The following is a 72,089-nucleotide window of genomic DNA, read 5'->3' as shown; positions in this document are numbered from 1 at the left end:
AAGAAAAATGTGACAAGAGAACTTTACAATCTAGATGAACTTTTATGCATGTGTTTCTTTTGAATTTTCTTCTGCACCCCGAGCATGCTAGTCATTTTGTAAACCTCCAACAAATACCATTGAGTTGAAAAAAATGAGAGTGTAAACCCTTTGTTTGTCTACCAGAAAAATGATTCCATGTGACTAGAAAGCCTTTTCAAAGACGTGTTGCAAATTCAGTGAAATATTATATGTATAGAAAAAGTTAAATTAATAAAATAAAAACTATCCATACAGAGTCATAAACAGACAGAAATGCAACATTCTAGGGCCTATGACCACCCCAGAAGCAAATTTCCTCCAAATACGTGACAAACGTTGTTGTTGTGAGGATTAAAGGAATAGGGAACAATCAGGTGTTGTTATCTTCCTAATACAGTGAAATTTTTATTTATAATGTAGTTTCTAACAACTTTTCCTGAAACTAAAGATCATGTTTTTTTTGTTGGTTAGTCATTGTCTTCCACAGCAGCCCACACAGGACTTCCTCATTTGTTGTGTTTATGTTCTTCCTTCTTAAAATTTAACCCTAGATTTTGTGCTGTTTTGTATCTGTTTGATAGAGGTAACAACTTTAGAGTTGAAAACCCTGTACGTCCTGATAAAAGATAATTTTCAAAAAAGGTAAATATGTAAAAAGAACATGTGTCAAAAAGTTTAACTTAATAATTAATGAGGAAACAAGTGAAAATGTTAAGAGTGGTTCAAATGAGGATTTCATTTACAGAAACACATTCTTTATCAGAGAGAAATCACGTGCATTGCCAAGGACAGGAATCATTTGTATTACTGTCAGTGTTCGATAAGTTAACTTCTGTCTCTACAAAGACGTAAAATAGCCTAGAAAAAAAAACAAGGGTACACTTCCATAGGATCAGAGATCCCTGGTGTGAAGTCCACTAAACAACGCCAGTATTCCACTGAAAGATACGCAGTCATCATTTTGACCATTTGACAGTCTGTCACAATTTTTCCTGAAGTTCTTATTACTTTCTTTCTCCTACAGTGTTGAGGACAAAGCAAGCAGTGGTGGTTCACACAAAGGCAGCAAATATTAGTTAAAACATGAAACAGATGAACAGACTGTTTCCCAAGAAATACTGCCTAAGTGGCACTTAAAAAAGATGAAAAGTGATTTCCATAAATGATTCAGACCATTTGCAAAGGGCCTAAGATGAAGAGAGAGGACTCCACACGTGCACACCCTTCGTCCTTTTAAACAACATCCTCACCTGCCTCCTTCTGTCCAGCAGTGGCTTCAGTGAAGCTACCTCCTTGTAAAATGGTGAGTATTCAAGTACTCTGACTTGGTGTCTCCTGGTGGAAGTGCTACAGGCCTCCCCTCCGTGGTGCTGATGGACCCCATCCTTGTCTGAGCACATGAACAGAGAGGACGGCACCTACAGCTGTTGGACATCCATGTGCTTGAGTCTCACCTCCGGTGAGAGGGACAGGGGAACTTGCTGTCCTTCACACCTTGGCCAGAAGATCAGTCACCTCAGGGGTCACTTTCTGCCCATGGAGCTGGTTACCAACCAGTAAGAGGGAGAAGAGGTGGAGACATGTGAGTAAAGGAAGGACTCTGGACAACCTCAAGATGGGTCATGCCTCTCCCTCAGAAGTCTGGGGGAATAGACACAATCTGAGACCTGCTTTATTTTGTCCATAACACTTATCATGTTATAATCAATTTATCTTTCTCTTGGTTTATTATCTGTCTCTCAGCTCTTGAATGCAAGCTCTGCAGGGGCAGAAATTTTTGTGTTTGTCTTCTGCTGGATTCCCAGCTCCCAAAACAGAAGGTGTGTAGGATTGCCAGATAAAATACATTGTATTTCTATTTGCTAAATCAGGCAACCTTAAACACAGAGGACTCTCAGTAAATATTTGTGAATGAATAACATTTTCCACTTGGAGCTTTAATTGAGGAACAGAGAAGCCAAGCAAGGCAGCAGGCAGAGGAGACAAGAGGAGTGGGGTTGCGGTTATAAGCAGAGACCCCTGTCTATTTGCTGTGACCCAGACACTGCACTGAGCACAGAGGTTGGGTAGGAGGAATAAAGAGAGGAGTCAGAGAGAGCACTTCCTTGAAGGAGCCCTCTGACCTCAGGCTCATACCCTCCTCTCTCCTTCAACTACACCCGCTAGCAGTCTCCCCACAGCCCTGTCTCAGGCACTCACAGTTCTCTGCTCCTCTGACTGACTCAGTGTTTGGATCACTTTATGACTCAGACTCTGGGCTGGGCCAGGGCTTCAGTCAGGACCCTCCACTGCCTCCAGTATCTCAAACTGGAATACTGTCAGAGGCAGGGGAGTGTTCAGGGGCTGGGTATTGCCATCGGTAGGGCTTCCCTGAAGACTCCATGTAGATGTGTGTCTGGGCTGGATGCCACGTGTCCATGCCTGCCCCAGTGCTGAAACAGGTGATGACAAGGATGGACTCTGGACTGTGCACCTCTTCCCCCTGCATTTGTGATGGAAGCAGTGATTTCAGGGAATGAAGCCAAGTCTAGAGATTGTCCCACACAGACCTAGGCTGGTCAGTCTCACTACAGCACTGTCCATCTGGCACTCACACCAGCGGATATGAGGCATTTGAGCTCAGCAGACCTGTTGGCAATCCCTCATGTGTGCACTTGGGAAGAGCAGGTGAGGTGGCTGTGGGTCCCGGGAATGAGAACATGCTGGAGAAAAACAATTTTGTATTAAAACAAAAGCTAACATAAAGCCCAATGCAAGATGCATCCGCTGAACACTTTTTACTTTTTTGGTCCTAAAGGATTTGCAGCAAAGTGGAGACAATGGGGATAAGGAGCTGTTGCTAGGCAGCAAGGTCAGGTAGGGATGAAGTCAGAGATGGTGCAATGTTCTTATTAGGAGACAACTTTAGTGGGGGGCAGGAAGAATGGGTGAACCTACAGAAATGAAGCTCTGGCACAGTTAGAATCCAGGAAAGATATGGACCAAATGAGTCATCAAGTATTAATACCCTCAGTCAACTTTGGTGGATAAATGCTCTGCAAGCTTCTCTTCATGATCTCAACCTCTCTCTGGCTGTGGCAGCATCTAAGGCCCACAGACCCTCTAGTTCCCTCTCTTTCTCTTTAGCCTTTTGCAGAAGTCAATCAAGTCCAAGATACTTTAATGGACTTGTCCAAGCTCAGAGCTAGTTGTTTTTCTGATTTATAGCCTAGTGTTCTTTCCCTGGCCCCAAGCTGCTCCTCTTTAACTTGGAGAGTCAGATCTGGAGGCTTCCTAGGGGGAAAGAGTCCCTGGTCCCAAGAATGTTGGTTCAGACCAGCAGTTTTGCCTTTGTATTTAGGCAGAGAGGATTCCTCTTCAAAGGAAAATTTCATGCATAGAAGATTGTCGGGGGAAGAAGGAGAATCTCCCTCTGCTCTTTTCCTTAAGGTTCTTATGGCTGGCCAAATAATTAACAAGACAGGTTAGCAGGAGAAAATAATACCAAGTTTAATAACATGTATACATGGGAGAAAGCAGGAACACTGCGTTTCTCAACACAATAGCAGAAATTCTTGTCTTAAATACCATGTTCAGCCAATGACAAAGAAGGATTTTGGGGGTGGGGGAGTCAGTTACAGGAGATTACCACTAAAGCACAGTAAACAAGAGTAAGGTTATTATGCAGATATAAGGCCTCACCTTCTACATTGATAAGTCTCTAGAAATGAGGCCATCCCCCCTCTTCCCAAAACAGAGAGGGAGATACCTTTACAAATGGAGATTTCCCTTATAAAGGTAAATGTTTGTCTGGCAACTCCTTGCAGGGCCGTCCAGAGAATGTGGCCAGAGAGACAGAACTTTTGATAAGATGGGCTTGTTGGTGCCTTTTCTATTGTAACCTCTATCTTACATTATCTTTACAGCCATCATGATAGATCTGTTCCAGGAAGGAGCCACCATGTCAAATTCTTTAGGCAGTTAGTGGGGGAGGTCAAATGTCCCTCAGAGAAAACAATCAAGGTAAAGAGATAGATCTCAGGGGGGCCAAATCTTGATCTCCCACAAGATGAAGGCATCTCCTGAGTGGTACAAGGGAGGGGGTCTATGGACAAGACAGGGGCCCTCTGGGCACAGGAAAGGAATGCACCAAAATGGACTGGAGAGGTGGGGTCTGAAGAGGAGGAGGTGGAGAAGGTGGAAGACAGGGTTGCAGTCTCACTTCTGGGTGCGACTTCTTGCTGTGGGTAGCACTCCTTAAGTTCCGTAATCATTCTTCCAAACTACATCCAGTCTCAACTCTTTCTCTTCTCCTCTATCCCCTCCTACCACATCTTGTTGCTACTAAATCTTTGAAGTGAGAATCATCATTTCCAAAAATTTCTTCTGCAGCTAGAATAGCTACCACCCCAACAATGAGATGAATGTTTCCACAAGTGGCTGCAGACTGTTCTTCCTAGAACAGTACACGTTTCTAGGATATTCTCATTCGGCCCTGCTGCTACCATGTGTATGTGAATACTAAGACTCTAGGATCCTTGTTGATCTTCCAGTCCAATCCCTGCCCCCCTCAGTTTACATAAACAAGCAAACACCCAGATCCAGGGTGAGTTAATGACTCTTTTCCTTAACATCCCTTAACACAGTGACAGATCTGGACATCTCTGACTAAACTTAGTGACTTTTATGGCAACTTACTGCCAGTGTTCTTAGGACCAACATTGCCTTCCCAATCATTGTAATGCGAAAACATATTTAACAAAGTTGAGGACTATGGAGGACATTCATGCCTCCCAAATCTTCATCATCTCTCATTCTTTACTTTGTTGACATTTTCTTCAATTGTTTGAGGAGCGCTGTGCATATGCAGCTTTAGGGCCCCAAGGCACACACACCTGCTTCTCTATAGGGAAATCTTGAGCCTCCTATCACATTCTCACAGGAAAACTAGAGTTCTCAGAAGTGAGAAGGATCACAGAAGAGGAAGGGAAGAATGTGTCTTTCATTCCTCCAAACTCTGCTCTTTCCTGGGAAAAGATCATACTTCACAATCCTTCTTGTGCCCTCTCTCTAAGAGTTCAGTAATAACACCCAGTAGTTATTCAGTGCTCCCCCTGCTCTAGGGACTGTGTGCATCCCCATGACTCAAGCAAGTCCCAGGGGGTGAGTTTTTGTTTACCTTTCTCATTGCACCAAATCCTGCAAGGGATGTATCATGATCCCAATTTTTGCAGGAAACTGAGGCTGAGAGAAGTTGAATGACTGGGTCAAAGTTCTCGGCTAGTGAGCAGCAATGCCAGGGTTGAACCCGGCTCTGTCTGAATGTGAAGCCTGACCTCTCCACAGTTTCTGCTGTGCAGCATGCCCTGCCCTCATTGCCTTGGCGAGCCGCGGCCACTCACAGCGACTCTGGGGAACAGGACATCAGCTCAGACTGGAGCTGGCCCCTGATGTCAAAAGCAGGCCAATAAGACCTGGAGAGAAAGTGCCGGCCCGCTGAGAACACAAAACAGTGTAAAGTTATTTGTCCAAAGCAAAGGAGGTCTTTGTCCTTCCCCACCCCTCGCCGAGTTTATTGGCCCAGAGAGGGCAACATGAAAGGGATAATAATGTTTTCTTGTTCCCTCTCAGGCTTTCCCCCATTCTTACCTCACATAGAGTGTTCCTTGCACATCTCCCCTTTGTCCTTCTAGTTCCCCTGACTTCTAGCACCTCTGGTTGAGTGACATGAAACATTTATTCGCTGGAGCTTTTAAGAGTTGGGTCACAGGAGCAGAAGAGCCTGGCTCAGAGGCTGGACCAGGAGAGGCCAGGCAGAGGGATGCATAGTAGCCCCTCTCTCTTCCTGCGGATACAGGTCAGCTGCAGATCCAGCAAACAGTGCCACTGAGATGGGAGAAGGGCAGAGCCACGGAGGCCATGAGACCTAGAAATAGGCAGGTGTGTGAAAGTAGCAGAAGCCAGGGTGGAGAGCTGCCCCAGGAAGGACACTCAGGGAGCCTGGGCAGGATAGAACCCTGTCAACAGGAGCCTTCTTGACCCCAGATAAGGCCATAGGCCAGGTAAAGTTTTATAATCTTCCTTCTCAAGGTTCCAGGTTGGAGTTTAAAGTACACAAGCTCATTCAATAAACATGCCTCACTGTGTGCCAGGTATTGCCTGAGGAGCCAGGGGAGCAATCAATAGAACACAGTTCCTGCTGGCCAGGAATTCACAGCCAACTCATTCAAACAACATATAATTATCATTTAGTATGTGCTGGAAATCATTCTAAGTGGTTTATACACGTGTGAACTCCTGAGTCCTCACAACAACCCTCGGAGGCAGGCACTGTTCCCCTTGTGACCTCCATCCTCATCATGCTCATTTTACAGACACAGGGAGTGAGGCAGAAAGAGATTAAGGAACTTGTCACAGTTAGAGAAGAGTTACTCTTTCTAGACTTGAAATCAGGCTATTGGATCCTAGAGTCTGCTGGGGGACAAACAGCACTGCCTATACTAACAAGGAACAATGTGCTGGTGCTGTGATAAGGGGAGTGGTGGGAGACGCGAGGCAAACTTCCAGGAGGGGCGGCTTCTGAGGTGTGACTTGGAGAAAAAGAGAGGGAGAGTGACTATGACAGATAACGCCAAGTTAAAATTTGAATTTTAGATAAACAACAAATAATTTTTTAATATGTCCCAAATATTACACGGGACAAATTTAAATGGACATCCTGTATTTTTATTTGCTAAATATGGCAACGCTACCCATCAGTCAAGTTTTCACTTACATAAAGACTGCATGTCAGGGGTTGAGGGTGTGGAGAAGATGAGACTGTAGAACCAGAGGGGGGCGAGTCAGAGAGGACCTTGGACCCCATGCTTAGCATTTTATACTTTATTCTCATGGAAGGATTTATAAGGAGAGGGGATTAGAGGCCCAGATTGAATGTGTGCTTTATGAAGATCTCTCTCAGGATAAGGAGGAATGATAGTAAAGGAAACAGGAAGTAGGAAAACTACTGCAACAGTCCTTGGGAGAAATTACAGTGACATGGATAGAGGCCAGGGGGCTGAAGAGGAGGGGCTGTTCCAAGAGGTAGTAAAAAGAAAGAAACAGGGCTGGCATCATAGGGGTGTCACCTGTGCAGTTGCACAGGACCCTGCACTCAGAAGGGCCCCACACTTGGTTTAATGCTGTGCTGTTGCCATCTTGAAATTCTTAATAATTTTATCTTTGAACCTGTGGGATTTTAAAATTAACATATAATTTATGTGTAACCTTATGTTAATTTCAGATATACAACATAATGACTAAATATTTGTATATATTACAAAATAATCATGATGATAAGTCTAGTTGACATCCATCACCACACATAGTTACAAATTTTTTTCCTTGTGATGAGAATTTTTAAGATCTACTCTCTTAGCAACTTTCCAATATACAATACAGTATTATTAACTATAGTCAGCATGCTGTACATTATATCGCCATGTCTTATTTATTTTATGACACGAAATTTGTACCTTTTGACTCCTTTCACCCATTTCTCCCACTCCCCTCCCTCTGCCTCTGGCAACCACCAATCTGTTTTCTGTATCTATGCATTTTTTTTTTTTTTTTGGTTCCACATACAAGTGACATCATAGAGTATTTGTCTTTCTTTGTCTGACAATTCACTTAGCATAAAGATGTCTGCCCATATTGTTACAAATGGCAAGAGTCTCTTCTTTCTTATGGCTTAATAATATTCCGTTGTGTATATATATATCACATTTCCTTTCTACATTCATCCTTTGAAGGACACTTAGGTTGTTTCCATACTTTGTTTATCGTAAATAATGAGAAAGTGATCATGGGATTGCATATATCTATTCAAGTTGGTGTTATTGTTTTCTTTGAATAAACACCTAGAAGGGGAATTGCTGAATCATATGGTAGTTTTATTTTTAATATTTTGAGGCACTTCCATACTGTTTTCCATAGTGGCTGCACCAATTTACATTCCTATCAACAGTGAACAACGGTTCCCTTTTCTCCACATCCACTCCAACACTTATTTCTTGTCTTTCTGATGATAGCCATTCTTAGAGGCGTGAGTCCATATCTCATTGCGGTTTTGATTTGCATTTACCAATGGTTAGTGATGTTGGGTATCTTTTCATGTACCTGTTGGTTATGTGTATGCCTTCTTTGAAAAATGTCTATTTAGTTCCTCTGTTCATTTTTAAATTGGTTTGTTTCTTTGCTATTGAGTTGCATGAGTTCTTTATATATTTTGGAAATTAACCCACTGTCAGATATATAATTTTCAAATATTTTCTCCCACTCAGTGGGTTGCCTTTTCATTTTGTTGATGGTTTCCTTTGCTGTGCAGAAGCTTTTTAGTTTGATGTAGTCCCACTTGATTATTTTTGCTTTTGTTGTCTTTGTTTTTGTTGAAATGCAAAAAATCATCTCGAAGACTATGTGCACACCGTAAGCCAGTTATGTCTATGACTGAGTAAATGTGGGTGTTGCCAGACCCTAGAGGTCATGCTTCCCTTTTGAACCAAACCTTGTTTCAAATGCAAAAAAGGTCAATGGAGTTCTGAGAATACAATCCTATCATATCCATTCATTTGTTACTTCCCTGTATTTGCCAAAAATTTGTGCTAAAAAGGATAACATAGAAGGTAAGGACAAGATAGGGCCACTGGTAGTTCCTTTTCCTTCCAGTCCTTCCTTGCTCGTCAATAAGCCAAAGATAGTGTTGGTAGAATATACACACACCAAGAAGAGAAATAAAAACAGTTGTGTTAGTTTTGCACAGGGTTTCCACTGCTCTGGTAAGAACGGAATACATGTACAAGCTATGAAATACAAATGATGCAAGTTTAGCGATTCCACACACAAGTTCAATGCTCTTATTTTTGCATTTAAAACTATAATTGCACATTATAAGGATGAATGGTAAAATTCATGCTCATAATTAAAAATTCTAATGTTCCTTTAATTAGAACAGTAATAACTAGCAACTAAAAGCCATGATGACAAATCACGTGCATATGAGAGAGACTGTAGAAGAAGGAGAAAAGCTTAATATTTTAGTAGCTATGAAAGGGACTTTTTCCTACTTTTTGAACAAGGGGTTCCACATTGTTATTGTGCACAGAGCCCTGTAAATTGTGTAGCCAGCCCTGGATAGAAATGGCACCTGCTAGAGGTGGGGTGGACAGAATGAGTTTTCTGGCGTGGTTCCAAGGTCCTGGTTTGGTGACTGGGGATGACAGTGCTACCGTTGGATCAGGGGAGCCAGGAGGAAGAGCAGGGGGTGATAATGATGGCAGCTCAGTATATTTTGCATTTAAGGTGCCTGTGAGATGTTTAGACACACACATGGCACAGATGGAGAGTCAGGCCTGGGCTTAAGAGAAAGATAGGTTATCCACAGAAGGGAGAGTCTTATGCAAATGGCCAAGTCTTTTCAGGGAGCAGAGAGAGGGAGAAGAGCTCTGAGGGGAGACTCCAAGTAAAATAAGGAGCAGCGCGGAAGGCAGAACCTGATGTGTAGGACAGGACTTGCCCACGACACTCCAGGCACAAGAAATGTCAATGTTTTTAGTGTGTCTAAATAAATTAAATTCTGCCTAGGATCCCATTGGCAAAAAGCCCTCTACCCAGTCACTTTGCACGGCTCCATATTCCTCTGCTGATGGAGCAGCACTCTCGAGGTTTACACAGTTTTGCAAACTCCTTTGGTTTCACAGTATTGCTACCAAGCCCCTTAGCTGAGAGAGGACAAATGTGTAGGCAGCCTTCTTTCTTTCTGGCCTGCCCACCTCCCCTGCTGCCCATCTTCTTTTGCAGGAATGAGAGCTGGATTTAGAGTGATGCAAATAAAACTGAAGCTTCAGAGCCCCTTCCAAAGTCTGTATTTAATTTATATGCCTAATTTTGTATATTTTCCTTAAAGAGGGATCTAAAATTGCATAAGCTTCAGGGCACCAGAAGGCACATATTTTCCCCAGATACTGAGTAACTACACACCAAAGCCCCAGATATGCTGATAAGGTCATGTGCTCTAGGCCTGGGTGTCTTGATTGCAATGTGAACGTTACAAAATTCCTCGGACGCCATTTTCATGAGAACTATTTAGGGAGGGGCTGCCAAGCTGGGGAAAGTGAGGAAACTTTTGAGATATGACCTTCCTGAAGAACTGTTGCTGTTTCTATATATTGTAGAACATGCAGGGTATATACATGCTTAACGTATTGCCAGCTGCTGCAACAAATATCTTCCAAATTGTCACTGGCTGAACCCAACAGTAATTGAGTTCTTGCTCACATAATCCTGAATTATGTCGCTCCCGGCTGGAAGGCAAGTTTCCTGGGTGCGACTCATTTCATCTGGCTCATGCAGGTGAGAGCAGAGTCCTCTGCATGTAGCCAGAAAGAGGAAAGATAAAGTGGCCACTTCCTAAAGGCTTTGTCCCAGAGGGGGCACATCTCACTTCCACCCATATTCCATTGATGAGAAACAGTCCAAGGACCCACCTAGACCTAAGGGATGCTTGGAAATGTATTTCCTGGCTGGACAGCTAATTACCAGTTATTAGTCTATATTATGGAAGGAAAAAGATGAATTTTGGTGGATAGTTAATTTTCTCAGCCTTAGTAGGGAAAGCTGCTATTCAGACCACGCTTAAAGAGCAAATCCCACTTTCTGATTACACTGGGAAGAGCAAATGAATGTTGCAGACAATGTCTTCTGCTTTGTTTTGTTTTGCTTTTTTCTGTGTGTCTATTATTAGCCAAAAGAAAGGTCTTCTTCAGAAATGTTAGTCTCAGCTCCAAGGATGGTAATTTCTACCTGACAGAGTCAGAGCACCTGTAAAGGCTGCTCCAGGCACTGAATGAAGCACATACCTTTAAACCTATTTCTGTTTGTTTCAAAAATAGACTGTACCTGAGGCAAATTTGTGGAATTTGAGAAATTTGACTTCAGGATTCCCAGTCTCCTCTTGGTACTCAGTTTCAGACGCCCAGGCCTGCTGATTTTTACCGCTATCCCTTATCAGACAAGCTTCTGCAGGGCAAGGCCCTCATCTATTTCACATTTGCATACTTGAAGGAATGGAATCACTACCTGAAAGACAGAGTTAGGTGTCCAAACCATTGGATGAACAAAAACAAAAAAAGAGAGAGAGAGAAATTATCATCATTATTTACCTTAAAAAGTCATTTGCTCTACTACTTTTCCACTGCATTTGAAGTCTTTTCTTTCTCCTTGTGGAATGAAGACTCTCTCCTTCCTTAAACGGACTTCAGGCAATAGGAAGCAGATGGGAGTCTTCTGGTGCAAGGGAGACTTCTTACCTCAAGATTATCCTTTATCCACATCCTGCCTTGGAATTAATCCTGTTGTCAAGTCTTTCCCTTTGGGGGTGGGTGAACAAGAGCCCTTCCTATTCATATTCCTTCCCCACTTGCATGCTTAGGAAAATGATTAAGCTACTCTGATCCACAAAATGGGGAACCTCAGAAGTAGCCAAAATAGTCCCCCAACCAATCAATGACATGGAGATACTACTATTATAAAAATTAATAATAACTGTAATGACATTTACTTTGTACTGGGTGTATGTGTATTAGACAGATATCTATCATAATCATGCCTCAAAACAAACATCCACCATCTCAGGAGATTATATCAACATTTATTTTTCTCTTTCATGGGTCTGCAGGTTGACTGGACGGCAGCTGGTCCTAGGTGGGCTCACTAGGTGGGCTTGGCTTACTAGGTTGGATTCTAGGCTGGAGGTTGGGTTCTGGTCAACTCCGGAGTTCTCTTTATTCTGGAACTAGGAGCTACAAGACATGCTTCTCTCAGTCCCGGCAGATGGCAGAAGCAAAGGAGTCAAGCCAAACTACGCAAGCATATTTGAAGCCTCTATTTCACTGATATTCCATTGGCCAAACCAGACACATGGCCAAGCCCAAAGTCAATGAGGTGTGGACTGCAAAGACTCATGGCTGACAACTGGAGAATTGGGAGCAGTGAGCCTATCCACCACAGGAGAGTGCTCTGGTCAGAAAAGTAATATGTGTAACACAGAAAACTAGAAATACACAAACACACACACACATATGCAAAAGCACACAGAGCATACATAATCCCAAGACCAAAGGAAACACAATTGAAATACTTTTCTCCTAGTCTCCCACCGCCACCCAGATGCTCAAGCCAAAACCTAAAAGTTGTCCTTTCTTCTATCCTCTGCTTGCCCCGAGCATCTAATCCATCAGCAAGTCCTATCTCCAAATAAATCCTGAATCTATTATATTCTGTAACTCCATGGTTACTGCCATGGTCCAAACCTGCATCATCATCTCTTGCACAGACGATGGCAATTGTTTCCTAATTGGTCTCCCTCCTCCATTCTTGTTCCTTTCCTAGGGACCCACCACACAGTAGACACAACATGTACCCACAGCATGGAAGACACAGAACGTATGTGCCACACAACCAACACAACATGTACCCACCACACAACAGACACTGCACGTACCTACCAGACAACAGACACGACAAGTACCCACCACAGAACAGACACAACATGTACACACCACACAACAGACACACCATGTATCCAATATACAAAAGTTTTAGTTTTAATTCTAATGCCATAAATGTTAACAGATATAAAAACCATATCATTGACTTAGATGATCAGATTAACTGGTTGTCTTCACACAGGAGGGGAGGTGGAAAGTTGTGAAGACAAGGGTCTGTCTCCGTAGGGACCCGCTCTTTTGGTCTGACTTAGAGAGAGAGCCTGTCCCCCTGTGCTTCTACTGGGTCTTGCCTATATTATTGTAGGACTTGCCTTTATTAATGTGTTGCCTATATTAAGTTGCCTATATAATTCTTATTTTTCAATGAAGTGGTTTCAAAGAGCAAGCATGTCCTGGATATGCTTGTAAGAGTGTTACAACTCAGTGTGCCTCGGCGCACTCTTTTCACAATTGTTCTTTGGGGGAGAAACATCTCTGGGAAGGAAATTATTCACTTCCTGTCTTCCCTTTCCCCAGGTGTTCACCAATGTTCCTTGACAGATGGCCTCTGGGCTCACCAGCAATCGATAAGCTCCTGGTCTTAGTCTTTCCACAGCTAGAGAACTGCCTTTTTGAGGCAGAGATGTAAGATCTGGCACATGCAAAGAAGGGGCAGATATGTCAAGCTAGGATCACACAGCAGCCCGACAAACTCATGCCTCTACGAACTGCTGAGATTCTCTCATCTCCAAGGCAGGGCCCCTGTGACTCCCCACTCCCTGCCAGGTGCAGCCAACTCTATGTTAGCTCAGAAAACCACCTCTACCCTCTTTTAGCCATGGTCTGTGGTATCACTGTAAGCCTGTGTGATAAAGGAAGTGTGGGGCTCTTAACAGCTGGCAAGGCTTGATTCTAGCTGGAGTTCTAGCTTGGCTTCCATCCTAACCACCCCAGAGTTGGCTGCATCCCTAGATAGTGGAGAGCCTGAGAGCAGGCCTAGGTGGATTACTCAGAGACAGGACTAAGAACTCCTGACCTAGCCCCTGCCTTCATCCTTGGCTCTCCCTCATAATGTATCCTCTCCTTCTCTGAAGATATCAGATGGAATGGGATGCTGACAAACGACTTGAGTATATGCCCATCAGGGGAGCAATACTGTGGACTTCTCTAAGTCTCAACCCATGGCCATCACCAAGTTCAAATCACACCCCCATCAGACTTGGGTTTTGATCCAGGCAGACTCCTTGGTGGAGGCATGGAGTCAGTCAGATGTTGAACTTGCCACTTTTTTTTTTTGCTGAGGAAGATTAGTCCTGAGCTAACGTCTGTGCCAGTCTGCCTCTATTTTGTATTTCGGTCACTGCCACAGCATGGCTGACAATTGGTGTAGGTCTGTGCACGGGATCCATACCCTCAAACCTGGGCTGCCGAAGTTGAGTGTGCCTAACTTAACCAACACGCCACAGAGACTGCCCTGAAACTGCCACTTCTTAATCACAAGACTAGTGAATGGGAGAACTAGGAATAAGATAAGATCTCACCCATCTTTCCATCGATTCACTCAACAAATATTTACCGAGCACACACTATGTACCAGGCCCACCATGTGTTACGTGTAGGAACAAAAAGGGGGTGGAAACTAGGTAATGGCTCCATGATTCACAAGCTGTGTGACTGCAGTCACGTTACAAAACCTTTTTGAACTCTAGTTTCTCATGAAACAACGTGAAATATGAACCTTAGGATCGGCAGAATTGGTCCAGCAATTCCACTTCCAGATATCTGGTTCAGCAAAGCACCTGCATGGGTCCAGAGAGAAGCATGTATGAGCATGACACTGGAGCATTATTTTTAAAAGTCATCAACAACCTAACTGGCCACCCATAGGAGAGTGGTTGGTTAAGTAATGACTCATCTCTATGAAGGAATTCAATGTGTCAGTTAAGACTAGTTTATAGTCACTAACCCAGATAATTGGACATAGTAAATGAACAAAAAGCACATTGCAGAACAATCCTAACGATTGTATAAAAAACAAAGCTATAAATTTGTATATACATGTTTAGGTAATTGCCTTTTAAAAGGTCTAAAACGGTACATGCTAAACTGAGAATTGGGAGATTCAGTAAAAGATATTTTTGTCCTTTGTCCTACACTTTGAAAATTATTGAAATGTTTTAAATTTGAAATATTTTCATCTATAAATTAATAATTAATAATTGTTACAAGTAATTATAATGACTGCAAGATATTAGTTGTTCTGGAAATATTAACTCCTCCAAAATACACCAGCATGAGGCCCCCAGTTACAGTACCTGCAAGTCTGGGAACTGCCGGGGGACAAGGGAGCAGAAGTCTGTGCAGCTGGCTCTCCTTCAGACCCTTGTCTAAAATCTGGACACAGCCTCAGACAGAATACTGCCTTTCAGTCCATCCTCTCCTCTTCAAACTGTTCTCTATGCTGCTAGAGAGAGGACAGTATTATTATTATCATAGGTAACAATTTCTCTTCTGTCCTTGGAGTGGGGAAAATGTTTTCACTTATTTTAATGGTATTTCCTGTTTTTTGTTCCTATTTATAAACAATTTTAAATTGAAAAAATATAAAAGAATAAAATTTAAACAATCTGTAATGGTAACCATATACTTTGCTTCATGGGAATGTAAATGTTTCTGGAAGTGTTTTGGCCATATGTATATACAAAACGCCTTAAAAATGTTTTATCCTTTCACCATGAAATTCTACTTTTAGGAATTACTCTTAAAGAAAAATAATCAGGTATTAACATAAAGATTTATGTTTAAGGTTGTTCATCATAGTAAAATCTACAATAGAAAATGTAGATACAATTTAAATATTCAAAAGGATCCAGTTTTCTTTCAATCATAAATAAATGTCTTTATTAAAAACATGATTCCTAATGACTGTATGAAAATCCCTTTGTGATTGGACAATGTGTTGTTTATCCATCCTCCAACTGTTGCATATGTAGATGTACATTGTATGTGCTTGTGTATGTTGCATGTGGCGGTTGGTTCAGATTTTTGTATATCACAAATAATTCTGTAATGAACATCTTTACACATAGATCTTTAAGGCACATCTCTCTAAGAATCTCTTAGAATACATTCCCATAGAAGACCAGGCGAGATTAGAAGAGTTTTTTGCTACATTCTAACCACAGTAAGTTCCTAAGTACATGAAGTAGGCAAGTTTCTTCATTCAGGTTGTCTCCCTCCCACCAACATTCCCAGTGCAGGTCCTTCCCTTTTGTACTGCCTCCCACCTCCACCCCCTATCCCCTCACCACCCACACAAGCACCAAACCCTTTTCTCTGGGTGAGGACTTCCCTGTACTCACTCTCAGCTTTTTAGCCTCTCTCCTTCCAAGGCCTGTGGCCCTGGCTTTTACCAAATTCCCCCACTTACCCCTTGGCATTGCCATCTGAAAATCACAGCCCATGGAATGAAGGTAATCAACAGCTCTCCGCTACAGTTAACTACAGTTAACAGTCTGCTCTGGAAGACAGAGAAAAGAAGGAAAGGCTGCTCACTGTGAGAAACAGTAACAGAGTCCCTCTTTGGAGGAATTAGTTTTTTGATTGGCTCAGAAGGGTGTTTCTTATCAGTTGCTGGACAGACACAAGTGGGGAAGGTTAGAATGAAAACTGGAACTGTTCTGGTTTGAACGAAGAAAAATTATAGAACTAGCTCCCTCACTGTTTGTGTCTCTAAGTGTTTACCTTTTTGAATCATTCATGTGTATGTTTGTGTATAATCAGTATTTCATTATAAAACATCTGTTTTATGTCTTTTATATCCTAATAGACTTATCAGCAGAACTAAGCAGAAAAATTACTAGATTTTAATGTGTGAAGAGAGGAAGACATACATTAATTAAAATGTTACTGTGGCTGTTTGCTGACATCTGTGTGCATGTAGGTGGCCACACAGACAAGGACATCTTTTATAACAGAGCCAAATGAAAGTGTGAACAGAAAGAAAACCAGATCCCCTTCAACTTTTCAGCACCTCTGAAACTCAGGTCTCAGATCCACGACCACATCAGATAATTTTCAGGTTTCCAGAGGCAGTGCTGCCAGTGACTGATGGGCTCGTCTCACATTTTTCAGGACATTCTTATCTGGAGGGTTGCTGAGCATCTTCCTTCACCCTCTGTGCCTTATTTGTGCTACATTTGTATTTTCATGTGTATTTGTTTCTACTCTGTCCACGGGATTCTGTATTCTCTGAGGTTCGACTCTGGATAGGCTGTGAAGGCTGTTTCCATAAGGTATCTTTGGGACAAACTGGTCCTACTCATGGCGTTGGGCTGTCATCTCAAGATGGTGACTAAATCTCCTAGGGTTTTGATGTGACTCTGGGTGATGGAATTTGATTATATTGCAACAGTTTGAATTTAGGCTCTGTGGTAGACATTGCTGGTTGCTTGTGAAATATCAATTCCCTGCTTCTTCTTAGTAATCAAACCCAATTTTGGGTGGTCCTGTTATGTGCCCATCCCCCTTATCGAAAGAAGAAACCAAGGGACTAAGTTTGCACCAATGATTTATAGGTAGAAGTTGTTTTGTTGTGTTTCTCAAGAGAGGTCCATACTCTTCCTATTTCCTCCTTCCTTTTTCCTAGAACAAGTTCCTTGGAGCTGGAGTGCAGGGACAATCATGTGACCATGAGGCAACCTTGAGAATGGAAGCCACATGCTGAGATGGCAGAGAATAAAGACAGAAGGAGGGTGGGGCATGGATGCATCTCTGAGCTGCCAGACCAGCTCTGAACTACTGTCCTCTGAATTTATTTTCCATGAAAGGAGATCAAACCCATGGTTTGTTTAAGCCAGTGATACCTCTGGTCTCTTTCAGCAGTAGCAAAACACAATTCTTCCCTCCCTACCCCTGCTATCAACAGTTTATCATGAAACTTTTCAAACATAGAACAAAGTCAAAACACTTTTTCAGTGAATTCCAAATGTACCTACTGTCTAAATTCTACACTGAATATGTTGCTGTACTTGTTTTTTTCTAATTTATCCTTCTGTTTATCCCCCATCCACACATTTAATTATTTCAATCTATTTATTTATTTATTTATTTATTTATTTATTTATTTGATGTCTTTTAAAGTAAGGTGCAAACATAAACGCACTTTTCCCTGGATACTTCAGCACACCTATCACATAGAAGAACAAAGTTCTGAAATGCTTGAGGCACCAATCCTGTGTTTGTAACATAAATGTAGGAATAGCTTTCAGTTGTATGTACTAAAATGATCAGTGGAGTATTTTTATCTGGGTATCTCTAGCTCCTAAATGCCTCACCATCCACAAAGATACTGACAGTCTGGCCCCAGGTACCTGGCCACTCCTAGTAAGAGTTAGGCTACCTCTAGGAGGCTGTTTCAGCAGGAGGCTCCAGGAATGCTTCTGAGGAACAGCTTGAGACAGGGACAAGCACTACCTCAGGGCCCTTCTGTCCATTCCCTGGTATCTGCTGAGAGAAGTGCTCTCTTCTCCACTGATACCACAAGAAGGGGATCGATGTTCTGGATGACCTGTAGGATGTAGGGCCCCACAATCGCGTGAAGAAGAGCAGGCATAAAATCAGTTGTGAAGGAAGCTGTGGAGAGGCATGGGTTTGAGTTCAGAGACAAAATAAAACAAGAACATGGGAATTACATTACAGAAAGGTGAGAAAGTAAAAATTAGCTCAGAATGTAGCAATCTTCCTGCCTGTCATCAGGCTGGGATATCAAGACATATTTGATGAAGCAAATGACATAGCTAACAGAAATAATATTTTTCCCAAGGTCATGCTGCAGCTGCAAGGGGGCAAAACAACCCCCTTCTCTGAGTACTTCCTGCTTTCTTACTCACTGAGAAACTTCCTTTGAAAAATTCGCAGTCTACTTTCATTCTTTTGCACGTTGCTGTCCAGTTTTCCCAAGAGCATTTTTTGAAGAAACTTTCCTTTCTTCATTGCATGTTCTTGGCTTCTTTGTTGAATATTAGTTGTTTATTATCTTCCAACACACAAAAAATTAACTCAAAATGGGTTAAAGACTTGAATGTAAGACCTGAAACTGTAAAACTCCTAGATGAAAACATTGGCAGTATTCTCTTTGACATCAGTCTTAGCAGTATCTTTTTGAATATCATGTCTACTCAGACAAGGGAAATAGAAGAAAAAATAAACAAGTGGGACTACATCGGACTCAAAAAAGCTTCTTCATGGCAAACGAAACCACCAACAAAACAAAAAGGCATCCAACCACTGGGAGAAAATATTTACAAATCATTTATCTGACAAGAAGTTGATTTCCAAAATATATAAAGAACTCATACAACTCAATGACAAAAAAACAAACAACGTGCACAAAAAATTGACAAAGGATATGAATAGAGATTTTTCCAAAAAAGATATACAGATGGCCATTAGGCACATAAATTTATGTTCAACATCACTAATTATCAGGAAAATAAAAATCAAAACTACAATGAAATATCACCTCACACCCATCAGAATGACTATATTTAATAAGGCAAGAAATAACAAGGGTTGGAGAGGAGGTGAAGAAAAGGGAACCCTCATACACAGTTGGTGGAAAGGCAAACTGGTGCAGCCACCATGGAAAAAAGTAGGGAAATTTTTCAAAAATTAAAGAAGAAATGCCATGTGATCCAGCTATTCTTCCACTTAGTATTTATCTAAAGAACACAAAATCAATAATTCAAAAAGATTTATGCAACCCCTATGTTCATGACAGCATTATTCACAATAGATGAAACACGGAAGCAAGCCAAATGCCCATCAATGAATGAATGGATAAAGAAGATGTGGTATATATGTATAATGGAATACTATTCACCAATAAAAAAGACAAAATCATGTCATTTGTGATAATCTGGATGGACCTTGAGGATATTATGCTAAGCGAAATAAGTCAGAGAGAGAAAGACAAACATCGTATGATTTCACTCATAGTGGAAGTTAAACAAATACATAGATAAGGAACAGGTTAGTGGTTACCAGAGGGGAAGGAATCGGGGGAGGGTGAAAGGGGTAAAGGTGCATAGATCTATGGTGACAGATAAAAACTAGACTATTGGTGGCTAACATAACGCAATCTATATGGAAACTGAAGTATAATAATGTACCCTTGAAATTTACACAATGTTATAAGCCACTATGACTCAATAAAATAATTTAAAAATAAAAATACACAGTCTATCAAAAGCTTTGTTGCTGGAAATTATATCAGTAAGAATGAACCATTCCATTCCTGTCTGGAGGCTCTAAGTTACCTTGACCCAGAAAAGTAGCCTTGATTTCCAACCTAGATGCTGAACTTCAGATAAGGGGATTCTGGGCACAATATTTGTATCCCTTAACTTTATAGTTTCCAAGGAAATAGGGCCCCAAATCTACTCCTCATTCATGCCTTACATGAAGCCCTGGGAGAGAAATGCATGTGAAAAAGGGCAAAAAATAATTAATTAATTCAACAAATTTTTGTTGAGAACCTACCATCTAGTTGGTATCAGGCAATGAACTTAAAATTGGTGAGGAGAGGGGGCATAATGGAGGAGTTAAACCACAGACTCTCAGACCAGGTTGCCTGGGTGAGCTTTACTGGTTGTGTGACCTTGGGCCAGTTACTTATTCTCTCTGTGTCTTAGTTTCCCTATCTATAAAATAAAGATAATAGCATCTGCCTTTTTGGGTTGCTGTTGTGAGGATGAAATGAGATTGATACGGGCTCAATATGAGGTTGACATAGGGGAAGACATATTGTAGAGGGGAAACCATATTGTGACTTGGAATGACCTCTGATTAACTCTAGACTTTACGGCCCCTCCCAGCTGCTATAAGTTTATAACTTTGTTCTTTTGAGCTCCTTAGGAATGTGATGTGTTGACCCCCAGGCAGAGACTCTATGCTGAAAGCCATCATCAATGACAACAGAAAGATCAAGGCGTTGCTCCAGTCTCTGATGTATATCCTGTAAAACAAAAGACTGCCAGGAACTAAGACCAGATGGACGCACCCACCCTGAGACCAGATGCCTTCACCTGGTAATCAGACAGATGCTCGCACCCTGGGACCAGATGCCTCCCCCAATCAGAGACCAGCCCTCTATATAACTGGCCTATAGTCTTTGTTCTGTAAGATGGTTCTTTGAGAAGTTAGTTGGCCATCTTGCCCCTTGCTAGCAAGCTGTAATAAATTGCCCTTTCTTTTCCACCATCTTGCCTCTTGACGATTGGCTTTTGTCTCACGTCAAGCACATCGTGCCCTTTGTGCCGTAACAAGATAATTCAGGCAATTTTCTTAGAACAGTGTTTCAAACAGAATAAGCCATAAAAATGTATCTTAAGTAAAAAGTAGATTTGGTCCTCCTTCTTTGAGCTGATAGGTTGGAATTTTCCCTGGAGGAGAGTGAGATGCCTGGGATTGATGCTGAAAGAATGCAAAACTGAAGGGTGGGCTTCTACTGTTAACTTTAGGAGATGAGCCTGAGAGATATCAAAATGTATGCAGAGACTTCTTTCCTGTAGGAAATAGATAGGTGTGTGTATATACTTAATAACAATTCAAGTCCCTTTTGTACAGCAATTGCACTTTCAAGAATTGATTTTAATGACAAATGCCATTTGGAAATGTATTCTGTGGAAGTGACCAGAGCTATGTAAAATGATTGACAAACAAAGATGTTTATAGCAGCATTATTTGTAACGCAAAAGAAAGAAAATCATCTTCATTATGAATAATATAAGATTAGTGTCATAAAAGAAGCATGTCATTTGACAATATAGATAGTAAGGTACAATTTTCATTAGAAAAACTGTGTGTTTGTGTATTTCTGTATGCATAGAAAAAGGTTAAAGAAGATTCACTTAACTGTTGATGATGTAAAACATTTTAAAGTTATGAAGTTATTTAGAGAAAGGAGCAGTAAACCAATTCACAAAATGGAAAAGAAATCTTGAAAAATATGGGGTGAAAACTGTCACTGAAAGGGTCATTGAAATTGCTTGATAAAGAATGACTGGACTCTCAGAGGTGGTAGGATGTGGCATTAGATGTAAGAATGCTGAATGTGGCATCAAGTCCCAGACCAGCAGGTGACCTGAAGAAGTGACTTTTCTCTGTGCACTTTCTTTAGTATCTCCAAGGGTTGCATGTGAGTTAAAATGAAATTCAAGTCTATTCATGAAAGACTTGAAAACCCAAAGCCCCTTCCAGATCCAGCTTCCTGCTCCTGTTCTGTTCTGCAGGCATTCAAGACAACCACTGCTTGTGGGCCTTGGCCTTTCTTTTCTTTATGAGGATCCAGGAGATCAAGGTCAGAGATCACTCTCCAGGTGACTAGTCTTTAGTCTATCCATCAGCATTTCTTTTCTCTTGAGGTTACTTTTTCAGTTTCAGGCTCAGGTGGCAACACCAGCCAGACTATTTTAACAAGATTCTATAGGGTTGCATCATCCTTTCTGGCCTTCTGTACCACTCCGCCCTGGAGCATTGTAAACTGTCCCCAGCCTTTATCCAGTCCCCTGGAGGAATGGGAAAGAAATGGTTGCAGCTCTGAGACCAAATTCAGAGGGGCTCCACCTCCACCACTGGCTCTGGTGGAGCTCTGGGGGAGTTGTACCTAGAAGCAACTCCTCAACCCCAGGTCCCAGTTCTTCCCTGGAGGTTCAACTAACAGCAAGTCTGGGAACTGATGGCCTCAGGGGCAGATGGTCAGAGGGGTTGGGTGATAGAACCAGAGGCAGAAGAAAGGCCACATAGGCCCAGAGAAGGAAGCCTTGGGGAAAGTGAGGATGTGGGACCCATCAGCCATACTATAGAAGGAGACATCTCCAGCCTCATAGTCCAAGAAGATCCCCACCCTGCTGTGGGGCTTGCTAAGGGAGAGGAGAGTAAGGGGAGGTGAGGGCCTGATACTTATTAGCATACAGTTCCAGGGCCCAGAATTCATTTTGAGGTGACTCTATGATTCCCCACATCCTTTCCATGATTTCACAAACCCCAAGCTCCCAGTAACTCCTGTCACTCACTTCTACCTCCCAGTAATGTCTCCCTGAAGAGAAGGACTTGTGGTCCAGCACACAAGGGTCAAGAAAAAACCTTCCAGGTTTTTCAGGGAGATCTGGCCTTGTATTTTTTCACCTCACACTTTGGCAATCTTCAGTCAGAAAGAGTTTAAAGTAGGCAGCGTTGGATCCAGAATCACATTAGCTGCATCAAGACCAACCGAAAAGAGAGAGCCAGGTCAACTCTAGCATCCCAGGGCCTTCAGTGACTGTGAAAAAGGGGAAAAAGAAGCTGACCGTAACCCATGAAGTCCCCCTCCTTCTTCCTCAAAACAGCTAGAGTGATAAGCATCTCCCCCAATGTCCTCAAGTACAGGTTTCAAAGAGCCACTGGCAGAGCTCAGAAACTTTTGCAAGTAAGAGATAATCCAGATTCCTGAAATCTGGAGGTCCCAGGTCCAGATTTCTGTCCAATCAGGAATCCCCACTTCCCACCCCATCCTCTCCTCTCCCACAGCATTTTGTACAAATCCCTCACATGTCCCTGCACCGTTATTATTTGTGTCATATTTCTCTCCTCCACTAGACTAGGACTTGAGAAAGCAGAGACTATGTGTGTTCATCACTGCATTCTCATTGTCTAGTGCTGTCAGTCCCTGGCTCCCAAGTGGTGCTTAATAATGTTTGTAGAGTGAAGGAATGGGGCAGGTCCTGTGGAGAGCCTTCAGCCCTCCCTCTCTGTCACCTGAAGCCCCAGGGGATCATGGGGAAGGCTACAGAGCCAGAGCTTTTTGGCCAACTCTGTAGGATCCCTGATCTAATCAATACCCATCTTTAACAGACTTTCTCAGAATCTCATAGCTTAGAAGAGTCATAGGAGAGAAACTGTTATGTGTTCACCAATCCCTAGTCCCTGTCCTCCTGTGAACACAGCCAGCTGACATTTCCCAGCCTCTCTTGGGTACCCAGGACAAGAGTTGGCTCCTTCCAGGTCTGGACCATGAGAAACCTTCTGCACAGTGTTTCCACCACTTTTGCCCCATCTGCTGGCTGAATACACAGAAGGGTGAGGCCCTAGAAAATCTGTGTGGAGAAGAGTTCTCATCTCCCCATATGATCTGTCCTGAACCCTGAAGACATGGGGAAATACACCTTATTATGTTCACCTAATGAGACGGGGTTGTTTGTTACAACAGTTAGCCTACCCTGACCAATACAAGCTATGAATGAAAGTCAGGTCCTTTTACAGGCTGTTTTTGTGAACAGCTTTCCCATGTGCTGGATACTGAGGACTCACAGATGCTAACACACAGTCCCCGCCCTGTCAAGGAACTCAATCTTGAGATAAATAAAGAAGCAAATAATATCACTTCAAAGAGAAAGTCTATAAAATCCTGTCAGTTCTTCCTTCTAAAACCCCTCAAATCTGCCCTGTATTTTTTTCAGAAAACCTTTTTTAATTGATCACTTTTCTCTTAAGTACGCTTATATAGGAGTCAGTCTCTAAAGTCAAACTATCTCTTTGGCGGTTCATCTGGAGCCCACATCCCAGAGCCAAGCCCCTCTTCACTGGCTCAGGGTTTCCCTGCCAGGTAGAGCAGTAAAACCACTCTAATCCTCACTATGTCTCTGATTTTTTGTTTTCCATCAAGTTCAGCAGTCACCTTCATTTTGTCAAATCCAATCGTCAATTGTCAGTTCCCAACTTACTCAAATTCTCAGTCACATTTGACATATACATTTCCTCTTCCTTGATATAATTTCTTTCCTCAGATTCTGGGTCACATACCCTCCTGGGATTTTCTTCTTATTCCATTGATTACTTTTTCTGAGTTTCCATTTCTGGATCTTCCTCTTCCCAACCTCTGAATGTACTTTGAACTTCTGTTCTTTTCTCTCTGAACACTCACCTTAAGGAATCTCCTCCAGTCCCAGGATTTTAAATACCACATGTGCACACATAACTCCCAATTGTCCAGTTCAGGCATCTTCCAGGCACGCCAGACGCTTACATCCAGTTGCCTCCTTGATTCTAGTTTAAAAGAGAACTTTTAATTTCCTCCTAGAAATTCCTTATCATTCCACCCAGTTGCTTGAGCCAAAAACTCAAGCAGGACCTACCAAATGGACTTATCAGTAAGTCTTTTTCAAATCTTCCTTCAAAAGATATCTCAAATCCAACAACCACATTTCACTGTCTCTCTCAAAGCCACCATGATATCTTGCCTGGATTCCTGCTATAGTATCCTAACTGACTTTCTTGCATCCCATCTTCCTATAATCTATTCTCAACACAGCAGCAGCCAAAGTGATATTAAAAAACATAAATCAGATGCTGTCACTCTCCAGCTCTAAAGTCCCCAATGGTTTCCTATCACACTTAAAATAAATCCAAAGACATCACCATGGTCTGAAATACTTTCCAGGACGTGGCCCCAGCTTATCTCTTGCACCATAACTCCTATCATCTCTAGGCCCACTCAAACTGCCCCTTCCAGGCACATGGGCCTCCTTCCAGTTCCTCAAACACTCTGGATCTTTTCCACCTTGGGATCTTTGTATCTGCTCTCCACTCTGCATGGAACAGAAGAAGCTCTGGGTCTTAACATGTTGATTCCTTCCCATCCATTGTATGTTGCCTTAAATATCATTTCCTTAGAAGGACCATTCATGACCTCCCTCCTCTATTAATTCTTCCTCCTTCGTTATATTTTCCTGTATCTGGTAAGTTTTCTTCATGGCTTAGGAATATGAAAAGCACTTAGTAATTACATATTGCATAAATGAGGTCATAACAAGAGAAAAACAGTACATTACAAAGGATTAGCTGATTCAGAGCAATTCAGGTAAAGTAGAAGATAGAGTCTAGGGCCACTTAGAGGGAAGAATTTATAGGATTGGCCAGCCGTTTAGAATGGGATGATAAAGAAAGAGGAGATTTGAGTGACTGAAGTTCTTGCTTCTGCAATTGAGTAGATAATGGTACCATTAATATAAATACCAGAGAAGGAAAAAGAGAAAGAGTGAATTGGAGAGTTTGGGAAAATATTGAATTTAACTTGGTCAGCCATGGGATAATCCCAATAGATGAATTTTAGGATTGTGGTGGAAGCAAAACTTGGGAAAGAAATCAAGATATGAATGTGGGAGTATCCACATATGTGTTCCCCAAGGTGTATGTAGAGTGACATATGTGTGTCACTGTAGAGTGACAAGTGGATCCAATAACCCCTGGGGAAAATGTACATTTATGAGGTAGACAGGGAAGAAGAGTTAGCATGTCTTGATTCAGAATTAATCAGGTGTGTGACCTTGAACAAGTTACTTGAAATTACTGGGCCTTTTTCATGTTAAGGAGAGGGGATCAGAGTAGATCTGTTCCAACTCTACAAAATATGAGCAGGGTAGTGTGGGACCATATGTATCCCGGTTTGTACCCCAGTGTTACCACCCCCTGGATGTATGATTTGGCACAAGGTTTTTATTTTCTTTGTGGATTAATCTCCTTCATTGTAAATGGACATAATAATAGTAACTACCTCTTAGGGCTGTTGTGAGGATCAATAGACCTGTGCCTGGTGTATGGTAATAGCTGCTTAATAAAAGTTAGATATTTAAAAAGACAATTTACAAGATTTTACTTATCCCTCCTTTCTAGGGTTCTCTATGGGGGAACCAACAATGAAGTGGTCTCTCTGTTCTGAGGAGAGAGGCGCTTAGGTGGACAGAGTTGCTGGGTCTCCTCTAAGATGCACATAATCCACTTGACATTGCATGTCATTTGAATGGAGGCTTTCTAGTTATATCCTTAGGCCTTTGGTTCTGAAAATGTTGAAGAGTAGAAAAATCCAAGTGGGTGGGGAGGGCTTTAAGGAGGAGAAAGATTAAAAAAAAGTCTAAACTGTTGGAAAGTAAAAGGTGCAGGTGCTGAACTGGGATGGGGCAGAACTTGGTCATGATGCTGCGTGAATCTTCCCTGGGTCTCCCTCCGTGGCCCACCCCACCAGGCCACTGTTTGGAGCTGAAAGATAGAGAAAGAACACTAAGATATTTCCTTATAGGGTTTTGGGCTTGAGATCTTAGGAATGAGATGGCCACTTGCCAGCATAGGACAGGGCTTTTCTTCAATCTGCAACAGAATAAAGAGAGGTGAGCACTCCCTGGCTAATGCCAGACATTACTTAGCCTTTTCTGTACCCTGGCTGACTTCTCTTCCTCTCCTTGATGCCATCTTCAGTCATCTCCAGCACTTGTCTGGCTGCCTCGCCTCAGGTTCTTCACAAGGATAGCGTCCAGAGAGAGGGAGGCCAAAGCAAAAGGACTCTTCTATTTAACCTTCCTGGTTTCTGACCATGGGTTTAGACTTCACTAGGAGCTCTTTACTCATCTCTTCTCATTTCGTAAATTAGATGGCTTTGTGTCTCAGTATCTGAAAGGCAGCAACATGCGCAAACTCATGTCAAGGCTGCCGTTATTTGGAACACAGCCCTGGACTCCGGACTGGATTCACCCTTCTCTTCAGAGTAATTATGGTCCACTCATGCCCTTGGTCAGGCACATGATCCCATCTTCTCTTTCAATTTTTCCAAGACCCAGTGCAGTGTCCTGCATGCAGTAAGTGTGTGAACTGCCTGGAAATCTGTCTCTTTTATTTATCTAGCCTTAGTAGGAAGCATCTATTTCTCATGGTTAATATGTCACCTCTTGCTGCCATTAGAAACTCACAGGAACACAAAATTTTTCACAGCTTTACCTGGGGAGCTGCTCTTGTGTTTTAGGCACTGTGGTTTATAGTCTACTAGCTCACAGTTTTTCTCTCTTCTCCATATATTGTTATCCACGACTCATTAACCATGAAATCCAAAGCCAGTTAATTAACTACTCATTGTTTCTTCTTCTGTAGGGTGTGGATAAAACCAGTACTTGCTTCTTGAGTCATCTGGGGAGGACTTAGAACAGCACCCATGCATATTAACCCTCCATGAATGTCACTGTCCTCCATTTTGAAAGGTTCATTCATGACCCTCGCACTTGACTCCCAAGTCTACCACCCCAGGAGACAGCATCATCAGGTGGGTGCCATGAGGTTGGGGTTTTAACCAAAAGGTGAAGGGGAACCTCTGAAAAGTTCAACATGAGAAAATGTGTACTTTGAAGATAGCAATAGGGCAGGTGTAGAGGGAGATGGGAGGCAGGGGCACCATTTACCAGTATTCTCTGGAATGATGCCTCCAGGGATTGCAAAATGTAGCTAGTCCTTTTCAGAAAGCCAGATGGCAGGAGGCAGGAAGAGCAAGTACAAACCTGCTGCAACACTCCAGGGAACAAATGATGAGGGCTTGATGCAAGGCCCTGGCCTTGGGGTCAGAAAAGAGAGGAGTGGATTTGATTACTACTATTAATAATAGCTAATACTTATATAGAACCTACTATGAGCCTGGCATTGTTCTTCAGGCTTTACACGTATTAACAACACAAACAGGTAGATACTCTTATTTTCCACATTTTATACATGAGCAGTCCAGGGAGGTTAAATATCTCACTCAAGGTTACACAAATGGTGACTGGCTGAGCTGGGACTTGAGTCCAGGCAGTCTGGTTCCAGAGTCTGTACTCTAAGTACTAAGCTGCACTACTTTAAAGGAAGTGCAAACAGCAGGACTTGATTGTTAGTCAAATGTGGTAGATGAGAGAGAGTGAGAGGAGTTGAAAATGACTCTTGGGTGGTGTTGTTCACTCAGATAAAAGAGGGAGGGCAGGGTTGATGTGCTGTTAGTTTTGGATTCACTGACCATGAGATGCATTCAAGGCCTCTAAGGGAGGGGTCCAGTGAATACTGATCTCAGGGAGTGGGTGGGGCTGGTGCCAGCCATCGAGGGCCGGTGGGGTAGGGGTGGTCAGCTTACAGGGTAGAGCCCTGAAAATGGATTGGACCCAGTAGGGAATGTGTGTAGTATGAAAATAGAGCCCAGCACCAAAGCCTGTAGAATATCAGCAGTTATGGAGCAAGAGGGGCAAGAATTCTGAGAAGTAGCTCCCCAGGAACAGGGAAAGAACCAGGAGAGGGTCCTGGGAATAGATAAGGCAGATGCCAAATTAGGGAGAATGACCTACTCAAGGTGGTCTATGAAGAAAGGATAGAGAAATGCATATGGGTTTAGTGAATGGGAGCTAAAATTGCAGGAACCATTTTTATGATGTGGTAGAGGAAGGTCAGTCATCCTGGCAGACAAGAGAGTGGAGGCCACACATGTATTCTTTTTGCTGTCACCTTGCTTGTGTGGAAGTAGAGCTCTAGAGAGAAGTGAGAGGAAGCATATTGCCCAGGGAAGGGAGGAGGAAGGAACTGGTGAAGATGGGAGATAACTTGTGCTTGTTCTAGCTTGTTGTGTGGCTGAGGACTCCAGGGTGGCCCCCCATGGTCACCACTCTTGTAGTTCACCCCCTTGTGTAATCTCTTCCCCTTGACTGTGGGCTGAACCTGTCACTTGCTTCTACCCTATAAAATATGCAAAGGTGATGGGCAGTCACTTCCACAATTACACAGTTTGTACAAGAATCTGTCTTGCTAGCTGGCCCACTCTAGAGGCTCTCTCTCCCCTCTTGGATTTGAAGAAGAGAGAAGTCGTGGTGGGAGGCCCACATTGCAAGGAGCTGAAGTTGGCCTCTGGGAATTGAAAGCAGCCTGCAGTAAACAGCCAACAAGAAGTTGGGGCCCTCTGTCCTAAGAAAATTAATTCTGCCAACAACCTGAGTGAGCTTGGAAGTAGATTCTTTACAGGTGGAGATTCTAGATGAGGTGACCACAGCTTGGCTGACACCTTGACTGCAGCCCTGGGAAACCCTGAGCAGAGGACCAGGCTCAGCAGTGCCTGGACTTCTAACCCTCAGAAACTGAAATAATCGATGTGTGCTGATTTAACCTACCAAGTTTGTGGTCATTTAGACAGCAATAGATAACTAATGCATAAGGATGGAAAAACAGACAGTGGGATCAATGATGAAGATACAGAAGAGCAAAAATATAATTTATATCTCTAGCCCTGACCACCTGCGTGGCCTGCACACTTGGTTATCCAACTGCCTACTCTGCCTCCCCACTTGGATCATAATAGGATCTTCAACCTTGACATACAGCCAAAATGGAACTTCCAATTCTGTGCACCTCCTCCCCTTGCCCCCACAGCCTGCTTCTCTCTCAGTTTCCCCATCTCAGTAAATGGTAAAAGACTCCATCGTTACGGTTTCTTAGGCCTAAGATCCTGCAGTCACCCTTGATCCACTACTTTATTCACACCCCACATCTAAGTCCATCAGCAAAGCCTTTTTACTCTATCTGAAAAATAAATCCAGCCCTGACCGCTTCCACTGCTCCCCTTGGTATAAGCCATTTTCTTCTCTTGCCTGGATCTCTGCAGTAGCTCCCAGCTGGCTTTCAGGTTTCTATCCTGCTACCCCTCCCTACAGCCCAGTCTTGGTTTAGCATCTGAAGTAACTTCTTACAACATAAGTCAAATCCAGTCCCTCCTCTGCTCAAAACCTGTCAATGGCTCCCCTCTCAGAGGCAAAGCCAAGGCCAGATGATGGTGTTCAAGGCCAAGCCCCTCTGAAACTCTCCCCTTTGATTTTCCTGGTGATTCTCTGTCCTCTAGCCACACCAGCCTATGTCTATTCTTCACAGATGCCACACATGCTTCTGCCTCTGGGCTTTGGCTCTGCTGTTGTCTCTACTTGGAATGCTTCTCCCCAAGGGGGTGCTGTGGCTTGCTCCCATACATCATCACCACCCTATTTTAAATTGCAACTTCCAACGCAATCAATATTCCTTACTCTAATTTATTTATCTCCTTAGCATTTATCATCATATGCCACACCAAGTATTTTACTATTTATTTAGTTTTCTCTCTGTCTCCCTCCACTGTAAGGTAGGTTCTTGGTGAATGGGGAAAGTCTATTTTGTTCACTTCTGTGCCCCTGGCATGTATAATAGTTAACAGGCACATAGTTACTGCTCATGGATCTTTATTGAGTGAATGAATCAATGAATGAATGGGCTGAATAGAGAAGCCCTGAGGGAAGCTGGAGAGCAAAGAGTCCAGGATGAGGGTGAAGAAATAGCCTCAGACAGGAGAAAGGACATGCACTCTGTTGAAATCAGAGGAAACAGATCAGGAGGGGCAGGTGCAGGTGGTGGGGCAGGATGTTTGGGACCTCCCTCTGCTATCTTCTCTCTGAGGTGGGGGGTTGACTCAGCACCAGAGATATGGGGGAAGTTTGTGATGATGAGGATAACGGCTAATGTTCACTGATCACAGCTATATGCTATGTTCTGTACTGGGTCCTCTCCACACCTTGTCTCATTCCCTAACATCTGCACAGAGTGGTAGGTTTAATTAGCTGAATTTCAGAGTTTCAGAGAGGTTAAGGAACCTGTCCCAGTTTGCCAGAGTAATAGGATAAACAGGGGTCAAGCAAGTGTGTTGAACCAGCAGCAGAAATGGCCACAGAAACGGGAAACTGAGCGATGCATTTGGGGCGCTGCAGGAGGTGTGGTCAGGCCAGTGCAGGGCAGCACATGACAAGGAGTGTCCAATGATGGGGCAGACATAGGAGGACTGGATCACTGAGTGCCTGCAATGCAAGGATAAAACTTCTAGGGACTGGACTTTATAGTTTAGGGTAGTATTTCTTCAACTTTGTTGTATAAAAAAATTTGCTTAGACAAAAATTAATTTCTAGAATACATCTGAAAATATGTCTTCAAACCTTGAGGGAAGCAATTTGAAATTTCAGCATTAAAAGTTAAAATCTGTCAGTAGGAGTTCATTTGTTGCTGATGTGACTATAAACATAGCATTTAGCTTGCAAACTGGAACCACTCAGTGATAATTGATCACAAGGATGTTAACCAGGTGATAGCGAGTCTGCTTAGGTTGTGTTTGTTTAGATTAAAGGTGACATTAAGACTGGGGCTGGCCTGGTGGCGTAGTGGTTAAGTTTGCTCGCTCTGCTTTGGTGGCCTGGGGATCTCAGGTTTGGACCCTGGGCTCAGACCTATGCATCACTTGTCAAGCCACGCTGTGGCGGCATCCCACATATAAAATAGAGGAAGATGGACACAGCTGTTAGCCCAGGGCCAATCTTCCTCAGCAAAAAGAGGAGGATTGGCAATAGATGTTACCTCAGGGCTAATCTTTCCTACAAAAAAAAAAAAAATAACATTAAGACAATTTTTCAAAAATATTTGAAAATTATTTTATAATTTTATTTATTTATTTTTTTCCCTCAACTATCTTTTGCCCAGTAGATAGTTGTATGTCATAGGTGCACATTCTTCTAGTTGCCGTATGTGGGACACGGCCTCAGCATGGCAGGAGAAGCCGTGAGTCGGTGCGCGCCCGGGATCCGAGCCCGGGCTGCAGGCAGCAGAGTGCGCACTTAACCACTATGCCACGGGGCCGGCCCTGAAAATTATTTTAGAATTTACAAATCTGCATAGCATCCTACACCCCACTAACACAGCAGAAAACAATGGGAAGTCACAGGAGATTTGAGAGCTCAGAGGAATGTAACAAGATTTTGTTTAAGGAAGTTTACTCTGAAACTATAGACTTTGGTCAATACTGTAATAACTTTTTTTTTTTTTTCGGTGAAGGAGATTGGCCATGAGCTGACATCTGTTCCCATCTTCCTCTATTTTGTATATGGGATGCCGCCACAGCATGGCTTGATGAGCGGTGTGGAGGTCCTCACCCAGGATGCAAACCTGTGACCCTCAGGCCACTGAAGGGGAACTTGCAAACTCAACCACTGTGCCACACAGCCTGCCCTGTAACAACTTTTAAAAAGCGATGAGTTGTTTATGCTGGCTGTTTTTCAGATTTCTTGTCTGTTTCCTGATATTTATTTGAACTAAAAGTCTTAAGAGGGAAAGGATAGCAGTAGCTCTTGGAGGAAGGGAAGCAGAAACCAGAGAGGTAGAGTGGTTTGTTGGTGAAGCTGTGAAGAGAAGGGTTGTGGTAAACTGAGTCCCAGGGATCTGTGATAAAAGAAGAGAGAAAAATTGGAGGAGGAGGTCCATGCTAAGAAGGGGCCCCAGGCTATGCAGTAGAAAGGACTTGCCCTGAGGGGCAGGAGGGAAAGGAGCCCACAGCGGTGGGTTGTGGCAGCCTTGAGGAATCAAGGGTGCACAGGAGGAGGAGCAGGCTGACAGGAAAGGATGTGGAGTTCAGTTTTGGACACAGGTTTAAAAAATCTTTGGGGCCTCCATGAGGTGTGAGCCAGAAATATTGAGATTATATGGTTTAACTCCAGATGGTGTAGGAGTGAGCAAGGCCTCAGAGGGAAAAATCAGGATAAAGGCACATGTTACACAAGGCTAATAAGATCTTAGATTAAAAACAAAAATTCCAGTTTACTGACCACCCACTTTCTGGGCTTTTCTCCAGCCTGAAGGAGATATCACGAGATAAATGGCACTTGAGAAAGTTTCAAATGGTACACAGAGGAGAGGGAAGCACAAAACTTCCTGATCTCTCTTTGGAGTTTCTCTGCTAAAGGATAAGAAGTTAATTAGTACCAACCATATCAGAAGACCCAGGTCGACAGGGCAAAGGGGCCTCTGGGAGACCCCTTCCTGGGCTGTGTGTGCAGTGAGTCCTGGGAGCTGTCCCAAAACTAGGAACACTGGGGCACAGTCAGGTCACAGGTGGGGAAGGAAATGGAGCAGTGTTGATGGTAGTGAGTGAGGAAGGACCTCATTAAAAATCTCAATTAAAACATCCCCTGATCCTCTTCAACTTTGCCCTCTCCCTTTCCCTCTGTCCAACATCCTGTTCCACAGTCTTCTTTGGACCTCACAGCCTCAGTCTTCTGATTGCTTTACCTTTAGTCTGGCACTCTCACTCTTTCTCCCAGTGAAGTTACCACATGAAGCCCAGAACACCCACGAGGAGAAGTCCCAGAAGAAGCAAGAGTGAAGTCTGAGCTGCCGCCAAAGGCAAGTCCTTCAGGAGGAGGGTGCCTGAGCTTGGCCAAAGCACCAGAAGTCTTTATTCTGCCCCCAGAGTTTATTTGCCCAAAGACAGTAACATAAAAGGGATAATATGGTTTTCTTGTTTTCCTCTTGGGCTTTCCCTCATACTTACCTCACAGAGAATGATCCTTGCCCATCTCCCCTTTGTCTTTCTACTTCCCCTGTCTTCTAGTACCTCGAGTTGAGTGATATGAAATGTTTGTTCTCTGGAGTTTGTCAGAGTTGGGTGACAGGAGCAGAAAATCCTGGGTCAGAGGCTGGAGCAGAAGAGGCTAGGCATGGAGGTATACAGAAGACCCCTCTCCCCGCCTGCAGAGACGGGCTCAGTTGCAGAGACAGCAAACACTGACGCTGAGACCGGAGAAGGACAAAGCCAGTGAGGCAACAAGACACAGAAATAGGCATGTGTGTGGAAGTAGCAGAAGCCATGGTGGAGAGCTGCCACAGGAAGGACACACAGGGGGCCTGGGAAACATAGCACCAAGTCTACGGGAACCTTCTTGACCCTGGATAGGGCCGTAGGCCGGGTAACGTTTTATAATCTTCCTTCTCAAAGTTCTAGGTTAGAGTTTAAAGCAGATAAGTTCATTCAATAAGCATGCAATAAGTGTGCCAGGTATTGTCTGAGGAGGTAGGGTGCAATTAAATAGAACACAGTTCCCGCTGGCCAAATTTTCACAGCCAAGTCCTTCAAACAGCAAATAATTACCATTCAGTATGTGCTGGAAATCATTCTAAGTGGTTTATATAATTGTGAACTCCTGACTCCTTGCAACAATCCTAAGAGGTAGGCAGTTACCCTCATCACCACTATCCTCATCATGCTTATTTTACAGATGCAGGAAGTGAGGCAGAATGAGATTAAAAACTTGTCACACTTAGCGAAGAGTGACTCTTTCTAGACTTTGAAATTAGGATATTGGATCGCAGAGTCCTCTGGGGGCCAAATGGCACCAGCTATATTAATGAGGAGCAATGTGTTGGTGCTGTGATAAGGGGAGTGATGGGAGAGGCCAGGGAGACTTCTAGGAGGAGACGGCCTCTGAGGTGTGACTTGGAGAAAAAGAGAGAGAGAGTGGCGAATACAGATAAAGCCCAAGTTAAAATTTGAATTTCGGATGAATAATAAACAATTTTTAACATGTTTCCCAAATATTGCATGGGACAAATTTAAAAGGGCATCCTGTATTTTTATTTGCTAAATATGGCAACACTACCCATCAGTCAGGTGTTTCCTTGTATAAAGACTGCATGTCAGGGTCTGAGGGTGTGGAGAAGATGAGACTGTAGAGCCAGATCAGGGCAGGTCATAGAAGGCCTTGTATGCCATGCTTAGCATTTTATACTTTATTCTCATGGAAAGATTTAAAAGGAGAGGGGATTAGAGGCCCAGATTAAATGTGTGCTTTATGAAAGTCTCTCTCAGGACAAGGAGGAAGGATAGTAAATGAAACAGGAAGCAGGGAAACTATTGTAACAGTTCCAGGGAGAAATTACAGTGACATGGACAGAGGCCAGGGGGCTGAAGAGGAGGGGCAGTTCCAAGAGGTAGTAAAGAGAAGGAAATAGGGCTGGCTTCCTAGGGGTGTCACCTGTGCAGTTGCATGGAACCCTGCACTCAGAAGGGCCCCACATGTGGTTTAATGCTCTGCTGTTGCATCTTGAAATTCTTAATAATTTTATCTTTGAACTTGTGCATTTTAAAAATTAAGATACAATTGACACATAACATTATTTTAGTTTCAGGTGTACAACATAATATTTTGATATTTGTATATATTACAAAATGATCGCCACAATAAGTCTAGTTAACATCCATCACCACACATAGTTACAAATTTCTTTTCCTTGTGATGAGAACCTTTATGATCCACTCTCTTAGCAACTTTCCAATATACAATACAGTATTATTAACCATAGTCACTATGCTGTACATACCATCCCCGTGACTTATTTATTTTATAATTGGAAGTTTGTGACCTTTGACTCTTTTCATCCATTTCACCCACCCCATAACCCCTGCCTCTGGCAACCACCAATCTGTTCTCTATATCTATGAGTTCAGGGTTTTTTTTTTTTTTTTTTTAGATTCCACATATAAATGAGGTCATACACTTTTTTGTCTTTCTCTTTCTGATTTATTTCACTCAGCATAATGAGGTATATCCACGTTGTTGCAAATGGCAAGATTTTCTTCTTTCTCATGGCTGAATAATACTACATTGTGTATATGTATGTGTATATATACCTACACCACAGTTTCTTTATCCATTCATCCATTGATGGCCACTTAGATTGTTTCCATATCTTGTCAACTGAAAATAATGCTGCAATGAACGTGGGGGTGTATGTATATTTTCAAGTTAGTGCTTTGTGTTCTTTCGATGAATACCTGGAAGTTTAATTGCTGAATCATATGGTAGTCCTATTTTTAATTTTTTCAGGCACCTTCATACCATTTTCTCTAGTGTCAGCACCAATTTACATTCCCACCAACAGTGCACAAGGGCTCCCTTTTCAGCACATCCTCATGAACACTTGATATGTCTTGTCTTCCTGATCATAGCCATTCTAACAGGTGTGAGGCAATAATTCATTGTGGTTTTGATTTGCATTTCCCTAATAATCAATGGTGTAGAGCACCTTTTCATGTACTTGTTGGCCATCTGTAGGTCTTCTTTGGAAAAATGTCTGTTCAGTTCCTTAGTCTGTTTTTAAATTGGATTGTTCGGGTTTTTGGCTATTGAGTTGTACAAGCTCCTTAAAATTTTGGATCGTAACCCCTCGTCAGGTATATGATTTGCAAATATTTTCTCCCACTCAGTATGTTGCCTTTTCACTTTGTTGATGGTTTCCTTTGCTGTGCAGAAGCTTTTCAGATCAATGTAGTCCCACTTGATTATTTTTGCTGCTGTTGCCTTTCGTTTTGATGTCCAATTCAAAAAATCATCTCCAAGACCAATGACAAGGAGCTTACTGCCTATGTTTCCTTATAGGAATTTTATGGTTTCAGGTCTTACGTTCAAGTCTTGAATTCTTTTTGAGTTAATTTTTGTGTATGGTGTAAGATAATGGCCTACTTTCATTCTTTTGCATAAAGCTGTCTGGCAAACTTGTGTTTTTTAAGTGAAATGCAATGAACCAACAGAACGTGTTCATAAGGAAAGGATATATGCCCAATACGTTTCCACTGTTCCTTGCTACTCCATTCACATATAGTATTTGTGATGCTCCATGAGCACAGATTTCCAGTGGAACCATATGTGTGGGAATTCAGCAAAACTGAGAGTGAGTAAGCAAGTTACATCTATGACTGAGTAAATAGGGATGTTGACAGTCCCTGGAGGTCATGCTTCCCCTTTGAACCAAACCTTGCTTCAAATGAAAAAGAAATCAATGGAGTTCTAAGCAGCACAATACTATCATATCATTTTGTGTGTTACTTCCCTGTGTTTGCTACCATTTATGCTAAAAATGATGATATAGAAGGTAAAGAAAAGATAGAGCAACCTCTAGTTCCTTTTCCTTCCAGTCCTTCCTTGCTTATTAATGAGCCAAAGATAGTGTTGGTAGAAGGTACACATACCAAGAAGAGAAACAACAGTTGAGTTAGTTTTGTGCAGAGTTTCCACTGTTCTGGTAAGAATGGAATACATGTACAAGCTATAAAATACAAATTATGCAGGTTTAGTGATTCCACACATGAGCTAAATGTTCTTATATTAGCATTTAAAACTAACATTGCACATTATAAAGATGAATAGTAAAATTCATGGTAACAATTAAAAATGCAAATGTTTCTTTACTTAGAACAATAATAACTAGGAAATAAAAGCCACTATGACAAGTCCAGAGAAAGAAAGAGAGAGACTATAGAAGAAAGACAAAAGCTTTATATTTCAGTACTTTTAAAAGCATTTGTTCCTCCTTTTTGAACAAGGGGCCCCACATGGTCATTGTGCACCGAGCCCTGCAAATTATGCAGCCAGCCACGGATAGAAGGGCAGCTGCTAGAAGTAGAGTAGAGAGAATAAGTTTTCTGGCATGATCCCAAGGTCTTGATTGTTGACTAACATGAGCGCCACTGCTGGGTCAGTGGAGGCAGGAGGAGGAGCAGGGGGAGATAATGATGGCAGCTCAATAAATGTTGCGTTTGAGGTGCCTGTGGGACGTTTAGACAGACATACCAGACAGACGGAGAGCAAGTCCTGGGCTTGAGAGAGGATGGGTTATCCGCAGAAGGGACATCATGACAACGGCCAAGATCATGCAGGGAGCAGTCAGAGAGAGAGAGAGGAGCTCTGAGGAGAAGACCTCAGATGAAATGGGGAGCAGTGAGGAAGGCCGAACCTGATGTTAGGGCAAGACTTGCCCACAGCACTCCTGGAGCAAGAAATATCATGTTTCTTAATTTTTTAAAACAAATTAAATTCTGTCCTATGATCTCATTTGAAAGATTGGCAAGAATCCCTCTATCCAGGCATTTTGCACAGCTCCATGTTCCTCTGCTGGTGGAGCAGCACTCTCGAGGTTTACACAGTTTTGCAAGCTCCTTTGGTTTCACAGTTTTGCTACCAAGCACCTTGGCTGGGAAAGGAAAAATGTCTAGGCAGCCTTCTTGCTCATTGGCCTGCCCACCTCTCTTGCTGTCCATCTTCTGTAGGCATGAGAGGTGGATTTAGAGTGATGCAAATAAAACTCAATTTTCAGAGTCCCGTCCAAGGGCCTGTCCTTAATATATATGCATAATTTTGTATATTTTCCTTAAAGTGTGTCTTAAAATTATATAAGTTTCTGGGCCTAGGAAGGCACATATTTTCCCCAGATGCTGCATAACTTACACACCAAAGCCCAACACAAACTGACAAGATCATGTGCTCTAGGCCTGGGTGTCTTGATTGCAACGTGAATGTTACAAAATTCCTCTGATGTCATTTACATCAGAGCTACCTAGGGAGGGGATACCAATCCGCGGAAAGTGAGGAAATCTTTTGAGATATGACCTCCCTGAAGGAAGGTTGCTATTTCTATATATTCTAGAACACGTAGGGTATTAGTATTGATTAATGTTTTGCTAGCTGGTGCAACAAATATCTTCCAAATTGTTGGAGGCTGAACACAACAGTAACTGAGTTCTTGCTCACATAATTGTCAATGCAGGTGCTCCTGGCTGGCAGGCAGGTTTCATGGGTGTGACTCTTTTCATCTGACTCCCCATCCCCAGAGCACAGAGTCCTCTGCATGTAGCCAGAAAGAAGGATGAGAAAGTGGCCACCTCCTAAAGGCTTTGGCCCAGAGGGGCCCACTCACCTTCCACCCATATTGCATTGGTGAGAAACAGACTATGGACCCATCTGGATGCAAGGGGTGCTGGGAAATGTATTCCCTGGCTGGACAACTAATTACCAGTGGTAACTCTATATTATGGAAGGAAAAAACATGAATTTTTGTGGACAGTTTGGTTTTTCAGCCTCAGTGGAGAAAGCTGTTATTCAGACCACACATCAAGAACAAATCTCACTTTCTGATTACATTGGGAAAAACAATTAAATGTTGCAGACAATCTCTTCTGCTTTGCTTTTGATTTTTTCTGTGGGGTTACTGTTAGCCAAAAGAGAGGTGCTCTCCATAAATATTAGTCTCAGCTCCAGGGATGGTAATTTCTAACTGACAAAGTCAAAACACTTGTAAAGGCTGCTCCAGGCTCTGCATGAAGCATATACCTTTAAACCCTATTTCTGTTTCTTTCAAAAAACTGAGACCAATTTGTGGAATTAGAGAAATTTGACTTCAGGATATCCAGTCTCCTCTTGGTACTCAGTTTCAGATGCCCAGGGCCTGCTGACTTTGTAACCCTATCCCTTATCAGACAAGCTTCTGCAAGGCAAGGCCCTTATCTATCTCATATTTGGATACTTGAAGGAATGGAGTTAGTGCCTGAAAGACAGGGGTAGGTGCCCAAACTGTTGGCTGAATAAAAAGAGAGAGAGAGAGAAATTATCATCATTATTTACTTTAAAAACTCGTTGGCTCTACTTCTTTTCCATTGCATTTGAAGTCTTTTCTTTCTCATTGTGGAGTAAAATGCTATTTCCTTTCTTAAACGGACTTCAGGCAATAGGAAGCAGGTGGTAGTCTTCTGCTGCAAGGGAGTCTTCTCACCCCCTGGATTATCCTTTATCCAAATCCTGCCCTGGAGTTAATCGTGTTTTCAACACTTTCCCTTTGGGGGAGGGAGAGTAAGATCCGTTCCTCCTCATGTTCCTTCCCCACCTTCATGCTTAGCAAGGTGATTATGCTGCTCTGATGCACAAAATGGGGAACCCCAGACACAGCCAAAATAGTCCCCCAATCAATCAGTGTCAAAAAGTTATCATTATTATAAGAAAAATAATAATGGTAATAACATTTACTCTGTACTGGGTGCATGTGTATTACACAGGTTTCTATTGCAATCATACCTCAAAACAAACATCAAACATGTCAGGATATTATATCAACATTTAGTTTTCTCTTTCATAGGTCTGCAGTGTGACTGGAGAGCAGCTGGTCTGGGGTGGGCTCACCTGGGCTTGGCTGACTAGGTTGGAGTCCAGGCTGGTGTTTGGGTTCCTGTCAACTCCAGAGATCTCTTTATTCTGAGACCAGGATCTACAAGACATGTGCTTCTCTCAAACGTGACAGATGGCAGAAGCAAAGGAGCCAAGGCAAACAATGAAGCATACTTAGAGCCTCTGTTTCACTGACATTCCATTGGCTAAACAAGTCACATGGCCCAGCCCAAAGTCAATGAGGAGTGGACTGCAAACACTCATGGCTGACAACAGGAGAACTGGGGACAGTGAGCCTATCCACCACAGGAGAGAGCTCTGACCACAAAGGTAACATGTGCTAAACACAGAAAACCAGAAATATACACACACACATACAGACAAGCCTACAGAGCATACATAATCCCACCAAACCAAAGGAAACACAATTTAAATACTTTTCTCCTAGTCTCCCACCATCCACCCAGACCAGATGCTTAAGCCAAAACCTAAAAGCCCAAGCCTCCGTCAGCAAGTCCTACCTCCAAATAAATCATGAATCCATTAGATTCTACAAGTCTATGGTTACCACCAAGGCCCAAACCTTCATTATCATCTGTTGCATAGACAACTGCAATTGTTTCCTAATTGGTCTCTCTCCTCCACAATTGCTCCTGCCCCAGGCACCCAGCACAGGGCAGACACAACATGTACCCACAACATGGCAGACACAGCGTGCACCTACCACACAAAAAACACATGTACCCACCACATGACAGACACAACATGTACCCACAACACAGTAGGCATATGATGAACCCAATACATGGCAGACACAGTATGTGGCAACCACACAACAGCCACACAGTTTCAGTTTCAATCTCTAATGCCATAAATATTGACAGATATAACCCAAACAAGAAAAAGCTCTTTCAGGTCCTCAATAATTTTTAACTGTCTAAAGACCAAAAGTTGGAAACTGCTGCTCTCCCCACCGAACCTGAATCTTGTGATCCACTTGGTCTAGTATTCACCTGCTCAGCTGGGACCTGAAACCTTAGCCCATACTCAAAAACTGAGTACTGACTCCTTGTTTCCTTCAGGGACACCTGAACCAGGCAAGATCCAGATGTGTTCTCATCCTTCATCTTTTTTCATCCCAGTTCTAGGCCTGGGGAGCTTTAATTTGTGGTCCTGAAATCCTGGGGGTGGTTGGAAATGGGCCATCAGCTCCTGGGACCCCTTAGCTGTAATGGTGGGGCTTCACCATGCCAACCACTTTGGCCCCCTCCCACTGTACTGGTGCTGCTTCCTCTGTCTCTGACCTCCATTTGTGGTTTTCCCCTCACTCTCTTACATCCTACTGTGTCCTGTTCTCACCACTAGTTTGCAGTGTCTCGTGTCAACTTAAAGATCAGGCTGAATGCCTCTCTTTGATGTTAAAGAAGCAGGTTTTCTGCCTGTTACTGTCTCACACATTCTTCTTGGTTGGGAGCCATGGGGCAGCACAAGTTTCCTGAGATTAGGCCTTGACTCATGGTTACAAGCTAATGAGTTACTAAAGCAACAGCCTAATGAGGGAGAAATGCAGCTGGGGCCTGAAGAGTGTGTCAAAGGGGCCTCGGGAGAAGGTTCTCTTATGTGACCAGATGGAAGAAGTGTAGTAGAGAAGGCCAGCGCTTCTCTCCCCGGCCCTGAGACCAGGGAACTGGTCCTGGTGGCTCTAGTGGGTCCCTGCCCTGTGAAGGATCAGGCCACCCTCAGGCAGCATGACCCCCTGGGCCCCTGTGAATGCTGGGCAGATGAAAAGTGGGCTGTCATCAGAGAGGGGGCCCGGAGACTGGTGAAGGGGATATGTGCCTATGTGCTATCTGTCCCTCATGTTATAGAAGGAGACATCAGCTTCATATTCCAGGAAGACACCCACCTGGCGAAGGCACTCTGTCAGGGGGAGACTCTTCTCAGGAGAGGACAGGGCCTGGTACTGGGTTCCAAACATCTCCAATGTCCAGAAGCCATTCTGAGGAACCAGTAGGGCCTCCCCTTTCTTCTCAGCACAGTCTCTACAAACCCCCACAGCCCACACTCATGTTTTCAACCTCCACCTCCCAGTAATGTCTCCCTGAGAGGAAGCTGTCCAGGCCCAGGACACAAGGCCAACAGTCGAATCTCTCTGGGTTGTCAGGCACACTCTGCCTGTAGGGGCCCCGTCTCACGCTTCTCTGGTCCTCTGACAGGAAGAGCTCAGGATGTGCAGTGTCCGGGTCCAGGATCACACCAGTTGCAGAAGAAGTCTCAGGTTTAGGCCTGGGGTCTCAGGAGATTGTGTGATTCCTGCTCCCCAGAGTGGTCCAGAAAGCTGGTGGGAGATTCCCCATGTGGCAGCCTTTTCCATGAAGGCCCCTTGATCCCAGATCCCAGGCAGCTCAGAGACTTAGAATTACTGAGACTGCACTTCTATCTCTTCAGTGACGGGGGCGTTGCCTCAGGTAGAGGATAATTGGGGCTCTAAGAAGTGTAGAAAGTTTAGCAAATGAGGTGAAATTAAAGGATCCCACTTTCTGTCAACATTATCAGATCTGCCCCCTTTTCTATTCAAGGCATATGATCTCTGGCAGTCTCTTTACTTAGAAAATTTCTCACGTGGATTAAACCAGCAAAGAGGCCCTATCCCTCTCCCAACGAAGCAGTTAAGGTCAATTTCTCCCTAAACAGGTTCCTGGGAAGTAAAGTGTCCCTTCGTTGGTCATCTGTGTTCCACTAGTGCAACCAGACGACAACCGAATTAAGTGACTAACAAGGGTACCCTCAAAGGGTAAAAAAGGAGGATAATGTCCCCAAAAGCCAACCTGCTCCTTGGGAGGTGTGTATGGCAAAAGGTAAGGGGAACTATTTCCATCCAGTTTTGCTTTAACAGCATGGGTCTGAAGTCTGCAGCTATGACCTCTCTGGATACAGGAGATGCTTCAGACCCTGACATTCTGCAGACTCTCTCATCTGCAGTCATTATTACTTAGTCAATCTACATTTCCATTGTGTTAAAATGACTTTCTCCTTTCCCCAAGTTGATAGGTGTGACTGTGACAATTTTGAAATTCAAAACAGGAAGGAGGAAAGTTCAGATTTCTATGGTCTATTAAAGCCTGGATTCTATGGTGCTTTTTAGCAGATGGTGACAAACCTTAAAATGAAAATTGCTCATTAGGACCGGGCAAGTGGATTCCCTGCTCTCACACTTGCCCACCTCCCCTCCCTTCACAGGCTACACACAGAGCATCAGTGTTTTACTAGATCAGGAGGGCATTTCTGGCACCTGTCTGTGCACCCCTGAAACAGGCTTAGGGGAGCTTATTGCCTTTCCCACACATGGCTCTTCACCCGTGCAGTCTATACCCTCTCCCAGGTTGTAAATAGCTAATTCAGGATTGCCTTCTTTCAAATTATTCCAGAATCCACAGAACGACAATTACTACAATATATTCTTTCGGGAGGTCCACTTGTATGGTAGACCTCTGTAATCACGGATTAAATTATCGTAAGAAAATTTGGTGGGAACTAAGGCATGGAGTTAATTGAGAGCTGTGGGGATTCCAAGACAGAAGAGCTGGGAAAAGCATTGGGAAGAATACTTACAGTGAACCAATTCCAGTCCCCTGCTGCCCCACAGCCAGCCTTGGCCCTCCTTGTTCGTGTCCTCTAATGTGTCCTGTTGGCTGGAAGTGGGGAGGAAGCTCAAGATCTGAGGGAATGTCAGACGTTCTCACCAGCATGTGAGAGGCTTCTTCTCCATCCTGCAATGGGACAGACAGAGAGGTGAGCTTCATGAGATAATGGATAACCAAGCAGAAGACAAACTGTGCCTGGAGTAGTTCATGAAGTGCTAAATTACCAAATTCCTCCTAAAGTTGCTCTGAAAAAAATAAATGGAAACAAATGAATGCCCTCAATGGGAGAACTAAGAGAATTTGAGTTTGTATTAAATGATGAAGGACTGGCCCTTTCTATGAACACAACCATCCTTCCTCCCTCCTGGCCAGGGAATTGTCAAGATACCAGAGATGATATACGATCAGGTGGCTGGAGATTATCAGTACTGACTTAGGTTTGCTTTAGTTCAACAATATAGTGCTACATGTAACCAGGTACATGGATGCAACATTTGCAGAATGGAAGCAAGCAAGCTCTGAGGATTAATTCCTAGGACCTGAGAGATCCAAGCCCTTCCTCTGCCTCTATTCACGTTCTCTTTCTGTTTCCCAGGCTTCTAGCTGTCAGAGCTGTGTCCTTTGTGTGACAGTGAACTGTCCTCCTACTGTTTTACTTTTTACTTGATGTTCTTCCTCTTTTTCACACGTTCTTTCCCCAGTTCCTTACCTGCAATTTCTTGCTCATCGTTTCCAACCTCTTTTTCCCCTGAGAGAATCTCTTTTTCCCTGTGGAGTTTCTCCATAAAACAGATGTTCCCAGTGATGAGGAGGAGGACAGTAGGCAAGATGACAGCTGCGGCCACCATCCAGGGCGATGTGCTGGGAATTAGACTTCTGAAAAGGGAGCCAGAAAAATCCCATTTAGTGAGAAAAAGGAGACTTGGGATGAGAGAGCCCCTCAGGGCTCATATCTAAAGAGCTCCCCCAGTTCCCTGCTCTGTTGGCTTTTCTCTCAGAAACCCCAGATAGAGAAAGGGTGACCCCACAGAGATGTTCAGGGTTGGGGACCCGGGAGACAAAACAGCAGAAAACCTGGAGTCACCATGAGAAGGACCAGGGTGAATACAAGCTAACCAGCCATACTGGATCACCACGGCCACCACCCTGGGACAAGCCACCATCCCTTCTTTTCTGGAATATTGCAATGCCCTCATCCTGCTTCTGCCCACACCCTCTGCAGTCTATCTTCAGCACAGCAGCCTAACTGAGATAACATCATTTCTTGGCTAAAACTCTGCACTGTTTCCTATCTCACTCAGACGAAAGCCCAAGTCCATTAGTGGCCCACACCGCCTCATGTGATCTGGACCTATTGCCTCTCTGAATTCCTCTCCTTTAGCTCACCTTTCACTCAATCCATTCCAGGCACAGCTGCCTTTTGGAGGTCCTTGAAACTGCCAGACATACTCCTGCCTCAGACCCTTTGCATATACTGTTCTTGCTACCTGGCTTGCTCTGTCCTCAAATATCTGCAAGGCTCATTCCTCACTTGCCAAACTTCTATCTTTTCCTTGAACCCTTCCCTGACCACCTTATTTATAATTACCACTCCCCCATAGCACTCCCTATCATCTCCTTGATTAATTTTTTCCACAGTACTTATCACCATCTGATATAATCCACAGTTTAATTAGTGATTTCACTCCTTGTTTTAATTACTTCATTTATTGCTCTCTGCTGCTGTAGAAAGTGAGACCCATGAGGGCAGGGATCTTCATTGTATTTTATCATGTAATATAACTTTGGTTTCTAGAGCAGTACCTTCAACATATGTGATGTTTGTTAAGTATTTGTTGAACGAATTTATGAATGTCTATAGATAGAGAATTTCCCTGCTCTGTCCCTTGGGAAATCCCCTGGGCAGGAAGGGAGGGCTTCAGCAGGCAGCCCCTCTGGGTGTAGATAGACACCCACCCAGACCACTCTCCATGGTTTATGATTCTTCTAAAAGTTTAAATATTGCTGCAGAATAAGGACCATAACAGGGAAAAAATGATCAGGTTTACCCTCCAAGAAGAGTCTCTTACTCACTTGTTTTGAGACTATTTGATTTTCCCCTTGCGACAAGGGAAGAGCCCTCAACTTAGCTGCAGCCTCCAGTCCTCCAGGGCCCAGGAACCTTCCACCCCATGCCCCTACCTCCCCATCCCCACCCCAGACTCCAATCTGTCTGCTGAGGATCCTGCCTCCACACAATGAGCTGCAGAGGGCAGGGAACTAACCTGGAATGAAAATCACAGTTTCCTTCTCCTGGCCAAGCAGGGAGTTGTTGATGGAGCAGGACACGTTCCTCAGAGTGGTCCCTGAGGGTCACAGCTGTGGTGACCATGAAGAGGCTGTCTGCGTCCACAGTGTAAGCCTCCTCCAGGTGGGCTTGATTTCACTATAAGGGTCCCTCCAAATCTCTTGGGGCTCTGGTACAGCCCTAGAGATATGCACTCCAGCTGGATGCCCCCCTCCTTGTGGTCCCTCATTTTAATAAGAGACTTAGCGCCCAGGCCTAACGGAAAAGACCAGGGCTCAGATAACAATGCAATGGTGTGTTAGCCAAAGTATCTTGCAAGATCAACTCATAATGGTGAGAGCCAAGGGAAGTGGGGAGAGAGCAAGTGTCTAGTGCCCAGAGAAACTGATTATGCATATTTCATGCATTCCTTCAGTAGCTGTTCTGTGAAGGGAGGAAGGAAGGAAAGGAGGGAGGGACAAAGGAAGGAAGGAAGAAGATAGGAAGGAGGAAAGGAACAATGAAGGGAAGGATGAAAACTTCAATGTTGGAGAACACCAGGAGACCAATATGCAAAAATATATGGTGAGCTCTCTAAGAAGAAAGGACTACATTGCACTTTTCTTTGTGAAGGGCCTGATGGGTCCTCAGACCCATCACAATACCAAGCATCTGCCTTCTAATGAATGTTTGTTGATTGATTCATTCTGCTGGAGATTTTAATATTCTCACTTCTGTGTGGGTGTGTCCACTCTGACCTGACACTAGCAGGTTTAGGATTTCACTTGCAGCCCTGGGAGGCCTTCTCGTAGCCTTGGCTTCCTGAAGCTCTAGGTTAATCTTATAAGGACAGAAAGCTGCCAGGCTGGCAGAACCTTAAGAAACCATTTATCCTCAAGACCATTATCCTAACAAACTAACACTTTTCAGGATTAGGCAGTATTCTATTTGTTGATATGAATAGTAGTTATATTGATTATAATTCATAATAATTCAGTAATCAGTACATTAATGTTTCATGAGTTTGTCTGTATGTGTATTGTATGTCACAATAAAAATGTCTAATTCTAAAACATGTTACTGAGGAAGACCCTCAGAGATCTGCAAGAAGTAAACATAAGAATAATCTGCAGGGATTCAACACCCTCCCCTGTTCAAGGCTACAGCTGAGTTCTGTGTGTGCTTGTCAAGAGGTGATGCCCACAGCTTAGCAGGGCAAACCCACTCATTTGGCCCTTGGGCAGGAGGAAGCCACCCTCCCTGTGTGACGGGGACTCTAGGCAAATATCTGCTGGTCTGCCATGGGCATGAGATTAGGAGAGAAAATTTCCACAAGGGTCACACTGTGACAAAACAGGGGAACAAAATGAAATGACACACCTGCCACCATCTGGCACATGGTGGCTTCGTTGTAGGATTTGCTTTCTCAGAAATAACAGTGGTAGATGTCGTTTTTGTGAATTGTGATGTTGTGGATGATCAGCACCACGCTCCCCTTGCTGATCTCTCCTTTCACAAAGGGTGTTCTTCGTCGGTACTCCTCCATCTGCTCCTCTGGCCTCTCTCGCCCGCCCTTATACACAAGCACACGGGGTAGAACTGAGACCTGAACCACCGCACCTCCATGTCCTCAGCTCTTTTCTCAGGTGACAGGTGGCAGCATGACATGCTGATCCCTCCCACCATGGCCAGGATTGGATCAGCTGGCCCCATGGCAGTAAACTGGTCTGTTCAACAAAGGAGTAGTGTCAGACAGGGGCACCAGCATCATATATCTAAACCAGGAAAGCAAGTGCACATTCCAGGGCACAGACAGATTCTTTTTCCATTTCTAATAGATTCTTTACAGACATATTCTTTCTAAGGCCACAAGGGTTTCCTAGGCTGAGGATTCTGGGGGCCAATAGCTGTGGCCGGTCAGCAGCAATAGTTACCCAGTAGGAGTCTCTACTGAGGCTGCTGATGCTTCCTGAACAAAACACTGAGAAGCATGCACTGAGCACCCTCTGCTGACCCTGTGCTTACAGAGGTTTTCGTCCATTCCCCAATCTAGCACAGAGCCTGGTGTGTGGTATAAACTTGAGCTGTCCAATAGGGTAGCTGCTAGCTGGTCCCAATGGAAATACACTGTAAGTGTAAAATACAATTTTGTGAGTTTAGAATAAAATATTTTAAATATCTCATTGTTAATATTTTACATTAATTGAAATTTAAATAACAATATTTTGGTTATTTGGGGTTAAACAAAATATATTATTAAAATTTATTTCATATGCTTCTTTTTTACATGTAGCTACTGAAAAATTTAAAATTGTCTGTGCAACTGCCATTTGTGGCTCTCATTGTATTTCCATGGGACATGCTGGTGTAAATTCAATGAACGTGTAGAAAAGGAAAGGACGAGTGAATATACCTTCAGTACTTCTTCAGCTTGCAGTGTTTTGCAGATTGAAGTTCTGATTTTCCTTTCTGAGAAGCTGATAGGAGCTAGTGGCATGGACCCTACCTGAGACCAGTGCAAACAAGCTGAGGAGGTGGAAGATGAGAAGGGAGCCTGGCAGAGAGAAAGGCAGGGAAGCAGCTGGTTCCCAGAAGCACCAAAGATGAGTCACCCAGGAGGGGCAGGGACCAGACACCTAGGGGCACAGACTGGAGAAATCAGCCAAGGAGACTTGGCACCACAGTTCAGATCTAGGTCACTCTTTCCTGTAACCTGTGTTGGTATCATCAGCACCCCAACTTCTCTCTTGGGCAGACTCCTGCCTCTCTGGGTTCAGGTAACTCCAGATAGGTTGATTCCTCAAACATTCCATGGAATAAGCCAACAATACAAGGATCAGCCCTCATCATATCACTTCTCTGACCAGAGTTGAGTTTCTTCAGTTGTCACTTGATATTCTTTCATACCTGCCCTCCTATAAGTGTGCATAAGTGAGGCCATCTTGTTACATTAAATGGTCCCAGCCCTTCCGCTTTGTGACTACTCGCTGATCTGCAGGTACTCTAAAAACTTCACATGTTCTCTTGATTTATGGCCTCCCTTTATGTATGTACTCCCCAATAGCTTGATAAATGAAAACTTTGTTCTTTGAGTTTCTCTCCAGGAACAGGTTGACCACAGGTTGGAAACACACCTACAAGGTATCCATCACAGCTGACAGAAGAATGGAACAATGTGATGCCTGAAGCCCATTATGCCTGGAGACCAATATCCCTGGACCCTCTCCTCACTGCCCATTTTCCCTATATAACTGCCTCAAGATGCTGTAATCTTTGAAGATGGGATTTTTGAGACATTAATCACCTGTCTTCTGATTTGCTGGCTAATCTAACCTAATTAAACTTGCATTCTTGTTCCCTAACTGGTTGTGATTAAATGGCTCAGATCGCGGTGAGCAGAGTGAGACCATTGCTTGGTAACTCTCCCTTCCCTTCCTCCTTCCCAGGAATCAGGCAGTGCAACCCAAGGTAAAGGGAGTGATGGAGACCCTCCCCACCAGGAAGCTTCCCCTCTCCAGGGTAACTGTCTTTCCCCTCATCAGGTTCCCTCCCTCCACTTACTGCCCCACTCACACCCCAGAAATGTAGTGCTTCCCCTCCCTTTCCTACCTTCCAGAATTAACTTCTGTGGTTTCTTTTCTCCTCCAACACTCAAATGATGATTTTCCACTTATCCATCTTCTCTCTGATCCGCTCATGGGCACAGTCACAACCAGAGGAAAAAACCGTCCCAAAAGTAAAGAAAAAAATTTTCTTCATCTCTCATTAGTCACAGTGTGCGGGCCTGAGGGACCTGGGACCCAGTCCACTCTGTGACCACAAAGTCCCAAGATTTCCAAGGAATGGTTTAGAGCCCAAGATTAGTCTGCTGTGGGTCAGCCAGCCAATAGTATCCCTGAGCCTACTTTCTCAGCAGTTACTAGGTAGAATTCACAGAAACAGTTTAAGAATTAAAATCACATAGCTAGGAATACTCTTTGAGATGATCAGGCCTTTTTTTTTCTTTTTTCTGTTTTCAGAAGGAAGATATTTTTCTTTTTCTTTTTTTTTTTGGCAAAACCTCGAGATTCCCTGTGGATTTTGGCATTGCTGCTAACTTGGAGGAGAGGCCTCTGTGTGTAGAAATGTTTATGGAATAGAAGATGGGGTTGGGGTGGGGAGGTGATGCGGTAAATGTAAACAGCCCTCTTTTCAAAGCCGTAGGAATCTTACTGAAGTTGTTCTGCTTGTGAGGGCAGTGGATAAACAAGGCAGAACACAGGGAGGGTTGGAGGGGTAGAGAATGAAGCAGGACAGCAGCTGCAGGAGTAGACTGTGGACCTTGTCATTCACTCAAACCATTGAGGGAGAGATGCTAAGGATACTGAGAGGCAAAACCCCTTTCTTTCGGAGATGTGGCATTCTAGTGGGGTCAGGAAGATGGCAGCAAACAAAGACTTTCTAGTTGGGCTTCATCATCTGCCAGTAGATGGACTGGTTGATAGCAACACCCCTGTGCACACATACAATGCTCCCCTCCTATGCCCCACAGACCCCAATCAGGCCATTGTATAACTTTCTTCTAGAATAATCTTCCTGAGACACATTTCTTCACGTTTCCCTCCAGAGACTAAAAGCTTTCCCTGAAAGCCTCCAATTCCTTTCTGATTCAACTCAAAACTGTGCAATTGACATGCTAGCAGTGGCCCCACAGTTTCCTCCCAGGACTGGGCTGCACTTGGGAAGGGAAAGAAGAGACGGCTGTAAGGGTCTAAGAGCCTGGCCTTCCCACAGCCTCTTTCTGAAGAAAATAAGACCCAGGAATTCTGGGTAAGTTTGTGCCAGAAGCATCCAGTGAAGCCAAGGCTCAATCCCTCTGTTAGCTGACCTGAGCCAGAGGGAAACTCATGTGTTCTGAGCATGAGGAGGACTCATAGCCCACGAGGTAGCTTAGCAGGAAACCAGGTACACATAGGGTGTGCCACTTCAGATCATGACAACCTGACCCAATCATTCTCTGCCATGAGAGGAATAAACCTAGATGATGTGTTCCTTCCTTTGAGTCACCTCCAGCAGTGGATTCCTCCCAGGTGAGGCCAAGACATCTTCGTGCATAACAGACTTTCTTACTGAGTCCAATTCAAATTCCAAATTACTAACTCATGGAATCAGTGAGCATAGTAAAATAATTTTGTTAAGTTGCTAATTTTCAGGGCTGCAGCAATAGTAACCAGTATTTTTACCTTGTTACAAGGGAACAAATTTCACAGAACACAGAACACTAATAAAACTGGGCCCCCAAATGCACTGGAACCAAGGATGCGACAGTTGCCTAAACTTTCTCCATCTGGAACACTTCTCTCTGTACATCTGCTTTGGTCTAATCTGTCTTTAGATCACCTTAATTTTGCTTTTCTAGACCACACTGTGGATGGAAACTGCTTTCCCACAGCTCCCATGCATACCTCCTACTATACCCATATAACCAGATATAACTGGTTACATATCACTGAGACATTGAATCAAAATGTGCAAAGTATTCCCTCTGGCCTAGTGTGGGTCTGATGTCAATCCAAGATCCAGTCCATGTCAGGGGGCAGTGGGGCCACATTATATGGACATGTATTGGAAGACAGGAAGTCACCACTGCCAAATGGATGGGGGTGCAATGAGGGCAGACTGGTCTTAATAGACATTCAGTATATTCGTAGCGGCAAAGCCTTATAATCAAATGCTGTTGATGCCCAATCCCATAGCCCCTTGGTCCACCTCAGGGAGACTGTTTCCTGCAAGGTAACAATTTCCCAGGTGCCTGCATTTCTTTTTCTTCACCTTAGAGCTTTCTCTAACACCAATGATGCTCCTTTGCATATACATAGCCTAACATGGAAGTTCAGGGGAGTTAACATCTCCAGGGGCAACCTTAAAACTATGGGGGATGGGAGTTGTGGATGAATGTCCCTGGTTCTCCACTTCCGCTAGAAGGATTCTGAGATATAGCCCACAGTTTCACGTGGTTTCTCAGAGTGTCCTGAGTGGGACTGAACCCAGGTGCCCACATGAAAACCAACTAATTAATGTACTGTCTATGCCATTTTTCACCTAGTTGGCATTTCTCCTTTTATTTATTTCCAAACTTGGGTTTCCTGGGATCACTTTCCAAATAGACTACCTGAACTCAAGTACTTGACTAGGAGTCAGCTCTTGGGGAACACGAAATAAGAGACGGGATTAGGTAGAAATTTTGCCACACATTGTATCCAACAGTGAGAATTATCTTTTCTGGAGAAGTACACTCTGACATATATACCTGAGTCTAGCAAGTAAATAAAGGGCTACAGATAAAATTTCAAAGAATTCACAGGGATCTCCAATCATGGAGGCTACTAGTCTATACAGGGTTCTACCAGGATGGAAGCCTCCTCTTCTTTCAGAGTGAGCAAGGCTGTGACTATGATATGTGCAGTAGGCTAAACAGACCATAACATCATCTCTGCAACCTGTGAATATGATACATTGCATGCCAAAATGAACCTTAGTAATGGAATTAAGGTTTTGAACCTTAAAGTATGGAGATTATCCTGGAATCTTTGGAAAATTATCCAGGATTATCTGGGTGGACTCAATCTAAAATATGAGTTCTTAAGAGTGGAAGAAGGCAAAGAGATTCAATGGAAGAAGAACCAGGAGAGATTGAAAGATTGAGAGGGACTCAAGTTGCCATTGCTGCTTTGAACATGGAGGAAGAGGGTCACAAACTGAGGAAAGTGGCACTCCTCTAGAAGCTGGGAATAGCCCTCAGCTGACAGCCAGCAAGGCATGGCAACCTCAGTCCCACAACTGAATTCTGCCAAAAATCCTAATGAGCAAGTAAACAGATTCTTCTCTAGGGCCTCCAGAAAGGAACACAGCCTGCAGACACCATGATTTTTGTTCAGTGAGACCCATGTCAGAATTTTGACAGAAATGTGATAAAATTAAATTCATGTCATTTTAGGTCTTGAAATTTGTGATAATTTATTATGGCAGCAATAGAAAACTAATACTATAAGGGTTTTGCGAAAATGTTGCAGTGAAGTAAACTGTGACAGGGTGGTAAATAAACTGTGGGGGCTTAAAACCTAGAAAAATCTCAGTTGAAGATGGAAGATTACTAACAAATTTACTTAACAAATGTAACTTGAAAATCACATGCCTGGTGGAGGGGATACAGTGGTGAATCATAATAGTGATGGTAATGAAGAGTAGCTTGTCCCCAGTATCCATCAGTTGAGAGGAACATCTGTTAACATCAATGAGTGATCAAGTGTGGAAATATCCCTTTCCTGGAGATGGATTCTACAGTGTGATAAAAATACCACTAAAGTTCATTTAGCTTCCTTCCTCCCAAATTCTTATTCCACAGATGATCTTCTGGTGATAATGTTGGCTTCCTAGAGACCTTCAAAGTAGGAGGATTGGTTCTGGCTCCATGAGCATGCATCACATTGACAGCGTAGGTGCACATGTGCCCATTATTAGTGAAGAGTTTGGCCTCTAGTCCCTTCACATCTTGTGTTATACAGTCCCTGTGAATTCATTCTCTGGACCACGTCACTCTGCAGACTCAATCCAATGAAGTGCTGAACCTATGGCTCTGACAATTGACATTGAAGGAACCAAGTGGGGTGTGACCTCCATAGTCACCTACAGTGATCCTCACCCTAGGATGTTGTGGGAGGGAACCTCAGGGCTACACATGGTCTCTTCCCCACAGGAGCAAATGGAGCAGGAAAAGAAGACCAGGCTGGGGGGTAGGGGTGGGACAGCGGTTGAACCTCTGCCAGCAGCACAACTTTCTGTATAAATTCTGAAAGTACTTAAGTTGGCCTTGCCTCAGTTTGCACATTCTCAAAATGATACTACCTCACAGGGTTGTTGTGAGGATTAAATGAGTGAAATTCACTTAAAGCATTTAGCATAGCATCCAGTACATTTTAATTTATCTATAAATGTTAGTTATTCTTTTTAAATCCAAGCTGTCATTCGCTTGCTGAGTCACCTTTGGGAAGTTAATTCACTTTTCTGCATTCCGTTTCCTTATCTTTAGAAAGAAGACAATAAAATGGTACCAAACTCAACTGTCATATAGAATAATAGAATTAATATTAGTGAAGTGTTTCACACAGTGTTTGTATTTAGTAATATTTTATTGTTGTGATATGTTGCTGTTAAGGAGAAGACACTCAGCTCCAGGATGGGCAGGAGAAAGCAAGGAAGTTATTTCAGCCTGAGGGTCCCTATTCTCATCAGTGGAGCCTAGGGTCACAGGATTTGCCAGGGAAAGGTCAGACACCAGGTCAGTAACAAGGGAACTCTGCACTCAGGTCATTTCTGGGCAAATGGTCAAGGCAGTGGGACCCCCTTTCTTAATTCTGAAAACAGGCCACAGAGGCCCAGAGAAGGAGGTGCGTGGGAAGGTATAGATACGAGATCCATTCGTGGCATTGTAGAATGAGACCTCACCAGTCTCATAGTCCAGGAAAACACCCACTTTTTGAGGAAGGTTTACAATTGTCAGGTAGGTCCGGGGCTCAGTGAGAGCCAGAAGGTAATTCTCCTCAGACAGCCCCATAATCCAGAATCCATTATCGGGTGCTATATAAACCCATTTTTTCCTCTCTACATTCTCCCTACACACCCCGACATACCACTCTTTCCTGACACCCACCCCCACCTCCCAGAAATGTCTCCCTGCTGTGAAGCTCCTGCAGCCAAGCACACAGTAATGTGTATCAAATCTCTTGGGGTTGGCTGGCCGATCCTGTCGTGTGTCTGCCCACTCCAGGTTCTTCTGGTCCCCAGAAACAAGGAGGTTGGGGTTTGCTGTGTCCGGATCCAGAATCACATCCTCTGCAAAAAGTTTGGACATGGGCCGTGGGGTCAGTCATTGTACCCAAACCTCAGAGCCTCAGCCTTCAAGACCTGGGACTGGCTGAGGAGGTCTGAGTCCAGAGCCTGGTGTCCCCAGTCTGCCCTAAATGTGACCCTCTCAGCAATGCCAAAGGAAAAGCCCTGGGGTCATATGTTCAGTGGAGCAAAGTGCTGAGCATCAGGGTCTGCCTAACCCGACATCTTGAGCTGGCTCCTTCTTTCTATCTTTTTCCTACTTCCCTCCCCAAAATGACTCAGCCCACCTGTGATTTATAATCGCATAGGTTTACATTTCAATCCTTGGTCTACCACTCCTGAGCTGAATGACTTTTCCTTTCCTGCAGTCTCTTTTTCCACAGACCCAAGCTGTATAATATCTTTGAGCCTCAATTTCCTTATCTGAAAAACGAGGATAAAAATACTAATCTCTAGGGTAGAAAAAGATAATACATATTTTGTATGTATCCCGGGCCTGGCATGGAGGAAGTGTCTGATGTTATAATAGCTCCACGTCTTGTCTGTGCTAGAGGCCATGTTGGGGGTTTTCTGTGCTCCCAGACCCACTCTCCTCCTTTCTCTACCCTCTTCCGGGCCCCAGGAATCTACCCTCTGTGGACAGAATCACTGACTCTGGTTTGCCTCTGGTTACCTGTTGGGTTTTGCCAATGGGAGGTACTAGCTGAAGACTGGAAGGGGAAAGAATAGAGAGATACAGTATTTTCCCCCCACTTCCTCCCTGCCAACGTCAGATGGTGATGCTCTAACAAAGCATGACCACTCTCAGGTAGCCCTGTCCTTGTGCTACAGCTTCCTTTGGGCTCCAGTAACTCCTTCTTCTCCCTATGCCTTCAAGCCTACGGATGGTGACAGCTCCTGACTATTGTGAGCCCTGGTTCACTACACATTCCCTTTTTGCTTTCCCTTAATCCCACTCTTGCCTTTGTTAAGAGTTCCTTTTCTAAACCTTCTTCCACCACCAACTTTGAACCTGCCGTGTCTTTCAAGTTGGTTTTTTGACAAATATACATTCGTTACCTCATTTAGCCTTTACCTCAACCCTCACATAATAGGAATTATGGTAATCATTTAAAAATGAGGAGACTAAAGTTCAGGAACATTAAATAATTTGGGGACACACAGCAGCAGGAGGTGGCATAAGAAGCTTGGAAAAAGCAAAGATCTTTGTGCACTACCTTCTCTCCTTGGTCATTCCACATCCTCACTCTCCCTGCTGCATTAGTTCACTCTGCCTCTCCTTTCCCTCAGCTTTACCTTTTATGCCTCTTCCTTCCCATGAAGATCTCTGGAAGCCCAGGAGAGCAATTCTCCCTGGTTCTCTGAACTCTCTACAGGAAGGTCCTGGAGATGGGCAAACTCTTGAGACGAGGAGCTCAAGTCACCCACCCGGAACTCTCCCAGTCATGGGGACTTTTCTTCCCAGAATCTCAAGAGTTGGAGAAGAGAAAGGGAATATGGTCCTTCAGGTTGTTGTCCTAGGGAACACACAGTGATTCACTCACCAGCTTGGAAGAGGGCCATCTTCCATTCTGAAAGGCAGGAGACACAGATAAGGAAAGGGCATTATTTCTGTTCTTGCCCCCTCCTATTCTCCTCATTAAGCTTTTTCTCCCTCCCTTTCTTCAGTCTCTTCCAATGTCCAGCTTCTTTAATCTCCAGCTCTGCCAAATCAGGCATATAATCTCTCAGAAATGGTAGACTTCCTTCCCTCCATTATACTGGGGCTGCAGGCGACATGATCAGGATTTGCTGAGGTGTGGGCATGTGTGCCAGAAGAGTGAGGAGTGGCTGAAAATGCCCAGAGTCTGTGCCTAGAAGGTCTTCTCTGAGGCCTAAGAAAAACAGAGGTGGTATCCTCCACAGAAAGTGAGCCCCTGGGCTAGATCTGATCATTCCTACTGGGGATGCTAGTGGGCCACACAGCAGCGAAAATGTTTAAATGCTTGGTACACATGTGCCAGGAAACTCAGAGAATATCAGGGTCACTCACCAGCATAGGCAAGAGACTTCTCTCCACCTACAATGGAAGAAAAGTAGAGATGTCACCTGAAATATACCATTTCTTTTTTAAATTTTTATTTATTTATTTTTCCCCCAGAGCCCCAGTAGATAGTTGTATGTCATAGTTGCACATGCTTCTAGTTGCTGTATGTGGGATGCGGCCTCAGCATGGCAGGAGAAGCGGTGCGATGGTGCGCGCCCAGGATCCGAACCTGGGCCGCCAGCATCGGAGCGCACGCACTTAACTGCTAAGCCACGGGGCCGGCCCTGAAATATACCATTTCTGAGTCATTTTCTTTCTCTTCATTTGCACCCATCTAATCTTTCTTTTTGACTACCACTCCCACCCTTCCTACCTTCTCCCTCTTCCTGTTCAATATTCTCCTCCTCTCTCCTCCTTAATATCAAGTCTGAGAGCATCAATTGAATGCTTGTGATACCACGGGCGCCATGTAAGTGCTTTCACAGCTGAGACCCGGCAGGTCTATTCTGTATGTATTTACACTCCCATACCTGGGCGTGGGTGACACGGTGTGTACAGGTGTCTGTGGATGTGCACTAGAATCTAACTATCTCAGGCTTTATGATGTCCTGCCTCCTTCTGAAAAGAATTGGGCAACTTAGAAATTTCTGATACTATTTTTTTAAAAGCAGATCGAATAAATCTATAACTGAGCCACTGTGGCCACTCCTTTTTTAATAGACACTTTTCTCTCCTTCTTCTCTGATTTCCTCATTCTTTTAAATCTTACATTCTTTGTTTTTTTCTCAGCAGCCTACAGATTATGGAAAGCATCCAGTGAGGTTCCCAGCATAGGGAAGGCACTTCATTTAGAGAGTTCCATCCCCTTCCTCCACTTTTCCTTTCCAATGCACCCTGGATATTCCCTGGTGCCTTGCTGGGCTGAAGAGTCTGTGGGCCCCTCCTGGAGAGAGATTGAAGGGCCTTTTTTCCATTAAAAAAAACATGACTCCCAGATATTTCCTCAAAATCAGCCACCCTTACTTCCTTCCCTGGTAAAGGGATCCTGGATATTTCTCAGCCCTGGGTAGAGTTAGGGGTGAAGAAAGGCACGGGCAAATATTGGGAATTCAGAGAAAATGTCAGAGTCACCCAAGCATAAGCCATGATAGGCAGTCTATCTCTCTTAAGTCTGCAATAGAAGAAACCTGAAGAGTCAGGGAGCAACTTAACACAGAGATACCAAGACGTGGGTGGATCCCTGGGGGAATCGGAACTTACGCAGTACAAGCTGGAGGTACTCTGGAAAATAAGCAGGAAAAAAATTACTGTTGTGGGGATGAAGTGGGGAGGATCTTTGAAGAATAAAACTTACTAATGACCCAGTGCAAAGGTGGGTGCCTGACATGGAGATGGGGTGAGATCCTTGGGGGCACCCACCCTTAAGCCAGAGCCTTAGGTTCTCTCCCTGGTCTGATACCTCTTGCCCTTTGTTCCTGCTCCTTTACTGCTCGCTCTCTCTCTTTCTCCTTCTGCTGTCGCCACATGAAGTAACCAGCCCCTGCGAGAAGCAGCAGCAGAACTGGCAGGGTCCCTGCCAGTGTGGAGATCCAGGGCTGGGCTCTCCAGAAGAAGGGCTCTGCAATGGAATGGAGCTTTAGCCTCTCACTCTCAGGGCGGGGATCACAGAGTTGATCTCATGATGTTAAATGATCCCTCTCCTCCTAAAGTCTCAGAGAATTTAGGAGAAGACATCAGTAAGCTCTTACTATAACATAATACTGTTCCTTGTCTTGAACTGTCTGCTTCTCACGTGTGAATAGGAGTTAGTTGAGCATCAGAATCATGTTTTTTCTAATTGAATTTTTCTATAGGTTACATTTACATGGGTCAAATATCAAAAAAATATAAAAGTCATCCAAGACTGCCATCCACTCCCTCCTCCCTCCCCCACATTTGTTAGCCTCTCATTAGTCAACTTAATATGGTGGCTAACGATATGAACTTTGGAGCTGAGGGCCTGATTCAAATTCTGGCTCCTCCATTTGACTGGCAGTGCGATCTTGGACAAATTACTTAATTGCTCTGTTCCTGGTGTCCTAATCTATAACACTGGGTAATAATAGTACCTCACTCACAAGGTTAAAGGATTAAATTAATGCTTATAAAGAACTTGACACACAGTGAATGCTATTCAAGCGTGTATTAAATATTTAAAATATAAATACACTCATATTTTTTCTTTTTTACACCAAAGACAGCATTCTATACGAACTGCTCTGCATGTGGCTTTTTCTCTTCATCTTGGAGATCCTGCCATATTAGCACAGAGATAATGTCTGTGTTTTCTTTCCCAGCTGTGCAATATTCCATTCATAAAAGTTCCCCATTGATGGAATTTTACATAGTTTATAACTTTTTACTATTTTAATTAATGCTACAACAAATAACCTTTTACATGAGTCATTTCATACATATGCAAGTACATCTGTCAGAGAAATTCCCAGAAGTGGGATTTTGGATCAATGAATAAATAGTTTGGAGAAATACTGCTTATTGTTCCCAGAAGAATTTGTGCCAATTTATACCAAAAATATACCAAAATGTACCAACAAATGTCTAAGAGTGACTGTCTCCCCACAATCCTACCCTCAGAATGTGTGATCTACCACCACAAAATAGTCTTGTTTGTTTTGTTTTTTTTGCCAATCTCAGAAGTGGAAAATGTTTTAATACATAGTCCTCTATCGAGTGAGGTGGGACATTGTCTCATGTGTTATTTCCTTTTCTGTGAACTAATAATTTATTTCCTTTGCTCATTTTTCTACTGGGTTGTCTTATATTTTAAGGAGGTTACTCCTTTCTCTAAGACGTCAGTTGTACATATTTTTTTCCCATTTTGTAATTTATCTTTGCCTAAGGGTCTGATCTTTACCATTTTCCCACAATTCCCATTGTCTGTCACAGTTTCTGGCACACAGGAAATAGTAAATATTTGTGACATAAACAACTTAGTGGGGAAAAGAAACATGCACAGAGTAAGAAGGAGGCTCCAGATCCCTGCTCTGTGCCTTATATTCACTGCAAAGAAAAAAGTCAGCAACAGAGAATTACATATTCTCCTTTTTTCAAAAAACACAGCTCAGCACAGTATACCTGAGCTAAGCAGGATACTGACCTGCAATGGAAATCCTGGCTGACTTTTCCTGGTTGAGGAGGGGATTTCTGATGATACAAGATACTCCTTCCCCAGAGCTGCCTTTCACAATCACAGATTCTGTGACTGCGTACAGACCCGCTCCATCCAGCTCCAAAGGTGCAGCCACAGCTGGCATGTCTTCTCCCTTGGCATCTATCCACTGTATTTCAGGTCGGGGATACCAGCCGGTGGACATGCACTCCAGATGGATCCCTCCATCCTCATGACCTTTCATTTCAATGCGAGGATCAGAACCCAGTGCTGTGAAGGATAAATGAGCCTGAATTCTTTGAACCCTCCTGTATCAATGAGAGTCTCAACAGGAAACAAATGACACACTCACATTAGATAATTCAAGGGAAGTTTCATAAAGGAGGTATGAGGGGAAAACTATATGGAATAGAGCAATACCCCACGGCCAAGATCAATGAGGCAGTTATCACCCACCCCTAAACCCAAAGGGAAGTGGAAAAGAAGCCATTTTGAAGACCTAAAAGAATAAAGTCATATAAAGAGCATATTCTTAAGAGGAGCTGTCATCTTTGAGAAGGGAATGTGGCCAGCTAGAGGTGGTCCTCAGGGAGAAAGCCAGGGGGATAAGTACCTAGACCCCTCTTTCCTGTCTCCCTCCTTCGATCCTCTGCTATGGCTCCCCATATAGCAAACCCAGCCAGAAACCACAGGGAAAAAGAGTGCCCTGAGAAAGAGAAATGCAACCCTTGACATCTGGATATCAGCCTGGTCTCAGTGCTCTCCTGTTGAACATAAGCAATTCCACTGAACATCAATATCAGACAACGTCACTTTGTCACTCTGGTGGGTCAAGACAAAAAAAGACCACTGAACAATTGTGTTTGATCATAGGGAAAAACATGAACACTGTCCAAACCTCAATCCTGACAAACATTTCCCTATCCTGGTTATGAGTGACTACTGCTCCTTGACCAATCACAGCTTTAGCCTCACTCTAGTCTCCCTCCTAGATAAGACTTATTAAGACACCCACCTACAGAATCACACCTCCCACTTTCCTGACAGTTTCCAATCCAAAGCAAAGTCCCACTTCCATAAACCCTCCCCCAACTCCTCTAACACAAGCTCAAATTCTATGCGAAGTCTTCTCTAACAGACTCTTACTGAGACACTGCACACTTCCAACATGGTGTGCATTCTCCCTTCCTGCAACAAGTAATAAACACAGCTGGGTCAATCCAGGTGTGTTCCAGGGGATCTTTGGTGGGAGAACATGGGCAGCACAGATGCTGTCCCACAGGTCAGCCTCCCTGGGCCCACAGCAGCATGTACCTGGAGGGGCCACAGAAGTGATCTGGAACACAACTGAATCCAAACAACTGTGTGCCATCACTGAGGAGATATTTTCTTGTCCTTCTTATCCCTGAGCTTCCACTTCCCTGCTTAGACCCTGGTAGCCAGCATGAGGGATTTCTTTCCTTGATATTATAGGGTACAGGAGGGATTATTTCTAGAGAAAAACCTGTGTCTTTCCCAAGGCCCTAAGAGAAAGAAAGAGGGAAGGCAGTGGAGGCAGTTCCTAGTGATGAGCCAAGAGTGCTCTGAGATGGATTTGGAGCATGAACTCTGACTCTGCCCCCAGGTCCCATGGAGGAATGAGCTCAGGACAAAGCCTGGAGGCTCACCTGCTACCTCTAGCTCCACCATGGCTTTTTGAGAGAAGTTGTCATCTTGGAAATAACACTGGTAGTTTCCACTGTCAGAGGCTCTGACAGGGTAAATTCGGAGAGTAGCCTTCCCTTCAGTGATGCCATCTCTTAAAATCGAAGTTCTCCCTCGATACTGTGCCATCTGATTGTCTTCTACTTCCTTTCCATTTGCATACTCGTATACTACCTGCCTAAGGCTGGATCTCACCCACATCAGATCCATGGTCTCCGCACTCATCTTCGGGGAAAGATGACAGGGCAGTTCAGCGTCTTCACCCACCATGCCCAGGATGGGACCAGGGGGTCCACTCACAGAAAACTGAGCTGGTCAGCAAAAGGAGAAGCTCCATCAGAGGAAGTTGGGGCTATGAGAGTGGGAGAGTGAGATACGAAAAACCTAGAGAGCAACATAATCCTAACAGAAGTAAAATTTTTCTTAATGGCGTGTGCACATTTGATTTGGGATTGGATTTCTAGGTATGAGAAATTGTCAGAGGTTCTGAAAGAGCACTAGGAGGTAATTGTGTGTTTCAGATACATGAAAGCAGAATGTTCCGTACCTGAACAAGGGGTAAGCTGCTGGACCAAGATGAGGCAGACAAGAAGGTTGATCAGAGAGAAGTCTAGAGAACTTGCCATTTTCATCTGCGCTGCAGAGACACTCCAGAAAGGGTCAGGCAGAAACTACGACCTGGAAGAATATGGCGAATTCCACATCAAACCTCCAACTCCCCTAGGTCAACTCAGGGTGAAACACACAGTCACTAGTGTGGTGACTCAAGATCCTCTTTTGCCAAAATGTCTGCTTGGGAGTCTCTTAACTTTTGAGTTCCAACATGAAAAATCACCCATAAAATATGTAATGTTAAGTGTACGCACATTTACCTTATAAGTGTTATGTATGCAGTGTTAAATGTACAGACATTAACCATAACCTATCAGGAAATCCTTGGCTCTACTGTCCAAATATGTTCCTCTCTGGGTCCTCTTATTCCATATGTATCCCCTACAATCTATGCTCAACACAACAGATAGAACGTTCCTTGAGTCACATCATGTCCCTCTTCTGCTCGGCACCTTCTGGTGGCTTTCATTTCACTCAGAGTAGATGCTGAAGTCCTCACAATGGCCAACATTGCCCCACAGGATCTGCACCTCTCACTTCATCTCCTCTACTCTCCTCATCTGCTCCAGCCACTCTGCCCTTCTCATTGGTACTTGAACAGGCCAGGACAGAGGTACCGTGGCCCTGACTCTTCTCTCTACCTGGAACCCTCTGCCCCCAGTATCCAAGAGGCTCGTTCCCCCACCTTCTTTAAGTTTTTCCTCTAAAGTCAGTTCCTCCATGAGACCTTCTCTGACCACAGGATAATGGCAAACTGCTCCCAGCCCCGTCAGCCTGCTCTCTTTTCCCCATTTCATTTTAACCATCTACCCATCATATGTTTACTGTCTGTCTCCACCTGCTCAAATGGAAGCTGCACAAAGCAACGATATTGGTCTATTTTGTTTACTGATGTATAACGAGCCCATAAAATAGTCTATGGTTCACATGGAAACCTCGGTAAATATTTGTTGAATGAGGGAATGAATGAGGGGTAACATATGAACCAATCAATACTAAAATTTTAAATCAATTTGGATAATCAGAGTAACAGGTTGTCATCTGGTAAAATGGGAGGTGGAGAGTTATGAAGACAAGAGTCTGTCTTGTAGTGACATGCTATTTTAGAGTGACTTAGACAGCAGAGCCCAGCCTCTGGTGCTCCTACTGGGACTTGCCCATATTAGTGTATTTATTTCTATTTCACAATGAAGTGGTTTCAAGGAGCAAGCATGTCCTGGATATGCATGTAAGAGTGTTACAACTCAATGTGCCTCAGTGCACTCTTTTCACAATTGTTCTTTGGGAGAGAAACATCCCTGGGAAGGAAATTATTCACTTGCTATCTTCCCTTTCCCCAGGTGTTCACTAATGCTCCCTGACAGATGGCCTCTGGGCTCACCAGCAATGGATAACTTCCCTGGTCTTAGCTTTTCTACTGCTAGGGAAGTGCCTTTTCTAGGCAAAGATGTAAGATCTGGCTCTCGCAAAGGAGCCAGGTAAATATGTCAAGCTAGGAACACACAGCAGCCAACAAAGCTCGTGCCTCTATGAACTGCTGAGGGTCTCTCAGGTTGAAGGCAGGGCCGCCACAACTCCACACTCCCTGCCCAGTGCTCCCAACTGTATCTTGGCTCAGACAAGCACCTCTATCATCTTTTAGGCTTGGTCTGTGGCATCACTGTGAACCTTTGTGATAAGGGAAGTGTGGGGCCCTTGCCAGCTGGCAAGGCTTGATTCCAGCTGGAGTTCTAGCTTGGCTTCCATCCTAACCACCCCAGAGTTGGCTGCATCCCTAGATAGGGGAGAGCCTGACAGCAGGCGTAAGTAGATTACTCAGAAATGGGACCAAATGAAATCTCTGGACCCAGCCCCCTCCCTTCTCCTTTGTTCCTCTTCTGTCATGTATCCTCTCCTTCCCTGAAGATATCAGGTTGAATGGGGTGCTGACAAATGACTTGAGGATGAGTCCATCTGGGGAGCAACACTCCAGACTCCTCTAAACCCCAACCATGGCCATGAACAAGTTCAAATTACACCCCCACCATATTCTGGTTAAGATCCAGGCAGACTCCCTGGTGGAGGCTCTGGAGTTAGTCAGAGCCTAACCCACCACTTCTTAATCACAAGGCTAGTGAATGGGAATGCTAGGAATAAGACCAGGTCTCACCCATCTTTTCATTCATTCATTCAAAAAATATTTACTGAGCACACACAATGTGCCAGGCCCACTGTGTGTTAGGTGTAAGACAAGAAGGGGGTGGAAACTAGCTAATGGCTCTATGATTCACAAGCTGCGTGGTCTCAGCTGTGTGACAAAATGTATTTGAACTCCAGTCGCTGATGAAACAGTGTGAGATATGAAATTTAGAATGTGCATAATTGACCCAGCAATTCCACTTCCAGATATCTGGCCCAGGAAAGCACTTGCATGAGTCCAGAGAGAAGCATATGTAAGGATGACACTGCAGCATTGTTTTTAAAAGTAAAAAAATGATAAACAACCTAACCGGCCGCCCATAGGAGACTAGTTATTTAAGTAATGGCTCATCCAAATGAAAGAATTCAATGTGACAGATAAGACTAATTTTTAATCACCAAGCCAGATAATTAAGACATTTTAAGTGAACAAAAAGGAATTGCAGAACAATACTAATGATTCTATTAAATAACAAAAACAAAGCCACAAATTTATATATTCATGTTTGTCATCGTCTTAAAAAAGATCTAAAAGGATACATGCTACACTGAGAATTGGGGACTAAGTGAAAGATTCTTTTGTCCTTTTGTGCCCTATAATTTGAAAATTATTTCAATGTTTTAAATTTTAAAAGTTTTCATTTGTAATTGAACAATTAAAAATTGTTACAAGTGATTATAGTGACTGCGACATATTAGTTGTTTAGAAAATACCAACTCTTCTAAGACAAACCAGCATGAGGCCCCCAGTCACAGTACCTGCAAGTCCAGGAACTGCCGGGGGACAAGAGAGGAGAAGTCTGTGCAGCTGGTGCTCCTTCAGATCCTTGTCTGAAACCTGAACACACCCTCAGACAGAATATTGCCTTTCAGTACATCCTCTCCTCTTCAAATTATTCTTGATGCTGCTAGAGAGATGACGACATTATTATTATTGTTGATACGATTTCTTTGCTTAGAGTGGTTGAATATGTTTTCTCCTATATTTTAAGATATTTGTTGTTTTCTGCTCCTGATTATAGACAATTTTAGAAAGGAGAAAAATATAAAAGAAAAATTTAAATAACCTGTAATGGTCATCATATACTTTGCTTCATGGGAATGTAAATATTTCTGGAAGTATTTTGGCAATATATATATATACCAAATGCCTTAAAATTTTTTTTGTACTTTGACCCAGAAAACCCACTGGTAGGAATTACTTTTAAAGACAAAAAATAAGGTATTAAAGCAAAGATTTATGCTTAAGGCTGTTAAAAGTAGTAAAATCTACAATAGAAAATGCAGACAATTTAAATATCCAAATGGGATCCAGTTTTGTTACAATGATAAATAAAAACTCTTTATTACAAACAAAATTCCTAATGACTATATGGAAAACACTTTATCATTTGACAATGTGTGGTTTATCCATTCTGTAACTGTTGTAGAGGTATATGTATGTTTTATACGTACATTGATTCAGATTTTTCTACATTACAAATAATTCTGTAGTGATCATCCTTAAACACAAATCTTTAAAGCATATCTCTTTTTAGAATCTCTTAGAATACATACCCAGAGATGACCAGGAGAGATTAGAAGAGTCCTTTGCTCCTTTCTGACCATGATAACTTCCTATGAACATGCAGTTAGCAGTTTATTCATTCAGGCTGTCTCCCTCCCACCAAATTTTCCAATGCAAGTCCTTACCTTTTGCACTCCCTCCATGCCCTCACACCCCATGCCCTCACCACATACAGAAGCATCAAACCCATTTCTCTAGGTGAATACTTCCTTGTACCCACTCTCAGCCTCTGAGTCTCTCTCCTTACAGGACCTGCAGCCCTGGATATACCAATTTCCCTCACTTACCCCTCGGCATTCCCATCTGAAAATCACAGCTGATGGAATGAAGGTAATCAATACTTCTCCATTATATTTAACTGTAGGCTCTGGAAGAAAGGGAAAAGAAAGAAATGTTGCTCACTGTGAGAAACAGTAACAGAGTCCCTCTTTGGAAGAATTAGTTTTTTGATTGGCTCAGAGGCAGGTTTCTTATCAGTTGCTGGACAGACACCGGTGGGGAAGGTTAGAATGAAAACTGAAACTGTATTGGAGTGTACAAAATGAAGAAAATTTCCAGCCCTAATTCCCACACTGTTTGTGTCTCTCTTTACCTATTTGAATCATTCGTGTGTATATTTGTGTATAATCACTATTTCATTATATACATCTGATTTATGTCTTTCATAACATAATAGCTTCATCAGCAGAACTAAGCAGAACAATTACTGGATTTTAACGTATGAAGAGAGGAAGACATGCACTCATTAAAATATTTCCGTGGCCGTTTGCTGACATTTGTATGCGTGTAGGTGGGCACATGGAGGAGGACATCTTTTACAGCAGAGCCAAATGGAAGCATGAACGGAAAGAAAACCAGATCCACTCCACCTTTCTAGCACCTCTGAAACTCAGGTCTCAGATCCACGACCACATCACATAATCTTCAGGTTTCCAGAGGCAGTGCTGCCAGTGACTGATGGGCTCGTCTCACATTTTTCAGGACATTCTTATCTGGAGTGTTGCTGAGCAGTTTCCTTCACCCTCTGAGCCTTACTGCGCTACATTTGTATTTTCACATGTATTTGTTTCTACTTTGCCCACAGGATTCTGTATTCTCTGATGTTAAACTCCGGATAGGCTGTGAACGCTTTTTCTATAATGTGTCTTTGGACAAACTAGTACTACTTGTGGCCTAGGGCCTCCCAAGACACTGTGTTAGAGTCTCAATCAGTGATTAAAGCTCCTAGGGCTTTGATGAGACCTTGGCCTTGGATGAGACTTTGGATGGAATTTGATTATATTCCAACTGTTTGAATTTAGGCTCTGTGCATGGCTGCTTGTTTGTGCAACATATATTCCCTACTTATTTTTAGTAATCAAAGCCCATTTAGGGGGCCCTGCCATGTGCCCATCCCCCTTATAGATAAGAGAGTCCAAGGGACTAAGTCTGAGCCAATGATTTGTAGGTGCAAATTGGTGGGTTCTGCTTCTCAAGAGAGCTCCGTACTTTTCCGACTCTCCTTCCTTTTTCCTAGAACATGATCCTTGGAGCCGAAGTGCAGCGACCATCTCATGACCATGAGGCAACCTTGAAAATGGAAGCCACATGCTGAGATGGCGGAGAATAAAGACAGAAGGAGGTTAGTGTTCAGATGCGTCCCTGATCTGCCAGAACAGCTTTGGACTGTGGCCCTCTGAATTCATTTTACATGAAAGGAGATCAAACACTTGTTTTGTTGAAGCCAGTGGTACTTCTGGTCTCTGTTATTAGCAGCAAAATATAGTCCTTCCATCCCCACCCTCCATATCAATGGTTTATCACAAAGCTTTTCAAATATAGAGCAAAATTAAAAAACTTTTTCAATGAACACCAAATTTACCTTATCTAGATTCTACAGTGAACTTTTTACTACTCTTGTTTTATTATAATCTATCCTGTTTATCCCTCCATCAACCCTTATTTATTTATTTACTTCAATCCTTTGATTGATTGATTTGTTGTCTTTTGAAATAAGTTGCAAATATCAATGCACTTTCCCCTGCATACGTCAACAAACCTATCACATAGAGGAACACAGTTCTAAAATTCTTCAGGCACCAATGTGGTGTTTGAAACACAAATGTAGGAGTACCTTTCAGTTATATGTTCTAAAATGATCAGTGGGTATTTTTATCTGGGTATCTCTAGCTCCTAAATGCCTCACCATTCCCAATGATATAGACAGTCTGGCCCCAGATACCTGGCCTGTCCTAGTAAGAGTCAGGCTACCTCCAGGAGGCTGTGTCAGCAGGAAACTCCAGGACTGCCTCTCAGGAACAGCTTGAGACAGGGACAAGCACTTCCTCGGGTCCATTCTGTCCATTCCCTGGCATCTGCTGAGAGAAGTGCTCTCTTCTCCACTGATACCACAAGAAGGGAATCAATGTTCTGGGAGACCTGCAGGATGTAGGGTGACATAAATCACTAAAAGAAGAGCAGGCTTAAATCACTTGTGAAGGAAGCTGAGGAAAGACATGGGGTTGAGTTTGGAGAAAAAATAAGAGTGTGGGCATTACATCAGAGGGGTGAGAATGTAAAAATTAGCTCAGAATGTAAAAATCTGCCCTGCTGGTCATTGGACTGGGATAACAGACACATTTGATGAATCCCTCTACATAGTTAACAGAAATAATATTTCTCCCAAGGCCACGCTGCAGCTGCAAAGGGGCAAAACAACCCCTTTACCTGAATGCTTCCTGCTTTCTTACTCACTGAGAAACTTCCTTTCAAAAATTCACAATCTACTTTCATTCTTTTACACATGGCTGTCCAGGTTTCCCAACACCATTTTTTAAAGAGACTTTCCGTTCTCCATTGTATATTCTTGGCTCTTTTGTCAAAGATGAGCTGTCCATTATCTTACACCAAACACAAAAATTAACTAACAGTGGATTAAAGACTTGAATGTAAGACCTGAAGCCATAAAACTCCTAGAAGAAAACATAGGCCATATTTTCTTTGACGTTGGTCTTACAGTATCTTTTTGTATATCACGTCTACTCAGGAAAGGGAAACAAAAGAAAAAATAAACAAGTGGGACTACATCAGACTAAAAAGCTTCTGCAGGGCAAAGAAAATGAAAAGACAACCAGACAACTGGGAGAAAATATTTGCAAATCATATATCTGACAAAGAGCTAATTTCCAAAATATATAACGAACTCATACAACTCAACAACCAAAAAAAAAGAACAACCCAATCAAAAAATTGGCAGAGAATATAAAAAGACATTTTTCCAAGGAAGATATACAGATGGCCAACAGAAACGTGAAAAGATGTTCAACATCTCTAATTATTAGCAGAGTGCAAATCAAAACTACAATGAAATATCACCTCACACCCATCAGAATGGTTATAATTAACAGGACAAGAAATAAAAAGTGTTGGAGAGGATGTGGAGAAAAGTGTACCATCATGCACCATTGGTGGAAATGCAAACTGGTACAACTACTATGGAAAAAAGTATGGAGATTTCTCAAAAATTAAGAATCAAAATACCATATGATCTAGCTATTCCACTGCTGGGTATTAATCCAATGAACATGAAATCAATAATTTAAAAAGATTTATGCACCCCTATGTTCACTGCAGCATCATTCACAAGAGATGAGATGTGGAAACAACCCAGGTGCCCATCGGATGATGAATGGATAAAGATGATGTGGTATATATAGACAATAGAATACTACTCAGCCATAAAAAAGAGTAAATCATACCATTTGTGAAAACGTGGATGGACCTTGAGTGTATTATGCTAAGTGAAATAAATTATACAGAGAAAGACAAACACTGTATAATATTACTCATATGTGGAACATAAACAAACAAACACATAGATAAGGAGAATAGATTAATAGTTCCCAAGGTGAAAAGGGGTTGATAGAGGGTGAAAGGTGTAAAGTGGCACATATGTATGGTGAAGGATAAAAACTAGCCTATTGGTGGTGAACATGATGTAGTCTATACAGAAACTGAAATATAATAATGTACACCTGAAATTTACACGGTGTTATAAGCCAATATGACCTCAATAAAATAATTAAAAAATAAATGTAAAAATAAATAAAAAATTAACAGTCTATCAAAAGCTTTGCTGGAAATCATGTCAATAAGAATGAACCTTTCCATTCATGTCTGGAGGATCCAAGTTACTTTGACACAAAAAAGTAGCCTTGATTTCCAACCTAGATGCTAAACTTCAGATAAGGGTTTTCAGGGCACAACATTTTCTTAACTTCATAGTTTTCAAGAATATAAGACCCCAGATCTACTTCTCATTCAGACTGTTATGTGAAGCCCTTGGAGAGAAATATTTGTGAAAGGGGGAAATAAAAACTCATTAATTCAGCAAATTTTTATTGAGAACCTACCGTCCCGTAGGTCTCGGGCACTGAACTTCAAAATGGTGAGGAGACTCTAAACCACTTAAACTATAGACTCTGAAGCCAGGTTGCCTGGGTGAGCTTTACTAGCTGTGTGACCTTGGGCCAGTTACTTATCCTCTCTGTGCCTTAGTTTTTCTATCTGTAAAACAAAGATAATAATAACATCTGCCTTTTGGGTTGCTGTTGTGAGGATGAAATGAGACAATTCACGCAATTTTCTTTCTTTTTTTTTTTTTTGTGAGGAAGATCAGCCCTGAGCTAACATCCATGCTAATCCTCTTCTTTTTTTTTTTCTTTTTTGCTGAGGAAGACCAGCTCTGAGCTAACATCTATTGCCAATCCTGCTCCTTTTTTTCCCCCCGCAAAGCCCCAGTAGATAGTTGTATGTCATAGTTACACATCCTTCTAGTTGATGTATGTGGGACATGGCCTCAGCATGGCCGGATAAGCGGTGCATGGGTGCGCGCCCCAGATCTGAACCCAACTGCCAGTAGTGGAGCACACACTTAACCGCTAAGCCACCGGGCCGGCACCAGGCAATTTTCTTACAACCATATTTCAAACAGAATAAACTTGACAAGAGAGCCAAGAACATACAGTGGAGAAAGGAAAGTCTCTTCAATAAATGTGTTGGGAAAACTGGACAGCAACATGCCAAGAAAATGAAAGTAGACAATTATCCTACACCACACACAAAAATTAACTCAAAATGAATTAAAGACTTGAATGTAAGACTTGAAACCATGAAAGTTCTAGAAGAAAACATAGGCGGTATGCTCTTCGACTTCAATCTTAGCAACATATTTTCAAGTACCATGTCTGACTGGGCAAGGGAAACAATACAAAAATAAACAAATGGGACTACATCAAACTAAAAAGCTTCTGCACGGCAAGGGAAACCATTAACAAAACAAAGACAACCTAACAATTGGGAGAAGATACTTGCAAACGATATAGCTGATAAGGGGTTAATATCCAAAATATATAAACAACTCACACATCTCAACAACAAAAAACTAACAACCCAAGTAAAAAATGGGCAAAAGATCTGAACAGACATTTCTCCAAAGAAGATGGCCAATGGGCACATGAAAAGATGTTCAACATCATGAACTATCAGGAAAATGCAAATCAAAACTTCAATGAGATATCACCTCACTCCTGTCAGAATGACTATAATTAACAAGACAGGAAACAACAAGTGTTGGAGAGGATGTGGAGAGAAGGGAACTCTCATACTCTGCTGGTGGGAGCGCAAACTGGTGCAGCCACTATGGAAAACAGTATGGAGATTCCTCAAAAAATTAAGACTGGGACTACCACATGATCCAGCTATTCCACTGCTGGGTATTTATCCAAAGAACTTGAAAACATCAATGCATAAAGATACATGCACCCACTATGTTCATTGCAGCATTATTCACAATAGCCAAAACTTTGAAGCAACCTAGGTACCTGTCAAGAGATGAATGGATAAAAAAGATGTA

The 72,089-nt window shown here is 43.1% G+C and overlaps 1 protein-coding gene and 2 pseudogenes across 1 annotated transcript; all 3 read right to left on the bottom strand.

Moving 5' to 3' along the window:
- Positions 1 to 22,269: 22,269 nt before the first annotated feature.
- On the bottom strand, positions 22,270 to 38,932 carry LOC147915425 (butyrophilin subfamily 1 member A1-like; annotated as a pseudogene).
- Positions 38,933 to 41,864: 2,932 nt separating this feature from the next.
- Positions 41,865 to 49,310, bottom strand: LOC101405391 (butyrophilin subfamily 2 member A2-like; annotated as a pseudogene).
- A 4,958-nt stretch (positions 49,311 to 54,268) lies between these two features.
- LOC101405653 (butyrophilin subfamily 3 member A3-like) lies at positions 54,269 to 62,504 on the bottom strand. The gene is made up of 8 exons (XM_014797410.2): positions 62,387 to 62,504; positions 61,803 to 62,150; positions 60,124 to 60,405; positions 58,426 to 58,584; positions 58,227 to 58,247; positions 56,973 to 56,999; positions 56,485 to 56,511; positions 54,269 to 54,943 (listed from the first exon to the last, which is right to left on the bottom strand). The coding sequence occupies exons 1-8, from the start codon at positions 62,469 to 62,471 to the stop codon at positions 54,414 to 54,416; spliced, it is 1,479 nt and encodes a 492-aa protein (XP_014652896.1). The 5' UTR covers positions 62,472 to 62,504; the 3' UTR covers positions 54,269 to 54,413.
- Positions 62,505 to 72,089: the final 9,585 nt, after the last annotated feature.

Source organism: Ceratotherium simum, chromosome 13, assembly GCF_057802395.1.
Source record: "Ceratotherium simum simum isolate JZ-2026a chromosome 13, ASM5780239v1, whole genome shotgun sequence".
In the NCBI taxonomy this organism is placed as follows: Eukaryota; Metazoa; Chordata; class Mammalia; order Perissodactyla; family Rhinocerotidae; genus Ceratotherium; species Ceratotherium simum.
The sequence above is the reverse complement of the archived record's forward strand: the minus strand, read 5'-3'. Positions and strand labels throughout refer to the sequence as shown.

What these genes read in the sequence shown, in the direction of transcription:
- LOC101405653 (XM_014797410.2), bottom strand. Translation starts at nt 62,471, where the DNA reads ATGAAAATGGCAAGTTCTCTAGACTTCTCTCTGATCAACCTTCTTGTC. An exon ending in GCAGCTTACCCCTTGTTCAG is followed by an intron (nt 62,151 to 62,386) that starts GTACGGAACATT and finishes TTTGCTGACCAG; the next exon opens with CTCAGTTTTCTGTGAGTGGA. An exon ending in AGCCAGGATTTCCATTGCAG is followed by an intron (nt 58,585 to 60,123) that starts GTCAGTATCCTG and finishes ATTCCATTGCAG; the next exon opens with AGCCCTTCTTCTGGAGAGCC.